The following is a 72,089-nucleotide window of genomic DNA, read 5'->3' on the forward strand; positions in this document are numbered from 1 at the left end:
CGTGTTTCTCGTGCTTGTTGTTTGATAGAAATTAAATTGAATAATTTGTAATGTCATTATTCGAAGTTCAGCTTTACGCTGGTTAGCATACGCAGTACTACTGCATTGCATGTTTTACCCCCCCCCCCCCCCCCCCCCAAACCACTATCAACAAGACTATATATTGTTTTTCGTTTGGAAAGTAGTACTTTAGTTACTATGATTTATTTAACTTGTATTTCTTGTTTTGTAGATTAGTGTATAGGTGTATATATTTTGCATTTATTATGGATGGCTGACTGTGACTGTGCCAGTATGACTGTGTTTTAAGGTCTCAATAATGAGAATAAGCAGTAGTGTGCTGAAATGTCTGACTGTGACTGTGCCAGTATGACTGTGTTTTAAGGTCTCAATAATGAGAATAAGCAGTAGTGTGCTGAAATGTCTGACTGTGACTGTGCCAGTATGACTGTGTTTTAAGGTCTCAATAATGAGAATAAGCAGTAGTGTGCTGAAATGTCTGACTGTGACTGTGCCAGTATGACTGTGTTTTAAGGTCTCAATAATGAGAATAAGCAGTAGTGTGCTGAATAATGAGAATAAGCAGTAGTGTGCTGAATAATGAGAATAAGCAGTAGTGTGCTGAATAATGAGAATAAGCCGTAGTGTGCTGAAATGGCTGACTGTGACTGAGCCAGTATGACTGTTTTTTAAGGTCTCAATCATGAGAATAAGCAGTAGTGTGCTGAAATGTCTGACTGTGACTGTGCCAGTATGACTGTGTTTTAAGGTCTCAATAATGAGAATAAGCAGTAGTGTGCTGAATAATGAGAATAAGCAGTAGTGTGCTGAAATAATGAGAATAAGCAGTAGTGTGCTGAATAATGAGAAAAAGCAGTAGTGTGCTGAATAATGAGAATAAGCAGTAGTGTGCTGAAATAATGAGAATAAGCAGTAGTGTGCTGAATAATGAGAATAAGCAGTAGTGTGCTGAATAATGAGAATAAGCAGTAGTGTGCTGAATAATGAGAATAAGCAGTAGTGTGCTGAAATGTCTGACTGTGACTGTGCCAGTATGACTGTGTTTTAAGGTCTCAATAATGAGAATAAGCAGTAGTGTGCTGAAATGTCTGACTGTGACTGTGCCAGTATGACTGTGTTTTAAGGTCTCAATAATGAGAATAAGCAGTAGTGTGCTGAAATGGCTTTTGAAACGAACTGTTTGATTTGATAAATTTATTATACATTCGTTAATAAAATAGTATGCTACCCTCACAAGGAGAGCTCATTTCTGATACATGTGTTGAGTTTTATTGTATAAATAATTTATGTTCGTTTAAGTCTGGCGAATTAGAACATAAAGTTAACAGAATTGTGACACTTGTAATATTAATATATACTCTTACAAGCAGGATCTGAGATCACCCCAGTTTTTGGTGGGGTTCATGTTGTTTAGTCTTTAGTTATCTATGTTGCGTCTTCTGTACTATTATTTGTCTCAACGTCTTTTTAGTTCTAGCCATGGCGTTGTCAGTATATTTTCAATCTAAGAGTTTGACTGTCCCTCTGGTATATTGTGTCCCTCTATATATTTTCACATGCTTCACGTGTATGATCAGACTAATTTAAAGTCTAAACATATCTTTAGATATTTTAAATAAATAACATGTTTGTGATGGTCTGTCCAATACCGTGGATGATTGTTTGACTTTTTACACTAAACTATCGAACAATAATGACTTGTCTAATACACATACATTTTCCTATTTAAGTCAAACTTCTTTTTTTTTTTTTTACAGATTTTGGTTTTGCCACAAATATAAAGAAAAACGATGTATACAAACGTGAACTGCTATTAGATGATTAAAGCATTAGATTCCTGACATACTGCATATACAAAAAAGAAGATGTGGTATATAAAGGCTACAAGACATTTCTTAACAAGAGACTAAACGACACATGAATTTACAAATAAAGGTAACCGTACGGCCATGAACAATGAGAACAAACCCATCCCGTATAGTCAGCTATACAAGGTCCAGAAAATAATCATGTAAAACAATGCAAACGATAAAAGTTACGGCTTAGTGTATGAACAAACAATGAAAGAATACCAAATATGTATAAGAGCAACAAACGGTAATGTCTAAATACTGCCTTCTGACTTCGGACACAACATACAGAATGAATACCAAATATGTATAACAGCAACAAACGGTAATTTCTAATTACTGCCTTCTGACTTCGGACACAACATACAGAATGAATACCAAATATGTATAACAGCAACAAACGGTAATTTCTAAATACTGCCTTCTGACTTCGGACACAACATACAGAATGAATACCAAATATGTATAACAGCAACAAACGGTAACTTCTAATTACTGCCTTCTGACTTCGGACACAACATACAGAATGAATACCAAATATGTATAACAGCAACAAACGGTAATTTCTAATTACTGCCTTCTGACTTCGGACACAACATACAGAATGAAGCGTGATTATTATCCGTTCGTTTGATGTGTTTCAGTCTTTGATTTAGCCATTTGATTTGAGACTTTCTGTTTTTAATTAGGAATTCATTAATTTTGTGATGTAACCTTTTTAAACAGTTTACCGAATACATAAGTACCTGATGATTTGTATTTAAATAAATTGTCCTGTATTCTTTTAAAACCGGCTACGCCGAAAAACCTAGATATTAAATGGAATTTGTGTATTATCTAATAGCAATCCAATGAAGGCATCATCATAAAACCAGCGTTGTCACCTACAATCACTGATTAGAGCATATAAGTGTTATATTAACAAAGAAGGTAATCCTGGCAATCAGGACAAATGCATCTGACTGATAACGGTTTACTTGTCGAGCCTGTTTAAATAACCAAGCGTATCATGTTGTGACGGACATTAACATTAACACACATGCTACACATAAGTAGTCATAACTCTTGAAACATATTAAAAGCGTTTTAAGGTGAACAACTTGATAAATAAAAAATACCATTACTGTATGATATGTTTATCTATTATTCCTGCAAAAAAAAAATGAAATAAGATGAAATAAAAATTGTACCTGTATTTTATGATACATATAGTATAAAAAACAAAATTTCACATACATTTTGATTAAGATTGAAATAAACAATTAATTTTCCCATAGGCGACAATGGTAGCCTTTTTCGAGATACAGACTTTAGAAAGTTGATTTTTTTAACGAAACCTTGCTAGAATCAAAGAAAAGTTATTAGGATAGTATTTTTTGGTCCAAAAAATATAGGTTCGCGTTGCTTTTCTTAGCGTATTTTGTACTTATCTCCCATGCCTATCAATTTTGTCCTTAACAATACGTGTCTTGTCCTAGCGTTGAAAAGTCATCTCAGTGCCTTTAGGGCTACGGAATAATTTTTATTTTGCCTTTTATATAAAGCAAAGTGCACGAAGTCTCTAATAATAAAAAATAACGGGCGCACATATCGACCAATCAGGATTCGCCATACTCTTAATTCTGAATACCATGTTATGCTCATAAAATGGCTGCGCCCATAAAATCTAATGGTGTATTGTAACCTATACGGTATTTAATACTTTCTTGTATCGTGCAATTCATAGTGCGTTAGATGCACAAATATATATGCCACAAATAAATCATCTTCAAACCGTTCTGGCTTTACTCTCTGATTTTTCACAATTTTTTATCGGAGGTGACCCCAGTAAAAAAATGTGAAGAAAAAAAATCTGTTTTTTTTAGTAAATGCGGTTCTGTTAAAAAGGAACTGAAGATAATGCCCACTTTCTCCAATGATTCTTTATATATCATCAAGTTCTGATTATATTGATACCAAAACCAATCCAATATATAACTACTACGGTGAATTTTGAACAACAGTTTTAAATGAAACCATTTTCGTATAAAAGTACATTTTTGAAACAGACTATAGCATTTCAAAATATGGAATATGTGTAAATATTTGTGTTTTGACATCGATAACTGTTTTTTAACTACAAAATGGCATGCTTATTTCATTCTTTTAGTTTGTTATTCGTGTGAACATTTCAATGTTCGAAGGAGACCATTTCCGTACATTTTCGCTGAATTTGGTAATTTCGATAACAGCACTTGGGTCGAGATTGTTATGTTTAAAAATCGATTTATATTCACAAACTCTAGACGTGTACTTGCTCTCTTCGAACAAATCAGCAGAACTTCAGAAAATGACATATTTGTTCCACAGTAAGTCAGAAGTCGAGCCCACCCTTGTTTCTAAGGTAAAACGCAATACCAATATGAAACAGACTATAGCTTAAAAACTAGATAATCAATATTTCATTTGTCACCAAAAAATACGGTTTCACATCAAATGTCAAGTAAAATGACTGTTTTTGACACTTTTTGAGCACTATGATAAAGAAATGTCGATGCTGTATATACGGTATTTAATACTTTCTTGTATCGTGCAATTCATAGTGCGTTAGATGCACAAATATATATGCCACAAATAAATCATCTTCAAACCGTTCTGGCTTTACTTTCTGATTTTTCACAATTTTTTATCGGAGGTGACCCCAGTAAAAAAATGTGAAGAAAAAAAATCTGTTTTTTTTAGTAAATGCGGTTCTGTTAAAAAGGAACTGAAGATAATGCCCACTTTCTCCAATGATTCTTTATATATCATCAAGTACTGATTATATTGATACCAAAACCAATCCAATATATAACTACTACGGTGAATTTTGAACAACAGTTTTAAATGAAACCATTTTCGTATAAAAGTACATTTTTGAAACAGACTATAGCATTTCAAAATATGGAATATGTGTAAATATTTGTGTTTTGACATCGATAACTGTTTTTTAACTACAAAATGGCATGCTTATTTCATTCTTTTAGTTTGTTATTCGTGTGAACATTTCAATGTTCGAAGGAGACCATTTCCGTACATTTTCGCTGAATTTGGTAATTTCGATAACAGCACTTGGGTCGAGATTGTTATGTTTAAAAATCGATTTATATTCACAAACTCTAGACGTGTACTTGCTCTCTTCGAACAAATCAGCAGAACTTCAGAAAATGACATATTTGTTCCACAGTAAGTCAGAAGTCGAGCCCACCCTTGTTTCTAAGGTAAAACGCAATACCAATATGAAACAGACTATAGCTTAAAAACTAGATAATCAAAATTTCATTTGTCACCAAAAAATACGGTTTCACATCAAATGTCAAGTAAAATGACTGTTTTTGACACTTTTTGAGCACTATGATAAAGAAATGTCGATGCTGTATACGGTATTTAATACTTTCTTGTATCGTGCAATTCATAGTGCGTTAGATGCACAAATATATATGCCACAAATAAATCATCTTCAAACCGTTCTGGCTTTACTCTCTGATTTTTCACAATTTTTTATCGGAGGTGACCCCAGTAAAAAAATGTGAAGAAAAAAAATCTGTTTTTTTTAGTAAATGCGGTTCTGTTAAAAAGGAACTGAAGATAATGCCCACTTTCTCCAATGATTCTTTATATATCATCAAGTACTGATTATATTGATACCAAAACCAATCCAATATATAACTACTACGGTGAATTTTGAACAACAGTTTTAAATGAAACCATTTTCGTATAAAAGTACATTTTTGAAACAGACTATAGCATTTCAAAATATGGAATATGTGTAAATATTTGTGTTTTGACATCGATAACTGTTTTTTTAACTACAAAATGGCATGCTTATTTCATTCTTTTAGTTTGTTATTCGTGTGAACATTTCAATGTTCGAAGGAGACCATTTCCGTACATTTTCGCTGAATTTGGTAATTTCGATAACAGCACTTGGGTCGAGATTGTTATGTTTAAAAATCGATTTATATTCACAAACTCTAGACGTGTACTTGCTCTCTTCGAACAAATCAGCAGAACTTCAGAAAATGACATATTTGTTCCACAGTAAGTCAGAAGTCGAGCCCACCCTTGTTTCTAAGGTAAAACAAAATACCAATATGAAACAGACTATAGCTTAAAAACTAGATAATCAATATTTCATTTGTCACCAAAAAATACGGTTTCACATCAAATGTCAAGTAAAATGACTGTTTTTGACACTTTTTGAGCACTATGATAAAGAAATGTCGATGCTGTATACGGTATTTATTACTTTCTTGTATCGTGCAATTCATAGTGCGTTAGATGCACAAATATATATGTCACAAATAATTCATCTTCAAACCGTTCTGGCTTTACTCTCTGATTTTTCACAATTTTTTATCGGAGGTGACCCCAGTAAAAAAATGTGAAGAAAAAAAATCTGTTTTTTTTAGTAAATGCGGTTCTGTTAAAAAGGAACTGAAGATAATGCCCACTTTCTCCAATGATTCTTTATATATCATCAAGTACTGATTATATTGATACCAAAACCAATCCAATATATAACTACTACGGTGAATTTTGAACAACAGTTTTAAATGAAACCATTTTCGTATAAAAGTACATTTTTGAAACAGACTATAGCATTTCAAAATATGGAATATGTGTAAATATTTGTGTTTTGACATCGATAACTGTTTTTTAACTACAAAATGGCATGCTTATTTCATTCTTTTAGTTTGTTATTCGTGTGAACATTTCAATGTTCGAAGGAGACCATTTCCGTACATTTTTGAAACAGACTATAGCATTTCAAAATATGGAATATGTGTAAATATTTGTGTTTTGACATCGATAACTGTTTTTTAACTACAAAATGGCATGCTTATTTCATTCTTTTAGTTTGTTATTCGTGTGAACATTTCAATGTTCGAAGGAGACCATTTCCGTACATTTTCGCTGAATTTGGTAATTTCGATAACAGCACTTGGGTCGAGATTGTTATGTTTAAAAATCGATTTATATTCACAAACTCTAGACGTGTACTTGCTCTCTTCGAACAAATCAGCAGAACTTCAGAAAATGACATATTTGTTCCACAGTAAGTCAGAAGTCGAGCCCACCCTTGTTTCTAAGGTAAAACGCAATACCAATATGAAACAGACTATAGCTTAAAAACTAGATAATCAATATTTCATTTGTCACCAAAAAATACGGTTTCACATCAAATGTCAAGTAAAATGACTGTTTTTGACACTTTTTGAGCACTATGATAAAGAAATGTCGATGCTGTATAGATTGAAATAAACAATTAATTTTCCCATAGGCGACAATGGTAGCCTTTTTCGAGATACAGACTTTAGAAAGTTGATTTTTTTAACGAAACCTTGCTAGAATCAAAGAAAAGTTATTAGGATAGTATTTTTTGGTCCAAAAAATATAGGTTCGCGTTGCTTTTCTTAGCGTATTTTGTACTTATCTCCCATGCCTATCAATTTTGTCCTTAAAAATACGTGTCTTGTCCTAGCGTTGAAAAGTCATCTCAGTGCCTTTAGGGCTACGGAATAATTTTTATTTTGCCTTTTATATAAAGCAAAGTGCACGAAGTCTCTAATAATAAAAAATAACGGGCGCACATATCGACCAATCAGGATTCGCCATACTCTTAATTCTGAATACCATGTTATGCTCATAAAATGGCTGCGCCCATAAAATCTAATGGTGTATTGTAACCTTAAGGTAATATATATTTTCAAATGTCCACAAATACATATATAATAAGGGAAGTAACTCGAAGTGACTTAAATTCTGACGAACCAGCCACTCCTACAAAGCGGTTGTTTTCTGTGGTCCGACGGGCGGCCAGTTTTTGATATGTTTCACTGTTACAAAATGTCGACTGCTATTACTATTTTTTTTACATTTTCCATATTATGTTTGTATGTTTTGCTCACAGATTGTTGTCAATATAGTTGAATTATATGCAACTGTCATACAAATGAAAGGTTAAGCAAGGTAATAAACCAGGTTTAATAAACCATTTTCTAAACAAGGAAAAGTCTTTCATAAATAAGGAATATAGCAGTTGATTTACAGTCGTTTCATGTCTAAAGGTTTTAATTTTGTAAATTGATAACAAAAAAATTCCGTGTTTTATTTTCATATGAGTTCAGTAGTTTAATTATTTTATATTTTGACAGTGCGCACAATTCGGATAAATACGTACAAAGACTGTTTACACCTGTAACCATATTAAATTTTCTTTTTTAAATACCTTAGGTAAAATATAACCAAGGACATTGTATGTTTGTTCAAGCGGATATCTTTTAAATAAAAAGACAAATAGCGTGTGTTTTATCTTTACTCAGTAACTACATAATATGTAGTCTGAAGTTTAAATTTTAAGATGGGATATAAGTGAACGGTTTGATAGTGAATAACTCGCATATTGATATTTGACAGATATTTAAGTCAGTTTGAGGTAAGCACATTTTGTTTCTGTCTTCAGACAATAGTTTGTATTTAACAAGTAACTTCTTAATATTTAACAATTGAATGTCATCTATATTTAAATGAGATATGTATTTTTTGTTTCTAAAAGTAAAAGGTCAGGTTTATGAAAACTTTGCTATTAAACATTCCTTTAAGTTTCATAACATCATTTGGTAAGTCAGAATTCTTTTGCTGATCGTCGATTGTTCTCTTTTTATAGAAAACATTTTATAATTTCTTAGTTTTTAAGGTTCTATGTAGAAAAAAACATGATTTATTGTTGCATTCTCAGTGTATGTCTATCTATGTCGAAAAATTAGTTCCACAACGACACCCTCTTTTCCCCTCAAGTCTTGAATACGTATACATAGGAATGTAACGCATTCACAGACCTTCAATGGTTTTAACATATTAATGTAAATGCAGAGAAATGTCTTGAAGGTTTTTAGGCTGTATGGTATAGTCTAAAGTCTTCAGACGCGCGTTTCGTCTACAAAAGACTAATCAGTGAAAATGTTAAAAAGGCCAAATAATAGTTATCAAAGGTACCAGGATTATAATTTAGTACGCCAAATAAAGTACGAAATTGAAACGGAATGATGAGATAAAAAAACCAGAAACAGTTACAAATAAATCTAAAACAAAAGAATATATATATGGAAATAAGGATATGTGGAATGATTCCAAAGTTCAAAAGAAGTGGATGTTTTCAATTATATCCCTTTTATATGCCTACTTTGCAAGGACCATGGATAGTTGGCATTACAATATAGATAGCAATACCTTATTTTGAGGGGAAAAGGTCTGTCAATCTATTTATCATTTAGTCTGTACCGCGCGAGATTTCAAACCTTCCGCAGAGCAGGGTAAATCTTTTATAAAATAAGACCATCGACAGCTGTTATGAATTCGTTATAACTCGCAGAAATGAAAAATAATATTTTAAGTGTACAGCAAATATTTCGATTGAAATCATGTAAAGTTTTCTGAAATGTCTACGTAACCCAATACTTCTTTTAAATACTTAAGGTGCAATATAACTGAGGCATTTATGTTTATTCATGCGAGGACCTTTAACAAAAATCACAAAAGGCACACAATGTGTACGTGGTCGATAGTTTAGTCACGACACTATTGTTAGGCTAGGATATAATATTTCAAAATCGGGTTTTGTTGAAAAGGTTTCATATTTTGTTTTCGTATTCATTTTTGAAATATGTTATAAAAGTTTTTACTATTATAAAAACACAATAATAGGAAATAATGTGTTTAATGATTATCAAAAAATCTTCGATATTTGGATATTTATTCTAATTAAAGTTTAGTTACTAACATATACAATCATTTCTTTTCATTTGGTTAACCCTGGAAAATATCATAGTATCTGTTTTTGGAAAACAAACCTTTCAGGATTTCGTGCCCTGTTTTTGACCTTTTAATCTTGCAGATATTAGTTTCACTTATGAAACGTTTTGTAGACCAGCCAACCCCCCCCCCCCCCCCCCCCTTTCGGAGGTTTTTATAATTTTATAGTCTTCTTGATTTACTGCACAATTACAATTCAAGAAATATAAATAACTATTGAGTAGACACGTTTTAATTTTCTCGTACAAAACAGTAAAATAGTCTACTTACTAGTTACTAGTTATTGTCATTTCGGAGCCTTTTATAGCGGTATGGGCTTTGCTCATTGTTGAAAACCCTACAGTGACACACAGTTGTTAATTTCCTGGTCATATGGTCTCTTGTGGAGAGTTGTCTCTTTGGCAATCATACCACATCTTCTTTTTTATATGACATGGAATGCATTGTTGATAGTCAGTTGTATCATGTTATATGCCATTCAATCCTTATATATACGATAAATATTCTGTGTAATACGTTTTGTAGATATCAAAATGAAGAAAACGTTGTCGTAAACACTCAAGCTTTAATTATTTAATCTAGACTAGAAAGGACTATTTCACGTTAGACTACAGTTTACAAAACATTATATCATAGCTCTTATTATTAGTTGACGCTTGTATTTCTTACCTCTAACCTTTTATTTCACCTTATATTGTGTTTCATATGAATCAAAGATCACAATTATTTAAACAACATGTTACATTTGATTCATGCTTTTCAATATAATTCCCCCCATTTTTTTGGTTTACCAAACCTGACCAGAAGCATAAGATAGAATTACCTCCAACACACTGGACTAGTTAATGGCTTTTTTATATATAATTTTCACATTTACAATTGTGTCCAATAATAAACTGCATGGTGCAGGTCTATCGTTATAAAACCTCTGTATAGTGTTAATAAACGTGAATAAAAAGAGAGGATAGATACTACAGACCTAGCCAAAGCCAAGTTTTGGTTACTATGACATATTTATTTTTCTCTTTGAATGGTTCCTAACTTTTACGAATTTAGATATTAATTAATTTGAAATATAACGTTGCCATCTATCTATTGTTGAAGAATGTTTAATTAATCTAGACATAGTGTTGCTTCTGTCGGCGATTTTGTTCCTCAATCATGTACACTCAAAGGTTAAGAAGTAAGCTCCAAAAAATGCTAAAACTTGTTATCGCTAGCATATAATATGGAAATGCAACTAGAATGAAATGTTCATAAATAGAATAACAAGCCTGTTTACATATGTAACTACACATAATATACTTCTTTTAAAAACTTTCGGTACAATATAAGAAAGATCCTGTTTGTTTATTTAAGGGTAACATTTTAAATAAATAGACAAATCGCGCGTGTTTCATTAAATGTTTAGTAACTAGACGGTACATTGGGTACAATAACCTTTTAAATGGAATGTAAATGCAAGATATGATAATGTATTACACACATATTCATATATAAAAAATGTAATTGAGAGCTTGAGGTAAGAATATTTTATATCTCTCTTCGTCACCTAGTTTGTCTTTATACATGTACATGTATTACTGAATATGTAACCGTGACGTGATATGTATGTTAAGGTAACATGGTATTTTTTCAAAATGAGAACAAAAGGAAAGAATAAATAATGATTTGCAATTGCAAAAAAGTTGACGTTTTCTTTAAATTCAATTGCCCTTTTTATTTGATCATTTAGATATTTTTTTCGGAGGGGAAATTCGATTTTTGTTTTGCTTTTCGAATTCCTTTCTATCAACTTAACGGTTGACCGTTATGGAATAACCGTTTCACAAATGATATCAGATATGTCCCTTACGTTGTAACTACAATCCCCTTCCCTTTTATGAATTTGACCTACCGAATTAGACTATTTACCGGATTTGTAATCACATAAGCAACACGACGGGTGCCGCATGTGGAGCAGGATCTGCTTACTCTTCCGGAGCACCTGAGATCACCTCTAGTTTTTGGTGGGGTTTGTGTTGTTTATTCTTTAGTTTAATATGTTGTGTCATGTGTACTATTGTTTTTTCTGTTTGTCTTTTTCATTTTTAGCCATGGCGTTGTCAGTTTGTTTTGGATTTACGAGTTTGACTGTCCCTTTGGTATCTTTCGTCCCTCTTTTATAATTCAGACTATATGGTGCCTCCAAGACCCCCGGCTTAACGTTAAACGAACCGTAAAGCATGTGTAGTAGATAAAACAAATACACTAATACAAGGGTTAACGTCATATTTGCGCGGATCATGAAGAGTAAATAGTCACGTAAATTTGAATTTAAGAATACTGACGTCCTTGTCGAAACAAATTATTTGGAAAAGATATGATTTTATAGGATTTTGTGAACAAATCTATTTTGACTTACATTTAGTCTGTACAAAAGAGGAGTATCCACAAAAAAATGGAGATTTGAAACATGCAAATGTACAAAGTAAAAATAAAATCTGCAATGAGACCATAGACTGCCGTAAAAAGTAGCCTGTGAATGTGTTGCATCTCGCAAAAGTAACGAAGTTAAAATTTGTATTTAGACAATATACGTATAGTGTCTTGAAATATGAAATTTATTTGTATGAGGCTTAGAAACGGTTGAAATGCGAGGTTGTACCGAGCATATTCCCGTTTTGTGCCGAATACAAATAATTTTCATATTTCAAGACCCTATACGTATATTGTCTTTATACTGAAATCTATAAAAAAAAAAAAATAAAAAAAAAAAAAAAATATGTAACAAATTGTTGTTAAAAAAAAGTGTTTGGAATGTCCCTCATGGGGTACCATTTTGGGGTATTTTCCTATGAGCGTAGTCCCGGCGGTAGGACATGGAAATTTTCAGGAGTTAGAAAGGGAAAATGAACTTAATTTATAACATTTAATAAACATGGTATATAAATTACCAATTTGAAGACATAACAAGTTTATACGTATAGCTTTATCTGTATAGTTAAATAGCTGATTGCAGTATAATTAGACAATATACGTATATTGTCTTGAAATATGAAATTTATTTGTATGAGGCTTAGAAACAGGGGAAATGCGAGGTTCTAACCTAATTAATAATGTTTAATAAACATGGTATATAAATTACCAAGTTGAAGACATAACAAGTTTAAATTCATAAAAGTTTGACCATTGTTACTCCACGTTGTGATGGTTGTTACGTGACGTTGTTGATGAAATACAGAAGTTCTGATAAGTAGGCGGGGCTTATAGGTAAGTTGAGGTCATTGACATATAATGCTAACGTTTATACGTATAGCTTTATCTGTATAGTAAAATAGCTGATTGTAGTATAAACGTTTATTGAATAATGCACAGTTATACCCCAATGGGGTAGAAGGCATAGATAAATCAACAAAATAAGTTTACAAGTTATAAGTGTACAGGAAATATTTCGAGTGAACAAATATTAAAGTCTTCGTCATTGTTTTCGACACCAAATAATTCTGTTAAATACACCAGGTGCAATATGACAAAGAGCCATACAAGTTTATCCATGTGTGGAAATTTTAAATATATATACAAAAGACACATTATTTGAGCGTAATAGATAGTTCAATGACTAATAACACTAGAATCTCACATTTTATATTGGGATGTCATTTAAAGTTATTTATTTAAGATATGGCAAATAGAGCTCGTTTTTTGTCTCTCTTTATCACATAGTTTTTATTAAGCCATGTGTTATTAACGATTATAAATTTATTAGGTTTGATCATGTATTTAAAGTTTGTATTTAAAGTTTGTATAGTTTTTCTCTTGAAATTGACACACTAAATGATAATGCAATCTCAGAGATTTTTAAGTTTGTCAAGCAATTCATAATATTGTATTCCTTTCAACACTATATTTAATACTCCGGCTTTTCTATTGATAAAGTACATTATAAATATATATTTAAGCACACTATCATATCGACAAAAAATGTTTCGTCAACTGTTCCCTTTTAAAACCTCGAATAAAACTTGATAAACGAAGATTAATAATAAGACATCAGTATCAATATTTAAACTTTTTGTATCAAAATATTTGATTTGATTTGATTTTTTGGTGTTTAAATGCCACTTCTAAGCACCGCATTTAGGCTATTTTGTGGCGGTCAGTTTTTATTAGTTAGGAGACTGGAGTGGCCGGAGAAAACCACCGATCATCGATAGGAAAACTGACAAGTCTAGTCAATTAAGATTGGAGTCGAGTGCACTCATTGTACAATTGAGAAAGATTTCAAAAGACTAATTGTAGTTTGTCATACGTGTATTTCATTACTATGGGATCACTGTTGAAACTCTATAAATCTTCAAGGTAGTTGTCTGTCACCATGTTCTTTATGTACAATAGAAGGAAATAATTGTCAATGTACCTTGAATAATTAAAGTCCATATTGATTTAAAAAAATGGATAAGTAATATCGTACTATATACTTTGTAACATGGTATAGTTAGGGTGAGTTTTCATTTATCTTCATCAAAACACAAGTAAACCAGTTATAATGACTGATGAAATATAACTGACTGGTCAGTAGACTTGTAAGACTCAGTATGTTTCGTCAAATATAAGATTCTTTAACAGGGACCTGTTAGTCGCTTCCTCTCGTCGAATATGCCTTTCTAAATGTGTCGAACTGTAAGCTTCGATCAGGGTTGTGATCGAGATCTGTCTTTGTAGGGTCTCTACAAAATGTAAATGGACGCGAATTCAGAGAGAGGCTACTGTACACCTTTCAGAAGTAATCTTTTGGAATATTGGGATGTAATAGTATATATTTAATTTTTTTTTCTATTTGGTCATAACTTGCTAAGAATCGGGACGATTGCATATATCGAACATTGAGATGCCATCTGTCTGTTAGTAAAGACTGCATAATGCTTTAATACTTACTGGTTTGAATTCCTTTGTGTAGTCTTTATATAGATATAAGAAGATGTGATATGAGTGCCAATGAGACAATTCTCCTAACCAAGTCACAATTTGTAAAAGTAAACCATTAACAATCAAAGTACGGTCTTCAACACGAAGCATTGGCTCACACCGAGCAGCAAGGTATAAAGGGACATAAAATAACATATGTACAATCATTCAAACGGGAATCCTACGGTCTAGTCTATTTAAAAAACGAAAACAAGAAACACTTATGAACCACACCAACAAACGACACAACTGAACATCAGATTAGTTTTCTATGTTGCATTTTGTATTATTGTTTGTCTGTTTGTCAATTTCCTTTTTTAGCCATGGCATAGCCAGTATATTTTCGATTTACTAGTTTGAATGTCCCTCTAGTATCGTTCGCCTCTCTTTTACCACAGTCGTTAGGTGCCTGCCTCCACGAAGTATTCTTCACATCTAAATTTAAGCAAATTGTCCAACATTAAGACATTTCATCGAGCATACCGAGTCTCATGCATAAAACAGATCGCCGGAAAAGGGTGAGAATGAAGCTCATGATTTTGTTAAAATAAGTAAGACGCACATACTAAGGCAAAAATTTATCCTTGTCTATATGACAAGGTTTACAGTTCTAAATGAATAAAAATAAAATCGTTTTACATCTGTTAAGATATCAGATATACTTCTTTTAAATACTTAATGTTCAATACTTGTGATTCATTTATTTTTGTGGGGACCAATTTTCCTGAAATGAGGAACATGTATTTTTGTGGATTTTTGATTTCGTGGTTTTGCCATAGTCTGCACACAATCCTACATAAAATTTATAATTCGTTGAACCTTTAAATTCGTGGTATGCCTGTAACAACGAAATTCAAGAACATTGGTATCCCACGAATAATAATGAATCCACAGTATAACAAAGAGTCATTTATGTTTGTGTAACCGGAACTACGCTTACAGAATTGCAAATAGTGTGTTTGTGTGTGATAAATATATAACTTATATTCGTTTAGTCCGTTTACATGATATGCTTCGTCTTCATCCACTTGTTGTTTACATTTAAAACAAAGGGTAACACTAATGCTTGAATTGCTTAAATAAAAGAATATCAACCTACGACACGTACCCTTACACCAGGATGACTAGATACGAACTCTAAGTTATCTAAGATATTTAAAGGAAGCATTTACTTATTTTATCAGTTGGTCGAGTTGGCACACCTTTATTCAGTGGGATTTTAACACTTTTTATAAATACGGCGAGTTGTCAGACTGATTGTTCATTGGGATTTACCCTTTTTCATAAGTGTGGCGAGTTGAAAAACAAGAGTGGGGCGATTTTTTAGAAAGTGGCGATTTTGTGTTGGCCGATGGGCATGTGGGGCGAGTTGACATGGTTTTATATTTAAAAATCGGGTAAGGGGGTCATAAAGTGTATATATTTATATATAGTAATGTATAAAGTATATTCAAACGGTTGTGTGACGTCACGTTCTAAACTATATTTTATGAATTGTAAATGGTTTTTCATCTAATCTTAAACAGTTGAGATATAAAATAGTTATCCCATTCTGACTTGGTGTGTCAGTGTTAGATCACCTTCTGGCCTCCGGCCATCGGGGTGATCTTACACTGACACACCGAGTCCTCATGGGAAAACTGATTCTGATAGCTCAATGTGAGTTTCTGAAGTGGCATGTGTGATGTTAGGTTCAAATTGAAGCAAACAAGATTTTTGTACTGTTTAAGTATGGATTTATAAGTCTTTGCTGATATTTTGTATAGTAATCTGTTCTTATAGTGGAATGGTAGAATTTAAAAATAGATTCATTTGAATAATAAAATGTCCGTCCTTAAATACTTGACGCTTGTGTTTATTGATACTACATGTATATTCAAAATTTTTGGAAAAAATTACTGACAAGAATGTATGTTTATTATAAAATGTCAACCCTATTTTTGTTTGTTTGTTTTAATAGTATTACCTTATAACATCTACATAATATGTGTACTATGGTACAGTTTTGAAAATTGTATTCACTGTGTTGCCCACCTATCCTTCACGTCTTGATTCATTCACGTTATAGTGCGCATTTCAAAAGCACACTATCGGTTTGCGTTCTGAAAAAAATCAATTATACTTATTTCACTCGTGAATGTGCATTTTCGTTTTTCTTATCTATATTCAGGTCATATGATGACCCTGCCGAATTTGTTGAAAATAGTTCGATGAGAATCTGTACAAATAATTCCCTGTATAATGTACAGTCAGGGGTACTACTTGTACAAGTACTTTTTATTTACTTGAAGAAGTAAAAAAAATATACTTATATAAGTAAATTTGTAGGATACTTATACAAGTTAATTTTATTTACTTGTATAGGTGAAAAAAATTACTTAGTTATGTCCCTTAGACATTCAGATTCATCGTAAACAGACGTCTTAAAAGCCCAATATTTCAGAAGGTAGAAGACCTGGATCCTTCATACTTCGTACTTTGGATATACATGTAGATGCCTTATGTGATGAAGCTTCTGTCTGTCATATGTCCATTGTCCTTGACCTCATTTTCATGGTTCAGTGACTACTTGAAAAAAAAATTAAGATTATTAGTATTAGTGACTACTTGAAAAAAAAATATATGATTACCGGTATTAGTATTCATAATTTCTCTCTTATTATGAGTAGTTGGATAACTATATTTGGTATGTGCGTACCTTGCAGGGTCCTAGTGCCCGTCAGACAGTTTTCTATTCATGGATCAGTGAACATGCAAGGTTAAATTTGTATGGGTCAAGTCCATATGCATGTTTTAACTTCTCTGTAACCTATGTACTTCATCGTTTATGAGAATAAATTATCTATCACATCTTAAATACTGTAAGCAATAGGTCTACTATATTTATGCCCTTGTCAGTCTGTGCGTGCGTCTGTCCCTACATATGTCCATGCGTTCCAAAGTTGGTATCGGTTCTCTAACTTTAGTTTGCCTCAATCAAATGTTATGAAACTTATATGTGCGTGCGTCTGTCCCTTCATATGTCCATGCGTTCCAAAGTTGGTATCTGTTCTCTAACTTTAGTTTGCCTCAACCAAATGTTATGAAACTTATACACAATGTTTATTTCCACAAAGGACAGATCAAGTTTTAATTTTGGTGCTTCACTTAAACCGTTCTAGAGTTATGCCCCTTTACAAATGGTAAAGGTGCTGAATTTTTCGTTTCGTTTCTGTTCTCTGACTTAAGTTAGCCTCAACCAAATTTTGATAGTTACCTTTACCCTTCTTCAGTTATGTCCCTTTATAACTTTATATGATATGCAAGCGGGGGCAACTTCTGTGTCTCATGGAAACATTCCCAATTTATTTGTATATGGAATCATTATAAGATGTACATGTCCAACTGGTAGCTGTCACCCGACGTTGACCTCATTTTCATGGTTCAGTCAGTCAAGGATATAACTCTATAGAGTTATTACAGAAAAATAACATACATTTATTATTGTGGACTAAAAAATCAAAGAACTGTGATAACATATATGTATGTTACATGTTTCAAAGGAACAATATACATCATGTACATCATTAGTTTGGTTAAAATGTATACAAGTTCTATTGATATTACTATTGTCTTTATGTATACTCAACCATAGAAAGATATAACAGTTCATAGTTTCCAATCATGCATAGTACACCTATGTTATTACATAAAAAGTACATGTATGTCTGTAATAACTAAAGGGTGCTATCAGCTTCTCTTCATCACTCCAAATCATTTGCTCAGACATATACATGCTTGATTACAATGTATTTTAATTTATTGTAAGAAATATGATCAGAGCATGTAATGAAGTTCTGCGCAAGCTTCCCAGTAATTTCCAAGTTTCTCATTTATAGTAAGTTACATGCCTTAAATAACTAAGCCTTGTTATAACAGCTAAGTTTATCCCTTAAAAGCCTTGTCTCATTGATTTACCATGGTTAATGAAAAATGTATTAATTTAATTAAAAAAATTAGTTATCATGGCTATGCATTTAGTTTCTGCGCACAGTTTCAAGAGTTCCCTAGAGGCCACATAAAATTAAAATATTTATGATTTATTTTACAAATAACAAACATATTTGCCTTTACCATGTTTACTTTGCTGAACTAGTAATCATTATTGTTTAGCCTTTAGGGGCCAGATCAAGTGTGCCTCTGGGTGCAGAATTTTCCTCGCTGTGTTGATGACCCATTGTTGGCCTTTGGCTGTCTCTGCTCTCTGGTTTGGTTTTTGTCTCTTTGACACATTCCTTGTTTCCATTCTCTATTCTGTTTAATCTGTTTACATGTTTTAAATTTTAAAACTTTTTTTTCAGATTCTGATTGACTGGTGGCAGAAGGGGTATGAATATAAAGTGGCATTAAGGCCTTGAAGACAGACTATAACATGCTGAAGTTGCAATAACAGTTTGACGAAGACCCACATGTAATCTTATATTGACGGTTGTAGAACTCATACCAACAGATTTCACTTTGGGTATTTAATTGTATTGTAATAAGTAAGGGACTTTACTTTAACACGTTTCTTTAAAATCACATAATCTTCAGTTTGCATGCTCAGATTGAAAAAGTATTGCTTACGAGCTTCACTGTTCAACTTTCTTTCTCGCCTTGTAAAAGTAGTTAAACAGGTTTTTTCCATTGTTATGCATTGTACCTGTGCAATAATTTCACGACGTGAAACCGTGAAATTTCGTATGAAATGATTACTGTCAAGTATGAAAATTTTGTAATCTCTTTAAAACATATATAATGTCATTCCAAAAACATTTCTGCCTCGAAAAACACAAAAACTGGCACAGCAACACTTTTATATGTACTGGATGTGTAAACTTTTTATCAGGATCTGAACATCATAATATTCAGTATGCTAAAAATAAGTGTTATTAAAGCTCGGACGGTAAATAGCTTAACATATTTTGTATAGTTTCATCACTCGATGCATAAAATTGAGAATGGAAATTGGGAATGTGTCAAAGAGACAACAACCTGACTATAGAACAGACAACAGCAGAGTCCGTCATAGGTATTTTTATCGTTCGGCTGCTGTCCTGTGCAATATATCCGATTATATAAATCCTCTGGATCATAGTGGGTGCAATATTACCTATTAACATGATTAAGTAAGAAATACGACTATGATGTATGAGTGCCAATTGAGATATCTTTCCATTCAATACACAATCTAGTAAAGTAAGCAATCATAGGTTCGTTGCTGAAAAGTAAGCTATAAAGTGACCAAAAATTATTTGTGTAAAATAACATAAAAAAACACGGCCTTATTTTATATACAAAAATTGAAATTTTTATATCCAATGCATAAAAGAAATATAGTAGGTTTAGGTGTAACGGTGCAATTTTCACAAAACATATCAAATTTCCCACGTTGTCGAACATAAACATGGATAACAACATTAATGATTTTATTAAGATTGACAAATGTTCGAGTCCGAGTCCGTTAAAAATTTAAAAAAAATCTAATACATTGTATCTTCATTTGAAAAAAAATCTTAGCAAAGACGAAAACCATATGAAACAACAGTTGTTTTCCACTACCGTCAGAGCAAAGGGAACAGTTTGAAAGTGCCAAATACTGAAATATGTCAAAAATCAATACTTTTTTGTAAACACTGTCATGTATGTAAATACTTTATAATGGAAACCCGAACTTCTGAGGGATGTTTATATACAAAAATAAGGAGATGGGGTATGATTGCCAAATGGGACAAATATCTACTAAAGCACAAATAAAGTGGATATAAATAATGATAGGCAACTGTAACGCCTTCAACAATGAGAAAACCCCATACCGTATTATAAGTCGGCTATTAATGGCCACGATTGATGATTATACCCTATTGTCTCTTAAAGACAAATATATAAACACATTATGTCCTCGATTTAAATTACTTTTTAAACATAAAAGTAGGTGCAATATATATTTTTAAACTCAAAAAGTTTAGTGACCCCATCAGCGTGATCAGATCCTTGACAAACTCTTAGTCTTCGTCTTTTGTATGAACACAAAATTCATGGATCACACATTTCTCTTTAACTATCTATACGAAAGTTTCTGCACTCATGAATATTAGTATCGGCTGTAATCGACGGGTAACTTTACACTTGTATGTTTGTCTGATGTGTAATTGTGTTTTTCACTGTTGTTTCGTTGCTGTCTGGTGGACAAATACATGAATTCTGCATGTCATCATCAAACACGTGAATAGCTATATATCTGGTAAATCAAACACTTTTTCTTCGCATAGAAAGAACTCTTCATTAATCTGAGCATGGAACGAATACTTTATATCACGAACTATAAATGTGGATACAAAAAATGAAAAACCAAGCGAAATTGTTAATCCCGCATTGCACGACAAAATGTGTTGTATTTAAGTAAGTAGCATGTGTTCTTGGTTGGTTGTAAACACGTAGTAGTCCATAATGCATTGTTGCTCATTTAGTGGATTGGTAAAAAAACCAGGTAACAATAAATTGCGTCACACGTAAATAAACAATTACACGTGCGAGAACATAAGTATGCTAATTCATGCATTTCCATATAAGGTAGTGTTGCTGACCTGAGTAATGATAACATCAAAATTTCTTTTTGACTTTTTTTTAAAGTCATGTGTGTTATGAACATGATGAAGATACATGTAGATGTCACAGTTGTAATGTGGTAATTAATTTTTGCTGTACACGTGTGTTAATGTTTATTTTTTTTACATGATCCTGTTTGTGTTTCAGATTTGCAAATATCATTTTCATTATTAATTAAAAATGTAGTTTCAATAAATTTTAGGGAGGAAACTTGATGGTTCGTGGCATTCCCTCTTAATTAGAAAATAATCTATTATAAATATTCAATCAGAATCCAAATTCAGAGCTGTTTTAAGCTTAAATGTTGTGTCAATACTTGTTCAACTGTTCAGGGTTCGACCTACATTGTATGCAGGAAAATCCAGTTTGCTGTCACTTGACAGCCTCTTGTTTTATTGTTGAAGGCCGTACCGATGCCTATAATTGCTTACATCCACTTCATTTGAACTTAAGTGGATAGTTGTCTCATTGGTAATCATATCTCCTTATTTTAATAAATATACAATGATTTCATTTTCTTTTACAGGATATAATGGCAAGTTGGGATAAGGTAAGTTTTTCTTCTTAAAAGTCATTGTCATGTGACCTATGTCATGTGACCCATGTTGTCTATAAACTGTACATAAAGATACAGGTGTGTAGTATTCTCAGAGTCAGTCAGTGTCATGTGACCTATAAAATGTTTGTCATGTGATCTATGTTGTCTACAAACTGTACATAAAGATACAGGTGTGCAGTATTCTCAGAGTCAGTCAGTGTCATGTGACCTATGTCATGTGACTTATGTTGTCTATAAAATGTACATAAAGATACGATACAGGCGTGCAGTATTCTTAGAGTCAGTCAGTGTCATGTGACCTATGTCATATGACTTATGTTGTCTATAAAATGTACATTAAGATACAGGTGTGTAATATTCTCAGAGTCAGTCAGTGTCATGTGACCTATGTCATGTGACCTATGTTATAAAGATACAGGCGTGCAGTTTTCTCAGGGGGGAGAACAGGAGAAATCAAAATGACTACAGTGAACAGAATTTCAATATACAAAATTCCAGGAGACAAAAAAAAAAGAAACGTAAGATATTGTAGGACATTCACAACTCTTTAAGTCGAAGAGAATCTGGCAACGCCATGGAAAAAAATGAAAAACAATCAAAATTCGACGGTCTACATTAGTCATTTCAGGGCCTTTTATAGCTGTTGAAGGCTGTACAGGTACCTATAGTTGTTATTTTCTGTGTCATTATGTCTATTTTGTAGAATTGTCTCATTGGCAATCATACCACATCTTCTTTTTATATTCATAACATTACATAAAAAACTAAGGACCGAGCAACACAAACCTCAACAAAAACTTAGGCTGATCTCCAAACTGATGCATAATACAATTGTCTACAGACTTTTCTAAAAAAAAAAATCTGAAATTATACACAACAATTTCACTCCTTCTTGGTAATCACTGTATTTGGTATAAACTGTTGAAACTGTAAAAATGTAGCTTGTTAAATTCAATTATTACATTTATGATACATTTGTATGTTCTAGAGGAAAATAGATTTGTTTTGCTTACAGAAACTTCTTACAGCTGCAGAAAATGGGAATATAAAAAAGGTAAAATTATGTGTAAAGAACAGAGCTAACTTGGAATGTAGAGATCGTAAAGTAAGTGAAGTAAACTGTTTAGCACATATAAAGTTATTTATTATATAGTACAAATTATATGAATCAGTCAAATATTACTCTTGTTTATGTTCAGCGATTCAATGTTAATTTTTGGTTATTGCAAAAAATCTTGTCTCAAAATATTAAGAAACATCATCACACAACCTGAATGTAGATAGAACTCTTGTATTCAACAAAAACAGTGTGAAACATCATTACACACCACCAAAATATACAGCTCCTGTATTCAACACCAATACCCAAGTAAAAAAGTGAAAAACCACATTAAGTACATGAAGTAGTAGAAGAATGCCATGGCCAGACGAAAAGACACACAACAGCCACAAACAAACATGACATACTTCATTACACCAATGAATACCACTCCAGTCTGTATGTCAGAAAGTTTGCTGTCTGATACTTCATAACTGCATACAACTGAAATATTGTGATTTACTTCATTACACTGATGAATACCACTTCAGTTTGTATGTCAAAGGGTTGCTGTCTGATACTTCCTTACTGTTTACAACTGAAATATTGTGATTTACTTCATTACACTGATGAATACCACTCCAGTTTGTATGTCAAAGGGTGGCTGTATGAAACTTCCTTACTGTATACAACTGAAATATTGAAATTTATTTTTTTATACTTTATGACACTTAAGATACACTTTCATGGTATTCTACAAAAAAAATACATAAATATTGCATCATCATGACACAAGACATGACACATGATCATACAACAATCATTTACCACTTCTGTATTAAACATGACATGTGACACCACATCATACAACATTCATTTACCACTCCTGTACTGAACATGACATGTGACACCTGATCATACAACATGCCTTTACTACTCCTGTACTGAACATGACATGTGACACCTGATCATATAACATGTGACATAGCAATGACACTCTTATAGTCAAAACCAACATGTGACATAGCAATGACACTCTTATAGTCAACACCAACATGTGACATAGCAATGACACTCTTATAGTTAACACCAACATGTGACTTAGCAATGACACTCTTATAGTCAACACCAACATGTGACATAGCAATGACCCTCTTTACCTCAACACCAACCTATGACATAGCAATGACACTCTTATACTCAACACCAACATGTGACATAGCAATGTCACTCTTATAGTCAACACCAACATGTGAAATAGCAATGACACTGTTTACCTCAACACCAACATGTGACATAGCAATGACACTGTTATAGTCAAAACTAACTTTTGATATAGCAATGACATTCTGATAGTCAACACCAACATGTGACAGCAATGACACTCTTATAGTCAACACCAACATGTGACATAGCAATGACACTGTTTATCTCAACACCAACATGTGACATAGCAATGACACTCTTATAGTCAAAACTAACTTTTGACATAGCAATGACATTCTGATAGTCAACACCAACATGTGACGGCAATGAAACTCTTATAGTCAACACCAACATGTGACATAGCAATGACACTATTTACCCCAACACCAACATGTGACATACAAATGACACTCTACCTCAACACCAACATTTGACATAGCAATGGCACTGTTTACCTGAACACCAACATGTGACATAGCAATGACACTGTTTATCTCAACACCAACATGTGACATAGCAATGACACTCTTATAGTCAAAACTAACTTTTGACATAGCAATGACATTCTGATAGTCAACACCAACATGTGACGGCAATGACACTCTTATAGTCAACACCAACATGTGACATAGCAATGACACTATTTACCCCAACACCAACATGTGACATACCAATGATACTCTACCTCAACACCAACATTTGACATAGCAATGGCACTGTTTACCTGAACACCAACATGTGACATAGCAATGACACTCTTATAGTCAAAACCAACATGTGACATAGCAATGACACTCTGATAGTAAACACCAACATGTGACATAGCAATGATACTCTTATAGTCAACACCAACATGTCATTTAGCAATGACACTATTATACTCAATACTAACATGTGACATAGCAATGACACTCTTATAGTCAACACCATTATGTGACATAGCAATGACACTCTTTACCTCAACACCAACGTGTGACATACCAATGACACTCGACCTCAACATCAACATTTGACAGAGCAATGACACTGTTTACCTCAACACCAACATGTGACATAGCAATGACACTATTATAGTCAAAACTAACTTTTGACATATCAATGACACTCTTATAGTCAACACCAACATGTGACAGCAATGACACTCTTATAGTCAACACCAACATGTCACTTAGCAATGACACTCTTATAGTCAACACTAACATGTGACATAGCAATAACACTCTTATAGTCAACACCAACATGTGACATAACAATGACACGCTTATACTCAACACCAACATGTGACATAGCAATGACACTATTATACTCAACACCAACATGTGACAAAGCATGACACTCTTATACTCAACACTAACATGTGACATAGCAATAACACTCTTATAGTCAACACCAACATGTGACATAACAATGACACTCTTATACTCAACACCAACATGTGACATAGCAATAACACTCTTATAGTCAACACCAACATGTGACATAGCAGTGACACTCTTGTATTCAACACCAGCATGTGACATAGCAGTGACACTCTTATACTCAATACCAACATGTGACATAGCAGTGACACTCTTGTATTCAACACCAACATGTGACATGGCAATGACACTCTTATAGTCAACACCAACATGTGACAAAGCAATGACACTCTTATAGTCAACACTAACATGTGACAAAGCAATGACACTCTTATAGTCAACACCAACATGTGAAATAGCAGATACACTCTTTACCTCAACACCAACATGTGACATAGCAACAACACTCGTATAGTCAACACCAACATGTGACATAGCAATGACATTCTTATACTTAACACCAGCATGTGACGTAGCAGTGACACTCTTATACTCAACACCAACATGTGACATAGCAATGACATTATTACACTCATCACAAACAAGTTACATATCACACTTATAGGCAATGCAAACTTGAAAACTAACTTTTGACATATCAATGACACTCTTATAGTCAACACCAACATGCGACATAGCAATGACACTCTTATAGTCAACACCAACATGTCACTTAGCAATGACACTCTTATAGTCAACACCAACATGTGACATAACAATGACACTCTTATACGCAACAGCAACATGTGACATAGCAATGACACTCTTTACCTCAATACCAACATGTGACATAACAATGACACTCTTATAGTCAACACCAACATGTGACATAGCAATGACACTGTTTATCTCAACACCAACATGTGACATAGCAATGACACTCTTATAGTCAAAACTAACTTTTGACATAGCAATGACATTCTGATAGTCAACACCAACATGTGACGGCAATGAAACTCTTATAGTCAACACCAACATGTGACATAGCAATGACACTATTTACCCCAACACCAACATGTGACATACAAATGACACTCTACCTCAACACCAACATTTGACATAGCAATGGCACTGTTTACCTGAACACCAACATGTGACATAGCAATGACACTGTTTATCTCAACACCAACATGTGACATAGCAATGACACTCTTATAGTCAAAACTAACTTTTGACATAGCAATGACATTCTGATAGTCAACACCAACATGTGACGGCAATGACACTCTTATAGTCAACACCAACATGTGACATAGCAATGACACTATTTACCCCAACACCAACATGTGACATACCAATGATACTCTACCTCAACACCAACATTTGACATAGCAATGGCACTGTTTACCTGAACACCAACATGTGACATAGCAATGACACTCTTATAGTCAAAACCAACATGTGACATAGCAATGACACTCTGATAGTAAACACCAACATGTGACATAGCAATGATACTCTTATAGTCAACACCAACATGTCATTTAGCAATGACACTATTATACTCAATACTAACATGTGACATAGCAATGACACTCTTATAGTCAACACCATTATGTGACATAGCAATGACACTCTTTACCTCAACACCAACGTGTGACATACCAATGACACTCGACCTCAACATCAACATTTGACAGAGCAATGACACTGTTTACCTCAACACCAACATGTGACATAGCAATGACACTATTATAGTCAAAACTAACTTTTGACATATCAATGACACTCTTATAGTCAACACCAACATGTGACAGCAATGACACTCTTATAGTCAACACCAACATGTCACTTAGCAATGACACTCTTATAGTCAACACTAACATGTGACATAGCAATAACACTCTTATAGTCAACACCAACATGTGACATAACAATGACACGCTTATACTCAACACCAACATGTGACATAGCAATGACACTATTATACTCAACACCAACATGTGACAAAGCATGACACTCTTATACTCAACACTAACATGTGACATAGCAATAACACTCTTATAGTCAACACCAACATGTGACATAACAATGACACTCTTATACTCAACACCAACATGTGACATAGCAATAACACTCTTATAGTCAACACCAACATGTGACATAGCAGTGACACTCTTGTATTCAACACCAGCATGTGACATAGCAGTGACACTCTTATACTCAATACCAACATGTGACATAGCAGTGACACTCTTGTATTCAACACCAACATGTGACATGGCAATGACACTCTTATAGTCAACACCAACATGTGACAAAGCAATGACACTCTTATAGTCAACACTAACATGTGACAAAGCAATGACACTCTTATAGTCAACACCAACATGTGAAATAGCAGATACACTCTTTACCTCAACACCAACATGTGACATAGCAACAACACTCGTATAGTCAACACCAACATGTGACATAGCAATGACATTCTTATACTCAACACCAGCATGTGACGTAGCAGTGACACTCTTATACTCAACACCAACATGTGACATAGCAATGACATTATTACACTCATCACAAACAAGTTACATATCACACTTATAGGCAATGCAAACTTGAAAACTAACTTTTGACATATCAATGACACTCTTATAGTCAACACCAACATGCGACATAGCAATGACACTCTTATAGTCAACACCAACATGTCACTTAGCAATGACACTCTTATAGTCAACACCAACATGTGACATAACAATGACACTCTTATACTCAACAGCAACATGTGACATAGCAATGACACTCTTTACCTCAATACCAACATGTGACATAGCAATGACACTCTTATACTCAACACCAACATGTGACATAGCAATGACACTCTTATAGACAACACCAACATGTGACGTCACATATCACTGACACCCTTTACCTCAACACCAACATGTGGCGTAGCAGTGACACTCTTATACTCAACACCAGCATGTGACGTAGCAGTAACACTCTTATACTCAACACACATATGTATGTGACATAGCAGTGACACTCTTATACTCAACACCAACATGTGAAATAGCAATGACACTCTTCTACTCAACACCAACATGTGACGTTGCATTGACACTATTATACTCAACAGCAACATGTGACATAGCAATGACATTATTACACTCATCACAAACAAGTGACTATCACACTAATATGCTATGCAAACTTGAAAAAAATAAACATGGCTTATTGCAGTTCTTTACTTATACTCACCACAAACATACACTATTGCTATATTACCCTTATACTCACAACAAACATACACCATTGCTATATTACCCTTATACTCACCACAAACATACGCCATTGCTATATTCCCCTTATACTCACCACAAACATACACCATTGCTATATTACTCTTATACTCACTACAAACATTCACCATTGCTATATTACCCTTATACTCACAACAAACATACACCATTGCTATATTACCCTTATACTCACAACAAACATACACCATTGCTATATTACCCTTATACTCACCACAAACATACACCATGATTGCTATATTACCCTTATACTCACCACACACATACACCATTGCTATATTACCCTTATACTCACCACAAACAAACACCATTGCTATATTACTCTTATACTCACTACAAACATTCACCATTGCTATATTACCCTTATACTCACAACAAACATACACCATTGCTATATTACCCTTATACACACCACAAACATACACCATTGCTATATTTCCCTTATACTCACAACAAACATACACCATTGCTATATTACCCTTATACTCACCACAAACATACACCATTGTTATATTACCCTTATACACATCACAAACATACACCATTGCTATATTACCCTTATACTCACATCAAACATACACCATTGCTATATTACCCTTATACTCACAACAAACATTCACCATTGCTATATTACCCTTATACTCACCACAAACAAACATTATTGCTATATTACCCTTATACTCAGTACAAACATACACCATTGCTATATTACCCTTATACTCACTACAAACATACACCATTGCTATATTACCCTTATACTCACCACAAACATTCACCATTGCTATATTACCCTTATACACATCACAAACATACACCATTGCTATATTACCCTTATACTCACCACAAACATACATCATTGCTATATTACCCTTATACTCACTACAAACATACACCATTGCTATATTACCCTTATACTCACTACAAACATACACCATTGCTATATTACCCTTATACTCACCACAAACATACACCATTGCTATATTACCCTTACACTCACCACAAACATACACCATTGCTATATTACCCTTATACTCACCACAAACATACACCATTGCTATATCACCCTTATACTCACCACAAACATACACCATTGCTATATTACCCTTATACTCACCACAAACATACACCATTGCTATATTACCCTTATACTCACCACAAACATACACCATTGCTATATTACCCTTATACTCACCACAAACATACACCATTGCTATATTACCCTTATACTCACCACAAACATACACCATTGCTATATTACCCTTATACTCACCACAAACATACACCATTGCTAGATTACCCTTATACTCACCACAATCATACACCATTGCTTATTACCCTTATACTCACCACAACCATACACCATTGCTATATTACCCTTATACACACCACCAACATACACCATTGCTATATTACCCTTATACACACCACAAACATACACCATTGCTATATTACCCTTATACTCACCACAAACATACACCATTGCTATATTACCCTTATACTCACAACAACACATATGATATGAAGCAGCTGGTAGACACCCAACATTTTACACGGTTATACTACTAAATATTTTATAAGTTTTGATCATTATTTTGAATCAACACAAAATACTGTTAATCAGACAAGTTTAATGGACAGCACATATTTGTTAGAATTATATAAAGTGGGGTCTCATTTTATTCGTAACACAGAACTGAATCAGATAGCTAAGGTTTTATTTTGTTTCCTGATGAAAAATTATTTTGTAAACATCTGATTTTGATGAGAAGTTGATGAGAACAAGTTGTGTTAACATCATTAGTTGGATAATGTTAATTCTACAGATCTCATGTAAAACATCTTTTAAAAATAACAAATACTTGACAGAATTATATAAAGTGGGGTCTTAGTTTTCTTGTCTCTTCGTACTGAATCAGAAAATATAACTTGTTTTGATGTTTCTTGAAAAAAATATTTTTTTTAAAAACTGTTGATCATTCTACGTAATCATTGTTTATCAGACAGATTTAATGGACAACAAATATTTGATAGAATTATATAAAGTATTTTAATGAGAAGTTGATGAGAACGAGTTGTGTTAACATCTTTAGTTAGATAATATTAATTCTACAGATCTCATGTTAAACATCTTTTAAAAATAACAAATACTTGACAGAATTATATAAAGTGGGTTCTCATTTTTCTTGTCTCTTCGTACTGAATCAGAAAATATAACTCGTTTTAATGTTTCTTGAAAAAAGTTTTTTTTTTAACTTTGATCATTCTACGTAATCATTGTTAATCAGACAGATTTAATGGACAACAAATATTTGATAGAATTATATAAAGTGGGGTCTCATTTTAATTGTCTTGTCCAGCTGAGTCCATTGATATAAATATTGTTTTTGTTTCTAGAAAAAAGTTTTTTTTTAACCGGACATTTCTGATGGAAGTTCTGACATCTCACAATAAAACATGTTGTTTATTTGTTGTTTATGTAGAATATAAATAAAAGTGTGACTGGTCATTTTATTCAGTTTTGACCACTGATTCATGTGATATATATTTTGTTTATATTTATTACACAACATTGTCCAGTTTATGACACAAGTTTTGATGTCCGTTATATGTTGATATTACAGTTTGGAAGGACACCATTAACGTCAGCGGCTGTGGGAGGAAACCTGGAGGTGGTGACTTACCTGGTCACTCACGGCAGTCAGTTAGACGCTGCATCCAAGGTAATGATAGATATAATCACCTTACTCTGACCAAACATCACTTTATACAGAATCTACACAAAATCATGTTGTTAATCAGACAGGTTTAATGGAAAACAAATATTTGTTAGAATTATATAAAGTGGGGTCTCATTTTATTCGTAACACAGAACTGAATCAGATAGTTAAGGTTTTATTTTGTTTCCTGACGAAAAATTATTTTGTTAACATCTGATTTTAATGAGAAGTTGATGAGAACAAGTTGTGTTAACATCATTAGTTGGATAATGTTAATTCTACAGATCTCATGTAAAACATCTTTTAAAAATAACAAATACTTGACAGAATTATATAAAGTGGGGTCTTATTTTTCTTGTCTCTTCGTACTGAATCAGAAAATATAACTTGTTTTAATGTTTCTTGAAAAAAAGTTTTTTTTTAACTTTGATCATTCTACTGAATCAACATAAAATCATGTTGTTGATCATACATGTTAAATGGTCAACAAATACTTGTTTGACTTATATAAAGTGAGGGTTGCTATTATTTGACTTGTTACACTTATATAATTTAGAGTTTATTATTTTTTTACCTGTTTTGTTTCACTGAATTAGAAAATATGCATTGAATTTATATATCAATCTACCATTTAATAGTTTATACACTAATATAATTGAATATTTTCTTACCCGATGTTATATTTCTTACATTTGGTAAATTGTTTGACTCCTCTCATGATTTTGTTATCACACACCATAAACATGTTTATATTTTTATATTGTTATAGAATGGACAAACAGCTTTACATCATGCTGCTGAGTTTGGACAGATTGATGTAACAAAATGTTTAATAGATCAAGGATGCAGTCCTTGGGTGAAATCAAAACAGGTAACATTCAGTTTTATTCTTATTAGATAGATAGTTATTTTATTCTCTAAAAACTAAATACAAGTCAACTGAGGAAGTACAATTACAATATAAATACAAATACAATAGTTGAGGGTAAACAGCTGCAGATAAAATATAATAAAGTACAACTTTATGATGAAATACCTGTATAATAAACAGGTTAAACTAAATATGAAGAAATCAGTCTGTGCTTAACGTTTACATGGAGGGACTAACCTTTCTATTAATACACTTAATGAATGAACACAGTTTTCTTAAGGAGGCTTACGGGTATAAGATTTTCAGAAAAAAATTAAACAATAATTTTTCATTACAAATTTCATTTATTACCTTAAGTAGTAATTACTTTATCATTATGGTTTTTCATCATTTTCTACATTTGAAAATGCCTGTACCAAGTCAGGAATATGACAGTTCTTGTCCATTCGTTTTTGATGCGTTTTGTTTTTTGATTTTGCCATGTGATTATGGACTTTCCAAATTGATTTTCCTCTGAGTTCAGTATTTTTGTGATTTTACTTTTTATGGTACAAGAATCATTCCAAAAAATCAATTCTTGTTGGCCTCAGGTGACTTTTAAAATGTAGATATCATTGAAAAAGCTCCAAATTATTTCCCTTTGGTGCAAAAATGCCATTTTTAACCGGATTTTTGTGACAAAAATTTCGGTTACTGATTTGGGGATGTACGGCGGGCGGCCAGTCCGGCGGGCGGGCGTCAATCAAATGTTGTCCATGCATTAACTCATGAACCGTTCAACCAAAGCTTTTAAAATTTTAATATGTTGTTACTGACAAGTAAATGAAGGTCAAGTTCAATAATAGCAATTTTGACTTTTACAGTTCAGGAGTTATGGTTCTTGAAAGATTGAAAAATGGAGTTTCCAGTCGTGTCCATGCATTTACGCATGAACTGTTCTACCAAAGCTTCCCAAATTTTAATATGTTGTTACTGATGACAAAATGGAGGTCAAATTCAATAATGACGATTTTGACTTTTACCGTTCAGGAGTAATGGTTCTTGAAAGATTAAAAAATGGAGTTTCCAGTCATGTCCGTGCATTTACGCATGAACTGTTCTTCCAAAGCTGCCCAAATTTTAATATGTTGTTACTGATGACAAAATGGAAGTCAAGTTCAATTATGACGATTTTGACTTTTACCGTTCAGGAGTAATGGTTCTTGAAAGATTGAAAAATGGTGTTTCCAGTCGTGTCCGTGCATTTTCTCATGAACCATTCAACCAAAGCTTTTGAAATTGTTATATGTTGTTACTGATGACAAAATAGAGGTCAAGTTCAATTATGACAATTTTGACTTTTACCGTTCAGGAGTAATGGTTCTTGAAAGATTGAAAAATGGTGTTTCCAGTCGTGTCCGTGCATTTTCTCATGAACCATTCAACCAAAGCTTTTGAAATTGTTATATGTTGTTACTGATGACAAAATATAGGTCAAGTTCAATAATGACGATTTTGACTTTTACTGTTCAGGAGTAATGGTTCTTGTGATATTGCCAGGACACAAATAAATGTTAATAAATCCGGTTTGCTGTTGTTGTGACAGCCGCATTAAAATAGAAATATCTTAAATTTACTCATTGGCAACCTATATTTTTTATTGTTGTTTTCGAAAAAGCTGTACATAAACTAAATAACTGTAAAATTTAAGCGATTTCTGTAATTTAGTTCTTTTTTTATTTCGATATTACAACTATTTCCACTATTAGGTCAACAGAAAAAAGGACATTAACAAAAATGTATACTTCTTTCGAAGGCAGATTGTGAGCGTAAATGAACGGTGACCCCATTTTTTTTAAATTAAAAAAATGATTTAGACCCGCGAGCCCCCTTAAAACTGAATATTTTTTGTCCAGCCTGCAACTTTAATCTCAGAAAGCTCGGCATAGGGATAGTGATCAAGCAGTGGCGGAGGCGTTAGCTAACTTCTTAAAAGCTTTATATTTTAGAAGGAGGAAGACCTTGATGCTTCATACTGTGTATATGGATGCCTCATGTCACGAAGTTTCAGCCAGTCACATGTCCAATGTCCTTGACCTCATTTTCATGGTTCAGTGACTACTTGAAAAAAAAAATGTTTGTAATGTTAAATTATCTTTTATCAGTAAAAGTATAACTATATTTGGTATGTGCGTACCTTGCAAGGTCCTCATGCCAGTCAGACAGTTTTCACTTGACCTCAACCTACCAACACATCTAATACCAATCCTACATACTGACACAACTACCATCTCATCATACTCTACCAACACACCCTACACCAATCCTACACTACTGATACAACAACCATCTCATCATACATCACCAACACACTTAACACCAATCCTACATTACTGACACAACTACCATCTCATCATACTCCACTAAAACACCTAACACCAATCCTACACTACTGATACAACTACCATCTCATCATACTCTACCAACTCACCTAACACCAATCCTACACTACTGACACAACTACCATCTCATCATACTCTACCAACACACCCTACACCAATCCTACACTACTGATACAACAACCATCTCATCATACATCACCAACACACTTAACACCAATCCTACATTACTGACACAACTACCATCTCATCATACTCCGCCAACACACCTTACACTAATCCTACACTACTGACACAACTACCATCTCATCACACTCCACCAACACACCTAACACCAATCCTACACTACTGACACAACTACCATCTCATCATACTCCACCAACACACCTAACACCAATCCTACACTACTGACACAACTTCCATCTCAACACACATCACCAACACACCTAACACCAATCACACATTACTGACACTACAACCATCTCATCATACTCTACCAACACATCTAACACCAATCCTATATTACTGACACAACTACCATCTCATCATACTCTGCCAACACACATGTCACTAATCCTACACTACTGACACAACTACCATCTCATCATACTCTACCAACACATCTAACACCAATCCTACATTACTGACACAACTACCATCTCATCATACTCCACTAAAACACCTAACACCAATCCTACACTACTGATACAACTACCATCTCATCATACTCTACCAACTCACCTAACACCAATCCTACACTACTGACACAACTACCATCTCATCATACTCTACCAACACACCCTACACCAATCCTACACTACTGATACAACAACCATCTCATCATACATCACCAACACACTTAACACCAATCCTACATTACTGACACAACTACCATCTCATCATACTCCGCCAACACACCTTACACTAATCCTACACTACTGACACAACTACCATCTCATCACACTCCACCAACACACCTAACACCAATCCTACACTACTGACACAACTACCATCTCATCATACTCCACCAACACACCTAACACCAATCCTACACTACTGACACAACTTCCATCTCAACACACATCACCAACACACCTAACACCAATCCTACACTACTGACACAACTTCCATCTCAACACACATCACCAACACACCTAACACCAATCCTACATTACTGACACTACAACCATCTCATCATACTCTACCAACACATCTAACACCAATCCTACATTATGACACTTCAACCATCTCATCATACTCCACCAACACACCTAACACCAATCTTACACTACTGACACAACTACCATATCATCATACATCACCAACGCACCTAACACCAATCCTACATTACTGACACTACAACCATCTCATCATACTCTACCAACATACCCTACACCAATCCTACACTACTGACACAACTACCATCTCATCAGACTCCACCAACACACCTAACACCAATCCAACACTACTGACATAACTACCATCTCATCATACTCCACCAACACACCTAACACCAATCCTACACTACTGACACAACCATCTCATCAAACTCTACCAACACACCCTACACCAATCCTACATTACTGACACAACTACCATCTCATCATACTCTACCAACTCACCCTACACCAATCCTACATTACTGACACATCTACCATCTCATCATACTCCACCAACACACCCTACACCAATCATATACTACTGACACAACAACCATCTCATCATACTCCACCAACACACCCTACATCAATCATATACTACTGACACAACAACCATCTCATCATACTCTACCAACTCACCCTACACCAATCCTACACTACTGACACAACTACCATCTTATCATACTCCATTAACACACCTAACACCAATCCTTCACTACTGACACAACTACCATCTTATCATACTCCACCAACACACCTAACACCAATCCTACACTACTGACACAACTACCATCTCATCAAACTCCACCAACACACCTAACACCAATCCTACACTACTGACACAACTACCATCTTATCATACTCCATTAACACACCTAACACCAATCCTTCACTACTGACACAACTACCATCTTATCATACTCCACCAACACACCTAACACCAATCCTACACTACTGACACAACTACCATCTCATCAAACTCCACCAACACACCTAACACCAATCATATACTACTGACACAACAGCCATCTCATTATACTCCACCAACACACCCTACACCAATCATATACTACTGACACAACTACCATCTCATCATACTCTACCAACTCACCCTACACCAATCCTACATTACTGACACAACAACTATCTCATTATACTCCACCAACACACCCTACACCAATCATATACTACTGACACATCTACCATCTCATCATACTCCACCAACACAACTTACACCAATCATATACTACTGACACAACAGCCATCTCATTATACTCCACCAACACACCCTACACCAATCATATACTACTGACACAACAACCATCTCATCATACTCTACCAACTCACCCTACACCAATCCTACATTACTGACACAACAACTATCTCATTATACTCCACAAACACACCCTACACCAATCATATACTACTGACACAACAACCATCTCATCATACTCCACCAACACACCCTACATCAATCATATACTACTGACACAACAACTATCTCATCATACTCTACCAACTCACCCTACACCAATCCTACACTACTGACACAACTACCATCTTATCATACTCCACCAACACACCTAACACCAATCCTACACTACTGACACAACTACCATCTCATCATACTCCACCAACTCACCCTACACCAATCCTACACTACTGACACAACTACCATCTCATCATACTCTACCAACTCACCCTACACCAATCCTACACTACTGACACAACAACCATCTCATCATACTCTATCAACACACCCTACACCAATCCTACACTACTGATACAACTACCATCTCATCATACTCCAACAACACACCTAACACCAATCCTACCCTACTGACACAAATACCATCTCATCATATTTCATCACACACCTAACACCAATCCTACATTACTGACACAACTACCATCTCATCATACTCCACCAACACACCTAACACCAATCATACATTACTGACACAACTACCATCTCATCATACTCCACCAACACACCTAACACCAATCCTACATTACTGACACAACTACCATCTCATCATACTCCACCAACACACCTAACACCAATCCTACTTTACTGACATAACTACCATCTCATCATACTCCACCCACACACCTAACACCAATCCTACATTACTGACACAACTGCCATCTCATTATACTCCACCAACCCACCTAACACCAATCCTACATTACTGACTCAACTACCATCTCATCATACTCCACCAACACACCTAACACCAATCCTACTTTACTGACATAACTACCATCTCATCATACTCCACCAACACACCTAACACCAATCCTACATTACTGACACAACTGCCATCTCATTATACTCCACCAACCCACCTAACACTAATCCTACATTACTGACACAACTGCCATCTCATTATACTCCACCAACACACCTAACACCAATCCTACATTACTGACACAACTACCATCTCATCATACTCCACCAACACACCTAACACCAATCCTACATTACTGACACAACTACCATCTCATCATACTCCACCAACACACTTAACAGCAATCCTACATTACTGACACATCTACCATCTCATCATACTCCACCAACACACCTAACACCAATCCTACTTTACTGACATAACTACCAGCTCATCATACTCCACCAACACACCTAACACCAATCCTACATTACTGACACAACTGCCATCTCATTATACTCCACCAACACACCTAACACCAATCCTACATTACTGACACAACTGCCATTTCATTATACTCCACCAACACACCTAACACCAATCCTACATTACTGACACAACTACCATCTCATCATAATCCACCAACACACCAAACACCAATCCTACATTACTGACACTACAACCATCTCATCATACTCTACCAACACACCCTACACCAATCCTACACTACTGACACAACTACCATCTCATCAGACTCCACCAACACACCTAACACCAATCCAACACTACTGACATAACTACCATCTCATCATACTCCACCAACACACCTAACACCAATCCTACACTACTGACACAACCATCTCATCAAACTCTACCAACACACCCTACACCAATCCTACATTACTGACACAACTACCATCTCATCATACTCTACCAACTCACCCTACACCAATCCTACATTACTGACACATCTACCATCTCATCATACTCCACCAACACACCCTACACCAATCATATACTACTGACACAACAACCATCTCATCATACTCCACCAACACACCCTACATCAATCATATACTACTGACACAACAACCATCTCATCATACTCTACCAACTCACCCTACACCAATCCTACACTACTGACACAACTACCATCTTATCATACTCCACCAACACACCTAACACCAATCCTACACTACTGACACAACTACCATCTTATCATACTCCACCAACACACCTAACACCAATCCTTTACTACTGACACAACTACCATCTTATCATACTCCACCAACACACCTAACACCAATCCTACACTACTGACACAACTACCATCTCATCAAACTCCACCAACACACCTAACACCAATCATATACTACTGACACAACTACCATCTCATCATACTCTACCAACTCACCTTACACCAATCCTACACTACTGACACAACAACCATCTCATCATACTCTATCAACACACCCTACACCAATCCTACACTACTGACACAACTACCATCTCATTATACTCTACCAACTCACTCTACACCAATCCTACTTTACTGACACAACAACAATCTCATCATACTCTACCAACTCACTCTACACCAATCCTACATTACTGACACAACAACCATCTCATTATACTCCACCAACACACCCTACACCAATCATATACTACTGACACAACAACCATCTCATCATACTCCACCAACACACCCTACATCAATCATATACTACTGACACAACAACCATCTCATCATACTCTACCAACTCACCCTACACCAATCCTACATTACTGACACATCTACCATCTCATCATACTCCACCAACACAACTTAACGGTCAACCCACACGTGATGGCGTCCGTAAAATTTACGAAGGGATGATTTCAACTTCACAATTTGGAACTCTTGAATTTTAAGCTTCCCTGTGAGCAGCAACCGTATATCAGGAAAATCATGATAGAAAATGCAAGCACGGGAATATCGTATCAATTGGGAGATATATACCCTGCATGCAAGTGCTGGTGGAATGTTGCTACTTAGAAATGGAGATTCATTCATTCATTCATTCATTCATTCACACAGTTGATCACATGATATGACTGGTATTTGTCCTGGGTTCATTTCTTTAATATGTCCATTAGTGCTTATTTGACCACATGGTGAATACCAAATACAAATAGCAACAGTCCTATAAAAATGATGTGGTGATATAAATTTAAATATATATCAGTTCATTAGTTTAAATACAAATGATAAAATAAAATACAACAGCAAAAAAAAAAAATATTTAAAATTTGTGTTTTCAAAATAGGCACCCTTCAAAATGGTCACCAGTATTTGAATACACGATGTCCTCCGATAATATTCCTTATCATAAGTGATAAATATACCGAGTTTCATAACAATCGGTAAAGAAAATTTCAGGTATCCATTTTAAAATGGCCACCCATAGACGCCATTTTGATTTTTAGAAATGGGTTCATAGCTATAAATGTTTATCATGACTTAAACTAAAACTCTGCAAAGTTTGATGCTTTTATCACCGTCTGAACAATTGTTTCACAAATCGACCTGACTATTATACAGAAGTGTGTTTGCTTTATCTGATTAGATTATTATTTAGATTGTGAAGAATGTGTTCTTCTTATCGTCACATTATGAAGACAACTGCAAACTCTTTATGGAATTATTAGATCATAGGGCTCACTTGAACAAACAGAATGCTAAATCTAGAATTGATCGATAAATCAAAGCTATAGTTTAGGATTTTTACATCAACCAGGCAAATTGACTTTTTTCGACAACTTTATTTGACTCACTAGGATGAAAAATGTTTTGATCCCCCTCAACATTTGTTGATCCGTCTGAGAGTTCAAGCTTACAAACTTGTACAATAAGTGAAGATTTAAAACAAACTCCCATTTTCTCATGTTCTTTATGTTTCTTCATTTTCAAATTACCTCATGTATTTTAAAATATATAGATAAATATCTTTACATTATATTCGAAATAGTCATTTTCGTCGATCTGCCATTGTTATATAATATATTAATTTGATAACAAGATGTATCATGTTTCTATTTAGTTTATAGGTTGTTTTGAACAGTCAAATCCTCACCCTTAATATTTGCCACTGAAAATTAAGAAATAAATATTCACCAATCACTGAAACAATTTGTATTTTAATATCTAAGTGATTTTAGGAAGAATAATTATAAGCCCAATCCATAAGTTGAATTTTAAAATTGGAAAAATAAACAGAAAATAGTTGAATAACCAATGTTCAATTTCATGTCGGAATTATCGAAAAATTTACACTAAGGAATTCCTCAGTGTAATTTACACTAAGGAATTCCTCATAGTACAAATAAAATGCATGACGAAGTAATTTTATTATGGTACGAACTACGAGTATTATTACACACAAGGAGTAGATAAATCAAATTTGACTAAAGATTATTTTAAGTCAGGTGTAATGCACTATATTGTATATCCTAATTCGGACATTTACTAGAAAAAAGTTATATCACAAAATACTGAACTCCGAGGAAAATTCAAAACGGAAAGTCCCTAATCAAATGGCAAAATCAAAAGCTCAAAAATATCAAACGATTGCAGAACAACAGTCATATTCCTAACTTGATACAGGCATTTTCTTATGTAATAATTGTGGATTGAACCTGGTTTTATAGCTAGCTAGACCTCTGACATGTATAACAGTCAAATCAAATTCCATTATATTGATAACGATGCGTGAACTAGACCATCCATTATATAAATACTTTAATTCTTCTGACAATCCCTTGTTGTACGTATCGTTCACTGGTGTGTTATCCAAATGTTTAAATCAAAAGTATTGTGTCTCCTGAAACATGTGTTTTGACTCCTTAGTTATTACAGGAAGATTGATTAGTCCATCTTTCCGTTTGAGTGTTTATGGTGACATTTAGAAACGGGCATTGGACTCATGTCATTAAAATAATTATTTTTTATTTTTTTCATTTGTTTGAACAAAAATGTGTTTGCAAACCTCCTTTGAATTTCAATATTCATTTTGTCATTTTAGTCAATATTTATTATGATAATTACAGTGACGATTTTGTATTAAACTTAAATGACTTGTGTAATACATGTATGTTAAATTGATGGAAGAGCAGTTCATCATTGCCTCGTTTTGAATAACTGTGTGCTTCCTGCTCTTCTATTCAATTTAAGTTATGATGTTTAAAAGGCGATGAAATTATTTTAAATTAATGTGATGTAGATATAAAAGCTTAAGAAGGTAAGTAAGATGGTTTTGTTCTATATGTTGCTAGGAAAGATATACTATCACAAAATACTGAAGTCCGAGGAAAATTCAAAAACCAAAGTCCCTAATCAAATGGCAAAATCAAAAGCTCAAAAATATCAAACGAATAGAATACGACGGTCATATTCCTTACTTGGTACGTGTATTTTCTTATGTAATAATTGTGGATTGAACCTGGTTTTATAGCTAGCTAGACCTCTGACATGTATAACAGTCACATCAAATTCCGTTATATTGATAACGATGCGTGAACTAGACCATCCATTATATAAATACTTTAATTCTTCTGACAATGCCTTGTTGTACGTATCGTTCACTGGTGTGTTATCCAAATGTTTTAATCAAAAGTATTGTGTCTCCTGAAACATGTGTTTTGACTCCTTAGTTATTACAGGAAGATTGATTAGGCCATCTTTCCGTTTGGGTGTTTATAATGACATTTAGAAACGGGCATTGGACTCATGTCATTAATATAATTATTTTTATTATTTTCATTTGTTTGAACAAAGATGTGTTTGCAAACCTTTTTTGAATTTCAATATTCATTTTGTCATTTGTAGTCAATATTCATTAAGATAATTACAGTGACGATTTTGTATTACACTTAAATGACTTGTGTAATACATGTATGTACAATTGATGGAAGAGCAGTTCATCATTGCCTCGTTTTGAATAACTGTTTGCTTCCTGCTCTTCTATTCAATTTAAGTTATGATGTTTAAAAGGCGATGAAATTATTTTCAACTAGCGTGATGTAGATGTAATAGCTAAAGAAGGTCAGTAAGATGGTTTTGTTCTATATGTTGCTAGGAAAGATATACTATCATATGTTTTCTTCTATGATGTAGCTTTTTAAAAGCAACTGTGCTTTAACGTAAAGAGGTACATAGACATGCATCCTTATAACCAGGGTTTTTAATAACCGGCATACATTCTTCTTGTTCATTTAGTTTCGTGATAGAATTTGGCAGACAGTGTCGAAATACTAGTTAGCTATGTATGTTATATTTGATAAACAGTGAACATATTCTGTAAAATGAAGAGGTGTCATTTTTATTTATTTTAAAAATTTTGATAGAATTTCCATTTTATCATGGACCTTGTATATTTGTTAGAATGTTTATCAACTAACTGATCAACTAAACTGAGACTAAAATATTGTTGCTCGGTAACATTTTAAGATAAAACAAGGCAAGCTGGCTGTGAATCATTTTTGCAATATGGGATGCTAAATTCTAAACCTATACCATCGAACCTATGATACAACTTGCGAGATTACTCTAACGTCCAACAACTGTTTTGCCAGACCATTATTATCATCTGTGTCTCAATGACAAAAGGCAACAAACAATGTTATCAGTAATCCTCTTATATATTAATGCGTTTCCCTCAGTTAAAGTTGGTCACCCCGCTTTTGTTTTTCCTGAATGTATGAGTTTTGAACAGCGGTATACTACTGTTGCCTTTATCAAACGATTGATAAGCATGTCTGTCTCAGTGACACCAGGCAACATACAATGTAATCAAACGATTGCTTATCATGTATGTCCCAAATGACACCAGATAATATCCACCCATTGATTATGTTGTCCCTCCCATTGATACCGGACAACATAAAATAAGAGACACTGATTGATTATCATGTTTGTCTCAATTACGACACACACCATACAACATAATCCATCGATTGATTATGTTGTCTGTCTCAATGTCAACAGTAAACATATAATAAAATCCACCGATTGAATATGTTGTCTGTCTCAATGTCAACATACAACATATACTAACATCCATCGATTGAGTTTGTTATCTGTCTCAATGACACCAGACAACATATAATAAAATCCATGGATTGACTATATTATATGTCTCAATGACAACAGACAACATATAATAAAATCCATTGATTGAATAGGTTGTCTGTTTCAATGTCAACAGACAACATATAATAAAATCCATGGATTGAAAATGTTGTCTGTTTCAATGTCAACAGACAACATATAATAAAATCCATGGATTGAATATGTTGTCTGTTTCAATGTCAACAGACAACATATAATAAAATCCATGGATTGAATATGTTGTCTGCCTCAATGTCAACAGACAACATATAATAAAATCCATCGATTGAATATGTTGTCTGTCTCATTGACACCAGACAACATATAATAAAATCCATCGATTACTTATGTTGTCTGTCTCAATGACACCAGACAAAATGTAATAGAACAATGATTTTTGAAAACAACAGAGGGAGGACAGCAAAGGATATATTCCGTCGAAAAGTCAATTGATATTTTATAGTGTGTCTTTTCTATGTTGTGATTACAATGTATATGTTATTGTTTCAGAAAAGGGAGAAGGTTTGGTACCGTTAAAACATTTAATCCCACTGCGAATGTTTGCACCTGTCCTTAGTCAGGAATCTGATGTACAGTAGTTGTGGTTTGTTCATGTAGTGCATACGTGTTTCTCGTTTCTCGTTTCTCGTTTTTATATATATTAGACCGTTGGCTTTGCCGTTTGAATGGTTTTACATTAGTAATTTTTGGGCCTTTATAGCTTGCTGTTGGATGATTTTGTTTGATGAAATGACATTAATGGATTCAACCCTTTTATTTGATAAGTTCTCCAAACAAGTTGTGTTTATAGATGTTGCATCTGTTGATACCATATTACCCCATAATATACTAAATATTTACTACACTCATAATAAAATGTATTAAAACGTACAATATATAAGGTTTAAATTAGCTAATGTATAGAATATAGCGTGTCTACTTAAAACCTACGGATGATGTCAAGTGTAAATATCTATATTTACAACCTATTTTTTCCTGTTATGATGAGTCAACATTCAACTTATAATTTTATCACGCAGTACTTATGCTGCTTATATTTAAAACCTTGTGTTCAAGGTCGAACTTAATGTAATGTGACAGAATATATGAAAATATACTTATAAATTACCAGATTAGTCATTTGTACATTGGCCGAGTGTCATCATCTTTATGTCCGAGTTATAGGTCGAGTTTTATAAAATATACAACATGAGTAGTCATTCCATAGATTCGCAAATAGTTATCTTATATATTGCTCGAGTTGTGTTTTTGTTTTGGTGAAAATTGGTTGAATGTTATCTAATGTATTACCTAAGTAATATTTTTTGTATATTTGCCGAGGGTTATCTGATTTTTCCCCAGAGGGGTTAATTTGTAGAATGACAGAGTATTGTCTATTATATTACCCAAGTGGTCATTATGGAGATTGAAAGAGTGTTATCTATTACATTACCCAAGTGGTCATTTTGTCAGATTGGCCACTACTCATCTTATTTATTACCAATGCGGTTATTGTGTAGATTGGCCGATTGTAATTATTGTAGATTTGCCAAGTTTGACTAATATATTTACCGAGTAGTCAAATGGTATCTTACATATTGCATGACTGTTTTTTTTTTGCATTTTGGGTGTTGTCTAATATATAACCTACGTGGTTGTTTTACAGATGACATATATATACCGTATATAGATATAAGACTGAAATCGACGTCCGGTGTCTAATCGACGTCCGGTCTCTAATCGACGTCCGGTCTCTAATCGACGTCCGATCATCAAATCGATGTCCAAATCTGACGTCTCAATAAAATAACATTGCAAATCGACGGCCAATTGTATGCTCCTCTATTCGACGTCTTTTTTTTTGTTGTTCTCAAATCGTCGTCCAATTTTTGGCTTCTTTAATCGACGTCCGTTTTATGGAGTTGTCGCAGTGAAATCACAACTTTATTGAAGGGTTGATTGAACCTAAAACTCAGAAAGTTGTTTAAACGTCTTTCGATTATCTTTGTCTTTGACAAAACGAGACAGATAATATAAACAAAGATCAATTCTAATATGACGTTCTTGCCGTACTTTGACCTATAATTATTCATAATGTTATTCATTGTGACTTGTCTCATTGGCACTCATACCACATCTTCTTATTTATATATAGTTTATGTAATCACTTCACACAAAAAAAAGATAAAGATAATATAAACAAAGATAAATTTAAAAATAAATGATTGAATGAATTTAAACATCGCGATAAGAGTCTCCTAATCGATGGGACATCGTTTTTAGGATTCATTACGTCACATTGGATTAGAGGGCTAAAATATTAGACATTGATTTGAGAACGTGACGTCGTATTTGGACGTCGATTTGAGGAACGGGCGTTGATTAGAGTCCGGACGTCGATCTGAGTCTAACATATATTACCAAGCGGTAATTTTGGTAATTGGCCGATAGTTATCAAAAATATAACCTCAGTGGTTGTCTTGCAGATTGGCCGATTGTGACCGTATATATTACCGAAGTGGTCATTTTGTCTATTAGTCAATAATAATCTGCTATTACCCGAGTGGCATTTGTGTTTTAATGACGAGAACTTGCAGATAAAGGGATGAATGATCAAAGTAATTCAAGTATTGATATTATTATCCTAGCTCCTAGTAAAATCTCAAACACGATTCATGATTATTGCTTAAAACTTTACACACTTCTTAATAATATTAAACTAAAGATCTGTATACTTTTTGATGATGATTCAAAATTTCATTTTAGAGTTATTGAGTTTTTGTAAAGAAATATTTAAATGTTTCATGGAAGGGCAGACTAGAATTTCTCAGAATGAAGACTAGATAGCCTAGATAAAACGCACAAAATTTAAGATTTTTTACGTTATGCATTTTAAAGATCAGTAAGTAAAGTCTGTTGTCAAGGATTTTTGATAAAGCATTAAGGGGGAGTAAGTGAACGATATGTCACACTTTTCTATTTTTAAATACAATGTATATTTCATGAATAAAAATAAAAATGAAATATGCCTAAATTTTATTGAAAATGAGTGAACGAATTTTTTTTTTACCAGAATAAGAATTACTCTTTTAGTTAGATATTTGTAATAGCACGAGGCTTTTAATTATTGTTTTTCAAACACACCTTCTCTGTAGTAATGACTCGTTACAAAGTAATTTCATTTCACCCATTTATTTCATTTGTTATACTGTGAATTCTCAGTATTATTATATTAACATGTAGCCTTAATATATATTTAAAAAATCGAATCTAAAGCCAGATATATCAAACATTTATTATTATTTTACTATTATACGTTTTCAGGACAAAACAATCAACTCAAACACGCCTTGAACGTAAAATATGTACTCGACTGTCTCTTTACGATAATATAATTGCCAATTTGTAGACCTCCTCCCCCCCCCCCCCCCCCCACCACCACCACCAAACAATACTGTTGCCGTGGACAAAGATGCAAATTAATGCTATTTAAGATTATTTTTTATCTGTTCGTGTGTTTTGCCGTTGAATTTATGCTTATGCATCTCAAAAATCCAGAAGTATTTGCACCTACCGAAATCGGCTGTTTTGTTAAATGTTCCTTTAATTAAAAAAAAAACAAAAACAAAAACAAAAAAATATCTCGTCAGCTGGTTATCAACCCGTTTCGCTCTAAGCTCACCTGTATCAAGGGGCCGTGTGAGCTATTGACTTGGCGTCCGTAATTTAAAAAAAAATCTTCTCTGAAATTACTTGACCAAATGTTACCAAATGAATTTGTATGAGTGAATCTAGGAAAAACAATATTCATCAACAAACATGACCACTGTCTGTTAAAACATATTCGAGTTTTTAGTTTATATCGCAAAAGTTCAAGTAGTTAGAGCAAAACTTACTGAGTAGAAATATTCAACAGGCCAAATTCTACCTACCTTGCACCTTTCAGAAAATTCAGATCAGATGACGAAACTTGGTCTTGCAACATTTATCAGCCTTTAGTTTGTTTAATTACATATGTATATGAATATATAAGGGTAGCAGGGTCACCAGGGTGTGAAATCCATGTCATCAGAAATAAATCCTATGCATAGATCTAGAAATTGACAGATAATAATGACATTTTAAAAAAAATAATATCTTGTATTTGAAGTTTTTTGCAGTTTTGTTTTGTCTAAATAAATTGACACACAAAATGAATATAGTATTGTGGAATTTTTTAACTTAAAATATTCGATACATTGGTAACACCGGTTACTGGGATAATAATCCTGTCACGTTTGAATTGGGTAAAATGATGGAAATGTGAAAGTTTACGGGCGGTAGGTGCAACAGGATACCGACAGCTCTTATGGCTCGTCAGGGTGGGAGCTAAAAGGTGGATCCATGAAAATTTGATTTAAAACCTTTATTCATTCCAACAAATTATTGAGATTTTGTTGAGGATTATACCACTTAAGGCAATAAGAAAACTTTCAGAATTTAATGCAAAGAAGGTTTAAAGTCTTTCGCCAAAAATTACTATCAATTTCTTCTTCTCCTATGTTAAACTCCCTGCAATCTCCATCCCTTTATGATCAATAAATTGAACTGTAAAACACTACCTAGTATCTACCAGATGTCTTTATAATGTCTGATGTATACATATTTATATAACTTTTATATACAATAACTGTTGTGAGCACAAGATTTACTGCACAGTTTTAAAGTTCTGCTAAACCAAAAATTTAAATGTGAACTTTAGTTTTGCGTTTGTTTGATATGTACCGATTGAGATTTTAATCTAAGAGAACATGGTGTATCTATCAGTTGAAAATGTGGCTTTGAACTAGCTTTCAGTGGCTGTGAGTACTCGTTGATCAATAATTTGTGTCTTTATGTTAACATTTTATGTGCTACGTGTTGTGTTGTTACACCAGTGTACCAATGAAGGGAGACAGGAGGAGGGATAGGGTGGGGTATGGAGCACAAACAAACATGTTAAGCCCTGTCACGAGTGCCCAAAACCAGTTGTTGTCGATGGTTGCTATCTGTCATATTTGTTTTTTGTTCAAAGTTTTATTTTAAATCAGTCCGAAGGTCTTCACTTTTTAATCGTTTACATTTTTATAGCTAGTATTCGTTATAGTTTTTGCTCGTTGTTGAATGTCATACTGTGATTTGCAATTGTTCACATATTGTTCCAGTCTAGTAAGTTTTTATCAGTAATGTAAGAAAAGCAAGTCTAGGTCGTTTTTTTATCCAGTCGAAATGTATTGGAGACAGTGTATATATAAAGGAAGAAATTAGAGGCACCAATAGTTAGATCATATAGCCTCGTATATCTAACTGAATAAACCAGTTAAACGTTTATTGTCGTTATACATGTCGGTTAGCCTCAAGAACCTTTTAAAACTGTTTTAGGTATCATATAATGTAGAGAATCATCAATTTAAGGGAATTTAATATCATAAATAAAACTAATTAGATATATGTTCATCTGATATTTGACGGAAGATGTTGCCCTTTTATGTAATATAAGTTACGATTATTTGAAAACGCTTATTAAACAGCCAAATGGATGCACAAAAGTAAAAATAGGAGTCGCAAATCAGATTGAATACAATTTGCTCAATTTTATTGATTCTGTAACGATTGTTTCAAATATGACCAACTGTTTACCCAAAATCACCAGCACAGAACGCTCTCTCGCAGGACAACCTTACCCACCGTGAATTCGGTTATTGGGGAAAAGATTGGACATATACCATCTGCACGTGCGTGTTCATTATTTTACTTTGAACTGTCTAAAACCCAGTCGTGTGATAGTGATAAATGCGCATAGTACGACGTTGAACAAATGAAGTAGAACTAAAGAAAAATACTGCCTACGAATCATAAAAGACAAATATATGGATTAAACATTGAAACCTCTAAAGTTTCGGAATGAACTACACGCTTCAGTTTTCACTCACATTTTATGCCGATCAAGTCGAATGTGTATTTTACGTTGAAGGATACTAACAAAATTTTGGATTATGTTCACTTGACAAAATTAATGGAAATAAACAATCCTAATCATTAAGCAGGACTTTGTTACTGTAAATTCAGAATTTATTCCGATGTTTCTATTATTGAGATAAATGCAACCGAGTTATAATTGCAACACTTTAAACTCGCATTTTGAAAATTTGTATATGAAGAAATTAAAATCAAATTTTAGTGTTAAATGACCAGATTGCAATAATAAATGTACGCAATAATTTCTGAATTTACTTATAGTATTGACCATCAAATGGAAGTTTAAGACTTGATAAATGTTATCTAAATAACTTGGTATTCCCCTATATAAATCATAATACTCGTTGAACATGCATATCATCAGACGCATTTATATGTTGTAAACATGTGAGCTATTTTCAAATCTTAACAGTTATTCAACCTTCTGGTTACTTGTTCCAAAATCGGTAAGCATCATTTTTATAAATTTCCTGTTAACAAAACTTTGAATTTTTCGAAAAAATAAGGATTTTCTTATCCCAGGAATAGATGACCTTAGCCGTATTTGGAACAACTTTTTGAAATTTCGAGTCCTCAATGCTCTTCAAGTTTGTACTTGTTTGGCTTATATATTTTGAACCCTTTTGATCTGAACGTCACTGATGAGTCTTATGTAGACGAAACGCGTGTCTGGCGTATTAAATTATAATCCTGGTACCTTTGATAACTTATATCATATTACTTTCATCACATAAATCATTATGCCCTTCTCTCTATTTAAATGTGTTTGCTTACACTAAAAAAAATCAGCTTGGCCTTTGATGGATAGATGTTTCGTTTGCAATCCTCAACACATTTTTTTGTAATGATTATCTTCAGACGCATTTATATGTTGTAAACATGTGAGATATTTTCAAATCTTAACAGTTAATCATCTTTCTGGTTGCTTGTTCCAAAATCGGTAAGCATCATGTCTATAAAGTGTCGGGAATAGCCTTAGCTTGAATTTGTAAGGTTCGCTGACGGCACTATAACAATAAATCTGGATAACAGCAATATGTTATGTGAGTATATTGTTACATCATTTCTACATTTTTCAAAGAAAAGTGTTAACACATCATGAATCAAAATGATGTTTAGATATGTTTCTTCAATTTTATATACGTAACGTTTTCACTTGAGATCACCCCTAGTTTTTTGTGGGGTTCGCGTTGTTTATTCTTTAGTTTCCTTTGTTGTGTCATGTGTACTAATTATTGTCTGTTTGTCTTTTTCATTTTTAGCAATGGCGTTGTCAGTTTATTTTCGATTTATGAGTTTGACTGTCCCTTTGGTATCTTTTTCAAGACGCATGCACACAATTTTAAAATATTGTTAAATGTTAAAAAAAACATGTCACTTAATATTTATCAAAGGTACTAGGATTATAATTTAGTACGCCAGACGCGCGTTTCGTCTACATAAGACTCATCAGTGACGCTCATATCAAAATATTTATAAAGCCAAACAGGTACGAAGTTGAAGAGCATTGAGGATCCAAAATTCCAAAAAGTTGTGCCAAATACAACTAAGGTTATCTATTTCTTTAAACATTTTTCAAATTATGTTGATAACTTAAAGAAGCAACATTGCCTAAGAATAATTACCCATATGCTTTGGTAATGTTTCTTGTTTCACAAGTAGGACCTTATAGTCATTCATATAACGCTACCTATAATCGAGGTTTTATCCATCATTTACTACTGTAGGAAATTCCTGTAAAACAAATAAGAATTATGACAGTTGTTTTCCATTCGTAAGTTGTGTTTGAGTTTTTGATTTTGCTATTTCATAAATCACTTTTCGATTTGTGAATTTGCGTTGGAGTTCGGTATTTTCGATTTTTTTAACAACCATTTAATAAGTAGCCTTATTGACTTTTTTGGAAAATATTATATGATTCCTAGATTTATCAGAGCATACGCACGTTGAATGTTTATTTCAAATACTTTCAGAGTCTTAAGTAAAAACAAACCCTTCTTTTTATAAATTGTTACTTGGATGGGGAGTTGTCTCATTGGCACTCATACCATATCCTCCTATATCTACCTTCTGAATGATTATATAAAAAAAACATGCTTGCAGTAAATTTTAAGTGTTTATTGGTCATAATCCATTTATTTAGTCACATGTCGAGTTAATAAAGCTATGTCGACCTAACTGTTCACCAAAATAACTGTTCATTACCAAATATTTCATGATAAAATAAAATGTACTAACTGCATCATACTGTGTCACGTTAAACAACTTATTTGTATGTACGATACAATTGAATCGAAGACAACTGGCTACATTGGAAAATAGCCCAACTGAACTGATGGAGAATAGTTTATCTGCTGCTGCTAAATAAAGATATGCCAACTCGTCCCTCAAATGTATAAAAGTTTAATCTAATTAAGAAAAAGACCATCAAAAATTAGTTAAATACCTGTATGTAAAGACATCAAGCACGCAGGACACATAAAATCTGACGAAAGAAATTCCAACTAGCCCCAATAGTCAAAACTTATTACTCATAATAAACAAGATCCAAAACTTGATTTACTAATGACTAATGTATGCAACCCTTGCTTTTTTCCAAGATTTCGAAACGTGTTGTGTTTATGGCATTGCGCAATTACTGTTATTACTTAAGATTAAAATAAAAACGTGTTCAAATTATCAACCTCCCTCATTCGTAATTTAGTCAATGTATACTACACTCAAAATTGAAAGCATTGAATAATAGAGATCTGATGTAGAGAAAATTATGTTTCCACTTGTAACCTCCGGAAGATGTCAAGTTCAAATCGTTAATAATCACACCCTTCATCTTCCTGTTATGATGATTCATCATTAAACTTATACTTTGACCACGTAGTACTTATCTTGTTTATACATATTTTCAAGGTCGAACTAAATGAACAACAATAACAGAAATGTACAGTCTGACTTATCACATATATTTCCCGAGTGTGGTCTTTTTTATTTGGGAGACAGGTCGTGTTTAATTGGTAAACATTACTTGTATTCGTCTGTGATTCAATTTTTTTTAAATTTTCCTGATGAGATATTGCAGATTGCTGGTGTCTGATGCATTTTGTAGAACTCTTTTCTATACAATTCAGTTGAATACAAAAAATCGCTATTATTACATGATCATAATAATTAGAAGCCAAAACATTTTATTAAGACAGCCACATTTCTACTTGTATCTGAAGATGTCAAGTAAAAAACGTTTATATTTACAATCTATATCTTCCTGTTTTGATGAGTCAACATTCAAGTCATCCTTGTTATCACGGTGAACATGTAGTACTTATATAAAAATATGTTTTCTAAATTTTGATTTCCAGAGTAAAATGTAGAGTTGGTCGATTGTTTTTAATCAGAATTTCTTATATTCTTCAATGTTTTTTTCTGGTCAGATATATCGCTACATATTACTGCGTGTTGATGAGCCCTGTTGAGATGTTTAATACGCAACTCGATCAAATTAATAAATTCAATAGTATTGTCCACATTATTATACTTATTACATGAACAATTATTTAAAAAAAAAGTAAACATTCAATAATTTATTTTTACGTTTCACTATTTCAAGACTATGTCAGGTTAGATAGATGGTTGACGTCTTTTACACGATTTACCCCGCCACATTGTTGGTGACCACGTCCTTAGTCAGAAGCATGTAGTTCAGTGGTTGTAGCCAGTTCATGTCTGTTACAATTGCTTTTCGTAAAAATTGTTTTGTTATAGATTAAGACAGTTTGTTTATGTTTCATGTCGATGCCTTTTATAGCCGTGTATATAGTATGGGGTTTTCTCGTTGATGAAGGCCATACGTTTGTCTACAATTGCTTACATAAATTTCAATCGACATTTTGAGGAGAATTGTTTCATTTGCAATCATTCCACATATCTTACTTTGATATCAATGACACCAGGCAACATACAATATAATCAAACGATTGCTTATCATGTATGTCCCAATGACACCAGATAATAACCACCCATTGATTATGTTGTCCCTCCTATTGACACCGGACAGCATAAAATAAAATACACTGATTGATTATCATGTTTGTTTCAATCACGTCCATACCATACAACATCAGTCATCGATTGATTATGTTGTCTGTCTCAATGACGGCAGACAACATACAATATAACACATCAATTGAATATGCTGTTTGTCTCAATGACACCAGACTACATATATTAAAATCCATCGATTAAGTATGTTTTCTGTCTCAATGTCAACAGACAGCATATAATAAAATCCATCGATTACTTATGTTGTCTATCTCAATGACACCAGACAACATGTAATAGAACATTGATTTTTGAAAACAACAGAAAGAGGACAACAAAGGATATATTCTGTTGAACAGTCAATTGATATTTTATAGTGTGTCTTTTCTATGTTGTGATGTTATATTATTGTTTCAGAAAAGGGAGAAGGTTCGGTACCATTAAAACGTTTATTCCCGCTGAAAATGTTTGCACCTGTCCTATGTCAGGAATCTGATGTACAGTAGTTGTCGTCTGTTTATGTAGTTCATACGTGTTTCTCGTTTCTCGTTTGTATAAAGATTAAACCGTCGGTTTTCCCGTTGGAATGGTTTTACAATTGTAATGTATGGGCCCTTTATAGCTTGCTATTCGGTGGAGCCAAGGCTCCGTGTTGATGGCCGTACCTTGACCTATAATGGTTTACTTTTAAACATTATTACTTGGATGGAGAGTTGTCTCATTGGCACTCATTCCACATCTTTATATATCTAATAAAAAAATATTATACTGAAACAAGAAAAAACAAAAACTGAACTGAAATAATGTTGTTAACAGTAAAGAGTTTAAATACGTGTACACGAATAGCGTTAAAATTCCTTGAACAAATGAAATTATTTGATTCAACCCTCTTGTTTGATAAGTTCTCGAAACAAGTTTTGTTTATAGATGTAGCATATGGTGAGAACTTTTTATTTTCATATTACCCCTTAATATACTAAATATTTACTACACTCATGATAGGATAATTGAAAAGTACAATATATAAGGTAAAAATTAGCTAATGTATATAATATAACGTGTCTACTTAAAACCTACGGATGATGTCAAGTGTAAATCTCTATATTTACAACATATGTCTTCCTGTTATGATGAGTCAACATTCAACTGATAATGTTATCACGCAGTACTTATGCTGCTTATATTTAAAACCTTGTGTTCAAGGTCGAACTTAATGTAATGTGACAGAATATATGAAAATATTCTTTCAAATTACCCGAATAGTCATTTGTACATTGTCCGAGTGTCATCATCATTATGTCCGAGTTATTGGCCGAGTTTTATAAAATATACAACATGAGTAGTCATTTCATAGAATTGCAAATAGTTATCTTATATATTGCTGGAGTGGTGTTTTTTTTTTGTGAAAATTGGTTGAATGGTATCTAATGTATTACCTAAGTAATATTTGTTTTGTAAATTTGCCGAGGGTTATCTGATTTTTTCCGAGGGGTTAATTTGTAGATTGACAGAGTATTGTCTATTATATTACCCAAGTGGTAGTTATGGAGATTAAGAGAGTGTTATCTATTACAGTACCCATTCGGGCAAGTGGTCATTTTGTCAGATTGGCCACTACTCATCTTATTTGTTACCAAAGTGGTTATTGTGCAGATTGGCCGATTGTAATTTTTGTAGATTTGCCAAGTTTGACTTATATATTTACCGAGTAGCCAAATGTTTCTTATATATTGCATGACTTGATTTTCTTTGCATTTTGGGCATTGTCTAATAGATAACCTACTTTGTTGTTTTACACATGGCAACGTGTTACCGTATTTAGATGTAAGACTCAGATCGACGTCCGTTCATCAAATCTGACGCCACAATAAGGTAACATTGCAATTCGACGGCAAATGTGATGCTCCTCTAATCGACGTCTTTGTTTGTTGTTCTCAAATCGACGTCCAATTTTTGGCTTCTTTAATCGACCTCCGTTTTATTGACTTGTCGCCCGTAAACTCACAACAAGACACAAACAAAAAGATCACGTTTCTTTTGTTTTAATATTTTCCCTTGAAACTTCTGCAAATTTGTTTTTTCATACGCATCAAAACATCTTTACACGTTTAAATACAATTTCAGATCGTAAAAAAGACTGCAAATGCCTACTGTTTTTCATAAGACACTCACCAATCACACCGAAATGTCAAAAAAACGGCATTGAAACGGATTTAATAAAATAAACAATTTAGGACATACTTTTAATAATATTCACTAATGGAAGACATACAAAGTTTAACATTTATTGTAATGTAATCATTTTGTCACAGAAAAGGTAGATATGTTAACTTTAATTTGGGTCTGCAGCATTCGTTCGAATTTTGAAAAGCTCTTTATAAATAAAATCATCATAGATACCAGGACTACATTTTGTAAATACGCCAGAAGCGCGTTTCGTCTACAAAAGACTCATCAGTGATGCTCGAATCCACAAAAATTTAAAAAAGCCAAATAAAGTACAAAGTTGAAGAGCATTGAGATCCAAAACTTCTTAAAGTACAGCTAAAGTAAAATCTATCTAAGCTAAGGTAATCTAGGCATGCGGTAAAAAAAATCTTAGTATTTCAAAAAAATCAATTTTTTTTTGTGAACAGTTAATTTATAAAATAACCATATAAAATGAGAGATTTTAGTTTTGTGACAGAAATACAATATTTAAATAAACATAAATTCTGCCACGATCTTTTGAATGGTGGTAACACAACTTTTTATTTGTTTTCCTTGTCATTTACGGAATAAAATGATATATTTTTTGCGGCATTATATGTTTGAATTTCTTTTTAATATTACTCTGAACTTCTTCCCTATCCATAGTTTTTACTATTTTCGGCTTGGTCACAAAACAAAATGTTGTTTTGCGTACTGGTCAGACGCGTCCAGTTTACGATAACGTCATACATATAACATACTCCAATCACACCAAAGACTGCTCTTTCTAGGAATAATGTTTTTTTTCAATAAGTTTTAACAATGACTAGAATACCCTAAAAGCAACGCTGGTCATATGTTGCGCTGTTACTTGTCAACACGCGTAAATTCAGTGTTATTAGGGTCATTCGAGTCACAAAATGAATACAAAAGGGTATTAATTTCAATGCATATTCCATTTCTTCTTTTAATTACTAAATTTTTTTAAACATACAATTATAAAATTATTAATTCCGAAACTTCTAACAAATGCAATAGAGGCGAACTGGAAATTTAAACGTCTTATTATCACCAACATCGTACGCGAGCGCCGACGTCTACGCACCTTTTAAAACTGTTTAAATTATCATATTATGTAGAGAATCATCAATTTAAGGGCATTTAATATCTAAATAAAACTTTTCTAACTAGATATATTTTCATCTGATATTGGACGGAGTATGTTTCCCTTTTATGTCATATCAGTAACGATTATTTGAAAACGCTTAATATTAAAAAGCCAAATAGATGCACTAAAGTAAAACAAATGAGCCACAAATCCGATTGAGTACAATTATCTGCCAAATTTTATTGATTTTGTAACGATTGTTTCAAGTATGACAAACTGGCTACCCAAAATCACCAGCACCGTTTCAGGACCCATCAGCGCAATGACAGGACCCACCAGCATAGAATCAGGACATGTCTAAACTAAGAAAATGCACAATTTTAATAAATTGCACAGGTTTTTCACAAAAAAAATTTGTCGTGTGGATTTGGGTAAAGTAAGCGTACTCCAGGAGCATTTCTAAAAATCAGCACTTTTGTGTTGCGATTCCTTAAACGGTTTAGACGGTCACATTGTTAATGGGTTGCCTATGAACCCATAAGAAACAAAATTAAAATATTTGAACGGTTTCCTTCCATTTTTGATGCGATAAAACGTAAAAAATCATCATTTGCGTCATTGTTTACATATATTCAATGATCACCAGCACCAGTCAGGACCGAATCACCAGCACATAACGTTCTCTCGCAGGACAACCATACCCACTGTAAATTCGATTATTGGGAAAAAGATTGGACATATACCATGTACACGTTTGTGTTCATTATTTTACTTTGAACTGCTTAAAACCCAGTCGTATGATAGAGATAAATGCCCCTAGTCCGACCTTGAATACATGAACTAGAACTAAAGAAAAGTATTGCCTACGAATCATAAAAGAACAAATATATGGATTAACCATTCAAACCTTATCAAAGTTTCGGAATGAACTACACGCTTCAATTTTTACTCACATTTTATGCTAATCAAGTCGAATGTGTATTTTACAATGATTGATACTAATATTTTTTTTTCACTTGACAATATTAAGGCAAATAAGCAAGCCTAATCATTTAGCTTGATTTGGTTACTGTAGATTCAGAATTTCTTCCGATGTTTTTATGATTGAGATAAATGCAACTGAGTTATTATTACAACACTTTAAACTTGCATTTTGAAAATTTGTATATGAAGAATCCAGTATTTTTTCTCAAAAATCGAATTTTAGTGTTAAATGACAAAATTGCAATAATATATTTACGCAATAATTTCGGAATTTACAGTATTCCAAGCTTGAATAACAAAATGTTACACGGGACCTAATAGTATTGACCATACAAATTGAAGTTTAAAACTTGATAAATGTTATCTAAATAACCTGGTACTCCTCCTATATAAATCATAATACTCGTTGGACATGCATATCATCAGACGCATTTATATGTTGTAAACATGTGAGCTATTTTAAAATTTTAACAGTTAATCAATCTTCTGGTTACTTGTTCCAAAATCGGTTAGCATCATTTTTATAAATTTCTTGTTAACAAAACTTTGAATTTTTCGAAAAACTAAGGATTTTCTTATCCCAGGAATAGATGACTGTAGACGTATTTGGAACGTCTTTTTGGAATTTCGAATCTTCAATACTCTTCAAGTTTGTACTTGTTTGGCTTATTTACTATTTTGATCTGAGTCAACAGACAACATATAATAAAATCCATCGATTGAATATGTTGTCTATCTAAATGTTAACAGACAACATATAATAAAATCCATGGATTGAATATGTTGTCTGTCTCAATGTCACCAGACAACATATAATAAAATCCATCGATTGAATATGCTGTTTGTCTCAATGACACCAGACAACATGTAATAGAACAATGATTTTTGAAAAAAACAGAGGGAGGACACCACAGGATATATTCTGTCAATTGATATTTTATAGTGTGTCTTTTCTATGTTGTGTGATGGTATATTATTGTTTCAGAAAAAGGAGAAGGTTTGGTACCGTTAAAACGTTTAATCCCGCTGCAAATGTTTGCACCTGCCTTAAGTCAGGAATCTGATGTACAGTAGTTGTGGTCTGTTCATGTAGTTCATACGTGTTTCTCGTTTCTCGTTTCTCGTTTTTTATATATATTATAGACCGTTGGCTTTGCCGTTTGAATGGTTTTACATTAGTAGTTTTTGGGGCCCTTTATAGCTTGCTGTTGGATGAACTTGTTTGATGAAATGGAATTAATGGATTCAACCCTCTTGTTTGATAAGTTCTCGAAACAAGTTGTGTTTATAGATGTTGCATCTGGTGATACCTTCATATTACCCCATAATATACTTAATATTTACTACACTCATAATAAAATGTATTAAAACGTACAATATATAAGGTTAAAATTAGTTAATGTATAAAATATAACGTGTCTGCTTAAAACCTACGGATGATGTCAAGTGTGAATCTCTATATTTACAACATTTATCTTCCTGTTATGATGAGTCAACATTCAACTTATAATGTTATCACGGAGTACTTATCCTGCTTATAGTTACAACCTTGTGTTCAAGGTCGAACTTAATGTAATATGACAGAATATATGAAAATATACTTTTAAATTACCCGAGTAGTCATTTGTAGATTGGCCGAGTGTCATCATCTATATGTCCGAGTTATTGGTCGAGTTTTATAAAATATACAACATGAGTAGTCATTCCATAGATTTGCAAATAGTTATCTTATTTATTGCTCGAGTGTTGTTTTTTTTTGTGTAGATTAGTTGAATGCTATCTAATGTATTACCTAAGTAATATTTTTTGGTATATTTGCCGAGCGTTATTTGATTTTTTCCCGAGGGGTTAATTTGTAGATTGACAGAGTATTGTCTATTATATTACCCAAGGGGTAGTTATGGAGATTGAGAAAGTGTCATATATTACATTACCCATTTGGACAAGTGGTTATTTTGTCAGATTGGCCACAGTTCATCTTATTTATTACCAAAGTGGTTATTGTGTAGATTGGCCGATTGTAATTATTGTAGATTTGCCAAGTTTGATTTATATATTTACCGAGTAGTCAAATGTTATCTTACATATTGCATGACTGGTTTTTGTTTGGCATTTTGGGTGTTGTCTAATATATAACCTACGTGGTTGTTTTACAGATGACAACGTGTTACCGTATATAGATATAAGACTTAAAACGACGTCCTGTCTCTAATCGACGCCCAGTCTCTAATCGACGTCCGATCATCAAATCGATGTCCAAATCTGACGTCATAAAAAAATAACATTGCAAATCGCCGGCCAATTGTATGCTCCTCCATTCGACGTCTTTTTTTTTGTTGTTCTCAATTCGTCGTCCATTGTTTGGCTTCTTTAATCGACGTCCGTTTTATGGAGTTGTTGGCAGTGAAATCACAACTTTATTAAAGGGTTGATTGAACCTAAAACTCAGAAAGTTGTTGAAAAACAAAAATAATACTTCTCAACAATTGGTTGTACGTTTTGATTATTTCTATTATTCGAGTCTGTATACTGCACTCTAAACGTCTTTCGATTATCTTTGTCTTTGACAAAACGAGACAGATAATATAAACAAAGATCAATTCTAATATGACGTTCTTGCCGTACTTTGACCTATAATTGTTTATAATTTAATTCATTGTGACTTGTCTCATTGGCACTCATACCACATCTTCTTATTTATATATAGTGTATGTAAGCACTTCACACAAAAAAAACGATAAAGATAATATAAACAAAGATAAATTTAAAAATAAATGATTGAATGAATTTAAACATCGCGATAAGAGTCTCCTAATCGATGGGACATCGTTTTTAGGATTCATTACGTCACATTGGATTAGAGGGCTAAAATATTGGACACTGGTTTGAGAACGTGACGTCGTATTTGGACGTCGATTTGAGGAACGGGCGTTTATTAGAGTCCGGACGTCGATCTGTGTTTAACATATATTACCAAGCGGTAATTTTGGTAATTGGCCAATAGTTATCAAAAATATAACCTCAGTGGTTGTCTTGCAGATTGGCCGATTGTGACCGTATTTATTACCGAAGTGGTCATTTTGTCTATTAGTCAATAATAATCTGCTATTACCCGAGTGGAATTTTTGTTTAAATGACGAGAACTTGCAGATAAAGGGATGAATGATCAAATTAATTCAAGTATTATTGAAATTATTATCCTAGCTCCTAGTAAAATCTCAAACACGATTCATGATTATTGCTTAAAACTTTACACACTTCTTAATAATATTAATCTAAAGATCTGTATACTTTTTGGTGATGATTCAAAATTTTATTTTAGAGTTATTGAGTTTTTGTAAAGAAATGTTTAAATGTTTCATGGAAGGGCAGACTAGAATTTCTCAGAATGAAGACTAGATAACCTAGATAACACGCACAAAATTTAAGATTTTTTACGTTATGCTTTTTAAAGATCCATAAGTAAAGTCTGTTGTCAAGGATTTTTGATAAAGCATCTAGGGGGAGTAAGTGAACGATATGTCACACTTTTCTATTTTTAAATATATTTCATGAATAAAAATAAAAATAAAATATGCCTACATTTTATTGAAAATGAGTGAACGAAAAAAAAATATACCAGAATAAGAAATACACTTTTAGTTAGATATTTGTAATAGCACGAGGCTTTTAATTATTGTTTTTCAAACACACCTTCTCTGTAGTAATGACTCGTAACAAAGGTATTTCATTTCACCCATTTATTTCATTTTTTATACTGTGAATTCTCAGTATTATTATATTAACATGTACAGTTGGGTGCAGACCAAGCATTACATGTAGACGGGCCGAAAAAGTTAACGCGGCGTTTACTCGTGTGCACTTCATGTAAACGCCGCGTTAACTCCGAAATTGCAGTAGACATTATAAGTAAACGGGCGTTTACTTTCGCGTTTACCTCCGCGTTAACGCAAAAACGGCGCGTCTTCTAATTTTGTAAAGAGTAAACGGGCGTTTACTTTCCCGTTTACCTCCGCGTTAACGCGGAAAAATGCGCGTCTTCTATTTTCCTAATAAGTAAACGCGCGTTTACTGTTTGTAATAAACGCCCGTTAACGCAGATTGTCATCGTAACCTGGATACACTGACCTAAAATATGAAATGATAAGGAACATCAAAATTAATTGACCAACCGGTCATTTCTGCTTGACATATAGACGATTAAATTTATTTAAAAATGTCACACATTTGTATTTAATTGAACAATAATTATAGTAAATTTCTTGTTCTTCGCAAATAATAGTTTTCTCATCTTAGACAGACTGACTCGTAAAACAAAATTATTTGATATCATTAACCGAAACTGACAATATTTACCTCTTAACAAGTTATCTTATTTTATATAGAAGTAATTCAGTTATATGTTCATGCCATAATTGACCATATAATACAATTGACAGCAATTTTTGTACCAGCCTGACGGACATGACCTCTTTTTATTTAAAATATTGAATAGTAAACAAAATTCAGTAGTTTTCATACATCAGACTAACTCGTAATATATAATTATTTGTTCTTAACAACCAAAACTGACCCTATAAGCAATTTATTACGTAAATCTATATAGCCAGCATAGTAAATGAGTTATATTTTGATATAAAGATTGATTTATAATAAAAAAGGAAGCAATATTTAAATATTATGACATAAAAAAAATGTTTGCATCAATTTAGAGTTACAGCATGTCCTTTTGCATTCAAAATATTGAATTGCAAACAAAATTCAATAGTTTTCTAACCTTAGACTGACTCGCATAATAAAATTATTTGTCCGCAACACTCAGAACTGACCATATAAGCATTTCATTATGTAAATCTATATTGCCGCACAGTAAATGAGATATATTTTCATGTAAGAATTGATTGTATAAGAAAATAAGTAGCAATATTTGAATATTATGACTAAACAATTTTGTTCACATCAATTTAGAGTGCCAGCATGTACTTTTTTATTCAAAATATTGAATCGTAAACAAAATTCAGTAGTTTTCATACCTCAGACTGACTCATATACTAAAATTATTTGTCCGCAACAACCAAAACTGACCATATAAGCATTCTAGTATTTAAATCTATATAGCCGCATAGTAAATGAGTTATATTTTCATGTAATGATTGATTGTATAATAAAATAGGTAGCAATATTTGAATATTATGACTAACAAATTTTGTTCGCATCAATTTCGGTGCCAGCATGTCCTTTTTTTATTCAAAATATTGAATTATAAACAAAATTCAGTAGTTTTCATACCTCAGACTGACTCATATAATAAAATTATTTGTCCGCAACAACCAAAACTGACCATATCAGCATTAAATTATGTAAATCTATATAGCCGCATAGTAAATGAGTTATATTTTCATGTAAGGATTGATTGTATAATGAAAAAGGTAGCAATATTTGAATATTATGACCAAAAAATTTTGTTCGCATCAATTTAGGGTGCTAGCATGTCCCTTTTTTATTCAAAATATTGAATCGTAAACAAAATTCAGTAGTTTTCATACCTCAGACTGACTCATATAATAAAAATTATATGTCCGCAACAACCAAAACTGACCATATAAGCATTCTAGTTCTTAAATTTATAAAGCCGCATAGTAAGGGAGCTACCATTTGATTTTTATGGGGGGGCTAGGATGAAATTTAAAAAAAATAGGCAGGACAGGAGTTTTGAGTAAAAAAAAAAGGCAGGATGAGACACTTGCAAAAAAAAAAAGTCAGGACGACAATTTAGGTAAAAAAAGTCAGGATAAACTAAAAAAAAAAGGCAGGACCGAACAGAGTGAAAAATAAAAAGGCAGGACAGAGATTACAGCTAAAAAAAAAGGCAGGACAAAATTTTTCATCCTAGCCCCCCCATAAAAATCAAATGGTAGCTCCCTAAATGAGTTATATTTTCATGTAATGATTGATTGTATAATAAAATAGGTAGCAATATTTGAATATTATGACTAACAAATTTTGTTCGCATCAATTTAGGGTGCCAGCATGTCCTTTTTTTATTCAAAATATTGAATTATAAACAAAATTCAGTAGTTTTCATACCTCAGACTGACTCATATAATAAAATTATTTGTCCGCAACAACCAAAACTGACCATATAAGCATTAAATTATGTAAATCTATATAGCCGCATAGTAAATGAGTTATATTTTCATGTAAGGATTGATTGTATAATGAAAAAGTAAGCAATATTTGAATATTATGACTAAAAAAAAATGTTGGCATGTCCTTTTTTTATTCAAAATATTGAATATTGAAACAAATTTCAGTAGTTTTCTAACCTCTATGTGACCTCAGACTGACTCGAATTTTCACCAAAACAGACCATATTAGCACTATATATAGCTGCATAGTAAATTAGTTTATTATATCCATGTAAAGATAGCAATATTTGAACATTTAAATTGACGAGATGACCGGTACAAATGTAAATACAGTTGGTACAAAGTTATTAGACTTGTGTTTGTCTTCAAGGCTGCGTTTACTCAATGGTCGATTTTTAGGTGACTCATTGGGATATTATACATATATGTCAAGCAGTGGATTTAGTACTGTTGATTATGCTGTTGTTAGCGAGAGTCTCCTGTCCTCAGTCAAATATTTTAAAACAAACGATTTTACTTACCTATCAGATCATGTTCAAATTACTTTATATATGAAGTGCTCTATAAATATAGATAAAGAAATTGGCCTTGAGGAAAAAAGTTGGCACTGGATTAACTCATATAAATGGACAGAAAATTCTAAACTTAAACTTATTGATGCTTTATTGACTGAAAATGTAAAGAATGAGATAATAGAGTTTGAAATGGTTAATTACGAGGAAAATCAGGTTGGTGTTGATGAGGCTACAGACAAATTGACAAAAATTTTAGATAGTATTTCAAGCCTTTCTTGTAAAGCAACTCCAAAAACTAAAAGGAGGAAGAAGAAAAGGAAATTTAAACAAGTTTGGTCAGACAATGTTATATATGAAACCAAGCGTCAAATAAATAAAATAGGAAACAAAATAAGAAATAATCCAAATAATAATAGTTTAAAGCAAAAGTATTTTGAGTTTAAAAAAAACTTGAAGAAAATGGTTAAACACAAAAAGTATGAATATAAACAAAAACTTTATAATTGTTTAAGTGAATATATCAATCAAAATCCAAAGGAATATTGGAAAATTTTAAAATCTCTTAAGAATAAAACAGAAAAAGATGAAATACCAGAGGTATCAAAAGATGAAGAAGTTTTAATAAAACATTTTCAAGATCAAGGTAAACCTTCATCTATAAATAATGCTTTTATGATAGACATTGAATCACAGTTAAAGCTATTAGAAAATAATATAGACTTCAAAGCTGAAACAGATGCTCCAATATCTTGTTCAGAAGTAAATAAGGTAATCAGAGGACTAAAACTTCAAAAGTCTGCTGGACCAGATAGAATTATAAATGAAATAATTAAAACCTCAAATCAAGTAATAATTAAGTCAATTGTTAAAATATTTAATTTAATTCTAAAAACGGGTATATACCCAAAATCATGGAAGGACTCATATATAATTGCACTTCATAAGAAGGGAGACAAATCTGATCCCAATAATTACAGAGGTATATCTTTAATCAGTAATCTTCCTAAAATATTCAATGCTGTACTCAATAATAGATTAATCACAGTTGTGGATAAACAGCTGAATAACTGTCAATTTGGCTTCAGAGAAAACCACAGAACTGCTGACAGTATTTTCATATTAAAATCGTTAATTAATAAATATATACACAAAAATAACAAAAAAATATATGCATGCTTCATTGACTTAAGAAAGGCATTTGACTCTGTATGGAGGACAGCCCTTCGGTATAAATTATGCAAAATGGGAGTAGGAAAGTCTTTTTACAGAGTAATAAAACAACAATATTTAAATACAAAATCCTCTTTAAAACATAAAGATCACATTTCTGACTATTTTGACATTACTAGAGGTGTGAAACAAGGGGATTCATTAAGTCCTACTTTGTTCAATATTTTTATAAATGATATCACTAAAGGTTTGGAAGATGACAACTCAAGTCCATTGGAGCTTATAAATAGTAAACTAGGCTCCCTCCTGTTTGCTGATGATCTGCTTTTACTATCAGAATCTAAGGAGGGTCTCCAAAATAGTCTAAATAAAGTTTCCATGTTTTGTGAAAACTGGCAGCTTTCTCTAAACATAAATAAAACAAAAAGTATGGTCTTTTCAACAACAAAGCAAAAGCCTGAAACATCTATACTTGTATATAAAAACAAAAAAATAGAGAATGTTTCAGAATATCCTTACTTGGGTCTGCTGATTAAATCAAATGGTAATCTTAGCCATAGTACAGCTGAATTAACAAAAAAGGCAAAAAAGGTTTTGTTCTCTATTAAAACATATACTAATTCTCTTGGCAGCCTTCCTATCAGAGTGTCAAATAACTTATTTGACACCTTAGTGAGACCTATATTGACTTATAATTCTGAAATAACATATTTGGACTCATATATAACATATTTCAAAGCTAAAAAAGGAGCTTTGGTTTCTGGAAAAATTGTGGACCCATTTAATTTTATTGACAAGACTCCAATAGAAAACTTGCATCTTGGTTATTGCAAGTTTACCCTTGGCACTAACAAGAGTGCCTCAAATTTTGGTACAAGGAACGAATTGGGAAGACTGCCTATTGAATGTCATATAAAAACCCAAACTATTATGTATTTAGCAAGGCTTTTCACCTCAAATTTGAATCCCTTATTACATGAATCTTTTCAATTAACTAAAACTTTGGATTCTAGTGGCACCTATTCATGGTTCACTTTTGCAAAAGATATTCTTTCTGAATCTAACATTGATATAGATAGACTAAAAACCTGTGATAATTTAAAACAATTAAAAAATATTAAAAGCTATATTAAACCCCAAATAAACTCATACTACAACAACCTGTTGATAAATAAGTTAACATCTATTGATGATAAACGTAAATTAAATTTTTATAAAGCACTTGAGCCAAATCTATTGATCAAACCTTACCTCTCTAACCCAAACTTTGAATTTAGAAAATTAATTACAAAACTTAGAATCAGTGACCATTCATTATTAATGGAAAAGGGAGGCATTTTAAAATTCCTCGCGAAGAGAGACTTTGCAAAAAATGTAAAGTACTAGATGATGAGAAACATTTCCTAATAAATTGTTCTCATAATTCAAATATTAGAAAAAAGTAAAAACACAAAAATACCGAACTCCGAGTAAATTCTAAAAGGAAAATCAAAAAACAAAAGGCAAAATCAAAAGTCCAAACACATCAAACGAATGGGTAAAAACATTAGATTAACATATTTTGATTGCATTAATAGAGAAAGTAATTTATTTGCTAATCTCACTGACAATGACAAAGTTATATATATACTTAACCCATCAACACCAACACAAGTGAATAAACTAGGATCCTTTATAAAAAAAGTCAATGGAACTGAGGACAGGGGACCCTTTAATATTTACCTGAATTTGTGTATATATATTGAGTTACTTAGTTATTGTCTTTATTTGTTTTTGTTGTTGTTATATGTCACAAACTGTAAAGTTTATATGGCAATAAAACTTTGAATTGAAAATTGAATTGAATTGAAATTGAATATATATTACCCTTTATCGATATCCCTTTCAATACACTGTACAATTTACGTCTTTTTTTTTATCATTTGTCAAAACAGAATCTTATCATGAAATCCAAGGCAAACAAGGTGAATTTCGATTGAAAATAATGTATTTAATACCCCGAGTTATGGTAGGAATTCGAAGAGACAATTATGAATGGGGAACGAAACAACGTAAACCATGATGTTTATATCCCATCATATTAAAATATTATCCTGATGTCTCGGATAACCTTTCTTCATGTTCTTTTTGTATCGATATTTACACATGTAACTTTTGGAAGAAAAATATAGAAAATCTGCCAATCAGTAAAGTTAATGGACTTAATGAAAGTGATTTTGTGTAATTTAATGTTTCGAATTAAAAGAGTTTTTGAATTGTTCTGGTTTGAAACACATATACGTAAAATATTAAGACTAATGGTCGTTTTTTATAAAATAAATGTGCAAACGAACTTGAAGTTTATTTCTAAATTTACCCAATCAGTTAACGCGAAAAGTAAACGTGCGTTTACTTTCAAGTGCACGTAAAAATACACTTGTAAAATCTGTACTAAACGCCCGTTTACTTTTAAGTGCACGTAGAAATAAATTTGAAGAATTCTGAAGTAAACGCCCGTTTACTACTGACTAAACGGACACATAGTAAACGCCTGTTTACTAAGGTAGACATTAGAAATTTCCATTTCAGCCACGTTAATGTAATTATAGTAAACGTTCGTTTACTAGTAAACGGGAGATTTGAAGTTAACTAACGAAATATGTGCACGCGGCGTTAACTTGCGTTTACTTTATGTAATGCTTGGTCTGCACCCAACTGTAGCCTTAATATATATTTCAAAAATCGAATCTAAAGCCAGATATATCAAACATTTATTATCATTTTACTATTATACGTTTTCAGGACAAAACAATTAACTCAAACACGCTTTCCAATTGTGAACTTTCCATTTCTAAGTAGCAACATTTCAGCAGCACCTGCATACGGGGTATATATCTCCCAATTGATACGATATTCTCGTGCTTGCGTTTCCTATCATGATTTTCTTGATAGAGGGTTACTGCTCACAAGGAACCTATTAAACCAATAGTTCCAAATGGTGAAGTTGTAATAATCCCTTCGTAAATTTTACGGACGCCATCACGAGTTGGTTGACCGCTATGGAATAACCGTTTCACAAATGATATCGGATATGTTCCTTACGTCGTACCTACCATCCCCTTCCCTTTCATGAATTTGACCTACCGAATTAGACTATTTACCGGATTTGTAATCACATAAGCAACACAACGGGTGCCGCATGTGGAGCAGGATCTGCTAATCTTCCGGAGCACCTAAGATCACCCCTAGTTTTTGATGGGGTTCGTGTTGTTTATTCTTTAGTTTTCTATGTTGTGTTATGTGTACTATTGTTTTTCTGTTTGTCTTTTTCATTTTTAGCCATGGCGTTGTCAGTTTGTTTTGGTTTTACGAGTTTGACTGTCCCTTTGGTGTCTTTCGTCCCCCTTTTTTTTGAACCTAAAATATGTACTCGACTGTCTCTTTACGATAATATAATTGCCCATTTTTAGACCTCCCCCCCCCCCCCCCCCCCCCCCCCCCCCCCCCCCCCACCGAACTACTGTTGCCGGGGACAGATATGCAAATTAATGCTTTTTAAGATTAATATTTTATCTTTTCGTGTATTTTGCAGTTGAATTTATGCTTATGCATCTCAAAAATCCAGAAGTATTTGCACCTACCGAAATCGGCTGTTTTGTTAAATGTGCCTTTAATTAAAAAAAAACAAAAACAAAAAAAAACAAAATATCTCGTAGCTTCATACTACCAATTGAGTATAAACAAGTATATAAGATTAAAAAAATCTTAAATCATACACCTATATTTTATTTTTAAAAGCCATAAAAACAGTTTTAAACAATCCAAATATTCAAACGTTATAAAACTTGGTTTAATTTCAGCTGGTTATCAACCCGTTACGCTCTAAGCTCACCTGTATCAAGGGGCCGTGTGAGCTATTGACTTGGCGTCCGTAATTTAAAAAAAAAATCTTCTCTGAAATTACTTGACCAAATGTTACCAAATGAATTTGTCTGAGTGAATCTAGGAAAAACAATATTCATCAACAAACATGACCACTGTCTGTTAAAATATATTCGAGTTTTTAATTTATATCGCAAAAGTTCAAGTAGTTAGAGCAAAACTTACCGAGTAACAATATTCAACAGGCCAATTTCTATCTACCTTGCACTTTTCAGAAAATTCAGATCAGATGCCAAAACTTGGTCTTGCATCATTTATCAGCCTTTAGTTTGTTTAATTACATATGTATATGAATATATAAGGGTAGCAGGGTCACCAGGGTGTGAAATCCATGTCATCTGAAATAAATACTATGCATAGATCTAGAAATCGACAGATAAAATGACATTTAAAAAAAAATACTCTCTTGTATTCGAAGTCTTTGCAGTTTTGTTTTGTCTAAACAAATTGACACACAAAATGAATATAGTATTGTGGAATTTTTTAACTTAAAATATTCGATAATTGGTAACACCGGTTACTAGGATAATAATCCTATCACGTTTGAATTGAGTAAAATGATGGAAATGTGAAAGTTTACGGGCGGTAGGTGCAACAGGATACCGACAGCTCTCGTGGCTCGTCAGGGTGGGAGCTAACAAGTGGATCCATGAAAATTTGATTGAAAACCTTTATTCATTCCAACAAATTATTTAGATTTTGTTGAGGATTATACCACTTAAGGCAACAAGAAAACTTTCAGAATTTAATGCAAAGAAGGTTTAAAGTCTTTCGCCAAAAATTACTATCAATTTCTTCTTCTCCTATGTTAAACTCCCTGCAATCTCCATCCCCTTATGATCAATAAATTGAACTGTAAAACACTACCTAGTATCTACCAGATGTCTTTATAATGTCTGAAGTATACATATTTATGACAAAAACTGTTGTGAGCACAAGATTTACTGCACAGTTTTAAAGTTCTGCTAAACCAAAAATTTAAATGTGAACTTAAGTTTTGCGTTTGTTTGATGTGTACCGATTGAGATTTTAATCTAAGAGAACATGGTTTATCTATTAGTTGAAAATGTGGCTTTGATCTGGCTTTCAGTGGCTGTGAGTACTCATGGATCAATAATTTGTGTCTTTATGTTATCATTTTATGTGCTACGTGTTGTGTTGTTACACCACTGTACCAATGAAGGGAGACAGGAGGAGGGATTGGGTGGGGTATGGAGCGCAAACAAACATATTAAGTCCTGTCACGAGTACTCAAAACCAGTTGTTATCGATGGTTGCTATCTGTCATATTTGTTTTTTGTTCAAAGTTGTATTTTAAATCAGGCCGAAGGTCTTCACTTTTTAATCGTTTACATTTTTATAGCTAGTATTCGTTATGGTTTTTGGTCGTTGTTGAAGGTCATACTTTGACTTGCAATTGTTCACATATTGTTCCAGTCTAGTAAGTTTTTATCAGTAAAGTAAGAAAAGCAAGTCTAGGTCGTTTTTTTATCCAGTCGAAATGTATTGGAGACAGTGTATATATAAAGGAAGAAATTAGAGGCCCCAATAGTTAGATCATCTAACCTCGTATAAACCAGTCAAACGTTTATTGTCGTTATAAATGTCGTGTAACCTTAAGCACATTTTAAAACTGTTTAAGTTATCATATTATACAGAGAATCATCAATCCAATTACATAAAACTAATTAGATATATGATTCCTAGATTTATCAGAGCACACACACGTTAAATGCATATTTCAAACACTTTCAGAGTCTTACGTTAAACAAACCCTTCTTTTTATAAATTGTTACTTGGATGGAGAGTTGTCTTATTGACATTCATACCATATCTGCCTATATCTACCTTCTGAATAATTATATAAAAAAAACA

At 33.1% G+C, this 72,089-nt stretch overlaps 1 protein-coding gene across 1 annotated transcript; it reads left to right on the forward strand.

The window, feature by feature from the left end:
• Positions 1-21,810: 21,810 nt before the first annotated feature.
• On the forward strand, positions 21,811-40,744 carry LOC134718291 (poly [ADP-ribose] polymerase tankyrase-1-like). Its single transcript, XM_063580785.1, has 5 exons — positions 21,811-21,828; positions 22,826-22,942; positions 31,325-31,423; positions 32,190-32,291; positions 40,622-40,744. Exons 1-5 carry the CDS (start codon positions 21,811-21,813, stop codon positions 40,742-40,744), a joined length of 459 nt encoding a protein of 152 aa, XP_063436855.1.
• The last annotated feature ends 31,345 nt before the right edge of the window (positions 40,745-72,089 follow it).

This window comes from Mytilus trossulus, chromosome 5 (genome assembly GCF_036588685.1).
Source record: "Mytilus trossulus isolate FHL-02 chromosome 5, PNRI_Mtr1.1.1.hap1, whole genome shotgun sequence".
Lineage (NCBI taxonomy): Eukaryota > Metazoa > Mollusca > Bivalvia > Mytilida > Mytilidae > Mytilus > Mytilus trossulus.

What these genes read in the sequence shown, in the direction of transcription:
- LOC134718291 (XM_063580785.1), top strand. An exon ending in TGGAATGTAGAGATCGTAAA is followed by an intron (nt 22,943 to 31,324) that starts GTAAGTGAAGTA and finishes TTGATATTACAG; the next exon opens with TTTGGAAGGACACCATTAAC. An exon ending in CTTGGGTGAAATCAAAACAG is followed by an intron (nt 32,292 to 40,621) that starts GTAACATTCAGT and finishes ATTATTATTTAG; the next exon opens with ATTGTGAAGAATGTGTTCTT.